The sequence below is a fragment of the Oncorhynchus tshawytscha genome, linkage group LG02 (assembly GCF_018296145.1).
Source record: "Oncorhynchus tshawytscha isolate Ot180627B linkage group LG02, Otsh_v2.0, whole genome shotgun sequence".
Classification (NCBI taxonomy): domain Eukaryota; kingdom Metazoa; phylum Chordata; class Actinopteri; order Salmoniformes; family Salmonidae; genus Oncorhynchus; species Oncorhynchus tshawytscha.
The window spans coordinates 26,639,707-26,710,537 of NC_056430.1; the positions used below are offsets into that span (position 1 = coordinate 26,639,707).

Below are 70,831 nucleotides of genomic sequence, written 5' to 3' on the forward strand. Positions count from 1 at the left end.
GGGATTTGATGGCACCTGGGTTAGCGCTCCATACTCGTCCTGAGGTGCGTGTTAGTCGGCTGGTGAAGTTGGTGCCAGCCTCACGCACCAGGCCTCCTGTGCACATCCTAGCCTTGCACATCCTGTGCCAACACTGCTCTCAAGATCTCCAGTACGCCTTCACGGTCTAGCCCATCCTGTGCTACCTCCACACTCCAGTCCTCCGGTAGCAGCTCCCCGCTCCAGGCTTCCTGTGCGTGTCCTCGATCCAGTACCACCAGTTCCAGCACCATGCACCAGGCCTTCAGTGTGCCTTGCCTGTTCAGCGCAGCCAGCGCTTTTCTCCTCTCCTGCGCTGCTGGAGTCTCCCGCCTGTTTAGCGCAGCCAGAGCCTTTCTCCTCTACAGCGCTGCCGGATCCTCCCGCCTGTTCAGCGCAGCCAGAGCCTTCCTCCTCTACAGCGCTGCCGGAGCCTCCCGCCTGTTTAGCGCAGCCAGAGCCTTTCTCCTCTCCTACGCTGCCGGAGTCTCCCGCCTGTTCAGCGCAGCCAGAGCTGCCAGCCTGCATGGAGAGGCCAGAGCTGCCAGCCTGCATGGAGCAGCCAGAGCTGTCAGTCCGCATAGAGCAGCCAGAGCTGTCAGTCCGAGCAGCCAGAGATGTCAGTCTGCATGGAGCAGCCAGAGATGTCAGTCTGCATGGAGCAGCCAGAGATGTCAGTCTGCATGGAGCAGCCAGAGATGTCAGTCTGCATGGAGCAGCCAGAGATGTCAGTCTGCATGGAGCAGCCAGAGCTGTCAGTCTGCATGGAGCAGCCAGAGCTGTCAGTCTGCATGGAGCAGCCAGAGCTGTCAGTCTGCATGGAGCAGCCAGAGCTGCCAGTCTGCATGAAGCAGCCAGTCTGCATGAAGCAGCCAGTCTGCATGGAGCAGCCAGAGCTGTCAGTCTGCATGGAGCAGCCAGAGCTGCCAGTCTGCATGGAGCAGCCAGAGCTGCCAGTCTGCATGAAGCAGCCAGAGCTGTCAGTCTGCATGGAGCAGCCAGAGCTGCCAGTCTGCATGGAGCTGCCAGTCTGCAAGGAGCAGCCAGAGCTGTCAGTCTACATGAAGCAGCCCGAGCTGCCAGTCTGCATGAAGCAGCCAGTCTACATGGAACAGTCAGAGCTGTCAGTCTGCATGGAGCAGCCAGAGCTGTCAGTCTACATGAAGCAGCCCGAGCTGCCAGTCTGCATGAAGCAGTCAGTCTACATGGAGCAGCCAGAGCTGTCAGTCCGCATGGAGCAGCCAGAGCTGTCAGTCTACATGAAGCAGCCCGAGCTGCCAGTCTGCATGAAGCAGCCAGTCTACATGGAGCAGCCAGAGCTGTCAGTCTGCATGAAGCAGCCAGAGATGTCAGTCTGCATGGAGCAGCCAGTCTGCATGGAGCAGCCAGTCTGCATGGAGCTGCCAGTCTGCATGGAGCTGCCAGTCTGCATGGAGCTGCCAGTCTGCAAGGAGCTGCCAGTCTGCACGGAGCTGTCAGTCTGTAAGGAGCTGCCAGTCTGCAAGGAGCTGCCAGTCAGCACGGAGCCACCAGAGCGGTCAGTCTGTAAGAAGCCGCCAGAGCTGTCAGCCTATATGGAGCAGCTAGTGCCGCCAGTCTGCCCAGCGCCGCCAGTGCCCCCAGTCTGCCCAGCGTCGCCAGTCTGCCCAGCGCCGTCAGTCTGCCCAGCATCGCCAGTCTGCCCAGCGTCGCCAGTCTGCCCAGCGTCGCCAGTCTGCCCAGCGCCGTCAGTCTGCCCAGCATCGCCAGTCTGCCCAGCATCGCCAGTCTGCCCAGCGTCGTCAGTCTGCCCAGCGTCGTCAGTCTGCCCAGCGTCGTCAGTCTGCCCAGCGTCGTCAGTCTGCCCAGCACCGCCAGTATGCCCAGCACCGCCAGTATGCCCAGCGCCGCCAGTCTGCCCAGCGCCGCCAGTCTGCCCAGCATCGCCAGTCTGCCCAGCGCCGCCAGTCTGCCCAGCGCCGCCAGTCTGCCCAGCGCCGCCAGATCTGCCAGTCAACCAGACTCTTCCAGATCTGCCAGTCAACCAGACTCTTCCAGATCTGCCAGTCAACCAGACTCTTCCAGATCTGCCAGTCAACCAGACTCTTCCAGATCTGCCAGTCAGCCAGGATCTGCCAGTCAGCCAGGATCTGCTGAGACCACCAGCCAGCCAGGAGCTGGTAGATCTATCTACCTGCCTGAGCTTCCTCTCACTCCTGAGCTTCCTCTCACTCCTGAGCTTCCTCTCACTCCTGAGCTTCCTCTCACTCCTGAGCTTCCTCTCACTCCTGAGCTTCCTCTCACTCCTGAGCTTCCTCTCACTCCTGAGCTTCCTCTCACTCCTGAGCTTTCTCTCACTCCCGAGCTTTCTCTCACTCCCGAGCTTCCCCTCAGTCCCGAGCTGCCTCGGTCCCGAGCTGTCCTTCAGTCCCGATCTGCTCCTCAGTCCAGTGGGGTTCTGGGTGGGGACTACTAGGCCATGGTCGGCGGCGAGGGTGGACTATCCAGGGACGAAGGGAGAGGGGACTAAGACATTAAAGGAGTGGGGTCCACGTCCCCGCGCCGGAGCCGCCACCATGGACAGACGCCCACCCGGACCCTCCCTATTGTTTTGAGGTGCGTTCGGGAGTCCGCACCTTAGGGGGTTCTGTCACGCCCTGGTCAAAGTATTTTGTGTTTATCTTTATGTATTTGGTCAGGCCAGGGTGTGGCATGGGGTTTTTGTAATTGTGGTGTGTTTGTCTTGGGGTTTTGGTGGTGGTATTGGGATTGTAGCTTAGTGGGTTGTCTAGCAAGGTCTATGGCTGTCTGGAGTGGTTCTCAATCAGAGGCAGGTGCTTATCGTTGTCTCTGATTGGGAACCATATTTAGGCAGCCATATTCTTTGAGTTTGTCGTGGGTGATTGTCCTTAGTGTCTTACTTGTACTCTCTGTTAGTTTGCACTAGATAGGCTGTTTTCGGTTTTCATTACGTTTATTGTTTTGTAGTGTTTAGTGTTTAGTCGTGTTTACGTTTTGTTTAATAAATATGGATCGCAATCGACACGCTGCAGTTTGGTCCGACTCTCCTTCATCACCACTAGAAAACCGTTACAGTTTCTCTAATGACTGCCTCACCTGGTTCACCAACTACTTCTCAGACAGAGTTCAGTGTGTCAAATCGGAGGGCCTGTTGTCCGGACCTCTGGGAGTCTCTATGGGGGTGCCACAGGGTTCAATTCTTGGGCCGACTCTTTTCTCTGTATACATCAATGATGTCACTCTCGCTGCTGGTGATTCTCTGATCCACCTCTACGCAGACGACACCATTCTGTGTACTTCTGGCCCTTCTTTGGACACTGTGTTAACTAACCTCCAGACGAGCTTCAATGCCATACAACTCTCCTTCCGTGGCCTCCAACTGCTCTTAATAAATGCAAGTAAAACTAAATGCATGCTCTTCAACCGGTCGCTGCCCACACCTGCCCGCCCGTCCAGCATCACTACTCTGGACGGTTCTGACTTAGAATGTTGACAACTACAAATACCTAGGTGTCTGGTTAGATTGTAAACTCTCCTTCCAGACTCACATTAAGCATCTCCAATCCAAAATTAAATATAGAATTGGCTTCCTATTTCACAACAAAGCATCCTTCACTCATGCTGCCAAACATACCCTCGTATAACTGACCATCCTACCGATCCTTGACTTCGGTGATGTCATCTATAAAATAGCCTCCAACATTCTACTCAGCAAATTGGATGCAGTCTATCACAGTGCCATCCGTTTTGTCACCAAAGCCCCATATACTACCCACCACTGCGACCTGTATGCTCTCGTTGGCTGGCCCTCGCTTCATATTCGTCGCCAAACCCACTGGCTCCAGGTCATCTATAAGTCTTTGCTAGATAAAGCCCCGCCTTATGTCAGCTCACTGGTCACCATAGCAGCACCCACCCGTAGCACGTGCTCCAGAAGGTTTATTTCACCGGTCAACCCCAAAGCCGATTCCTAATTTGGCCACCTTTCCTTCCAGTTCTCTGCTGTCAATGACTGGAACGAATTGCAAAAATCTGCAAAAATCTCCCTCTCTAACTTTAAGCACAAGCTGTCAGAGAAACTCACAGATCACTGCACCTGTACATAGCCCATCTGTAAATAGCCCATCCAACTACCACATCCCCAAACTGTTATTTATTTTTTACACCCCAGTATCTCTACTTGCACATTCATCTTCTGCTCATCTATCACTCCAGTGTTTAATTGGTAAATTGTAATTATTTCATCACTATGGCCTATTTATTGCCTTTACCTCCCTTATCTTACCTCATTTTGTTATTTGTTATTGACTGCATGTTTGTTTATTCTATGTGAGACCTTGTTCTCAACTGGCATACCTGGTTAAATAAAGGTTAAATAATTATATATTTTTTAAAGTAAGGGCTATTTGACCAAGAAGGAGAGTAATGGAGTGCTGCATCAGATGACCCGGCCTCCACAATCACCCGACCTCAACCAATTTGAGATGGTTTTGGGATGAGTTGGACCGTAGAGTGAAGGAAAAACAGCCAAGAAGTGCTCAGCATATGTGGGAACTCCTTCAAGACTGTTGGAAAAGTATTCCAGGTGAAGCTAGCTGAGAGATTGTCAAGAGTGCAAAGCTGTCATCGAGGCAATTTTAAAATGTTTTTATTGAACCTTTCTTTAAATAGGCAGCTAGGTAAAGGGTGGCTACTTGAAGAATCTCAAATATAAAATATAATTTGATTTAGTTTAACATGATTCCATGTGTTATTTCATAGTTTTGATGTCTTCACTATTAATCTATAATGTAGAAAATAGTAAAAATAAAGAAAAACCATGGAATGAGTAGGTATGTCCAAACTTTTGATTGGTATTGTACATGTGTCTACAGCATGTGATTGTAAAGCTGACTGAATAATAATGGCGTCCAAATCATAGTGTTCACAATGCTTGAATTCAAAAGAGCATGACAGAAGAGCTTCCTATTCAGGTGTTCCCTAAAGACCGGATTGCAAAGCCTATGGCTAATGTTGAGTAGCGGCATTGTTCTGATGCACTCTGTCTTTCTCTCTTTTTAGTTATATTGGGGAAAAGCACCTTGATTAAATGAGGTTTAAAACTCTCCCTCCACTGCAAGGTAGTGAGGTGGCAGCTTTGTGATACATTTCTATGCATTACACTCTTTACACAAACAGTCAATAAACCTATAAAGTGTGCATAATCATCTTGGGTTTCAAAGGAAACTTTCTGTGAATGCTCCTGTGAGTGCAGCCCTGAACTCAGCCCAATAATGGACTAACGCCTAACGTTACTCCTTATAGTCCAAGGACCTTGCATGTTCTGTTTAGAGGTGAATTTGGCTCTGGCAGCCAAAACAGCCAAATACTCAATCTTAACGTGAATCGATACTCAATTGCGGTATGGTTCTAGAAATATAAATCACTCTACTTTCATATTACATCAAAAATAATTTCACAAATGGAAAATATACACTTACTGTACGCTGTTTTAACTGGTTTGAACACAATTGCAGCCCACAGAATTTTTCAGTGACGACACGTTTGTGGGGTCCGTCTACCGTTTACACACAGGTATTCGGAGACGCAGATTGGTATTGTAGATAGCACAGGTACGCCTCTGTCATCCGTCTGTTTTCCGAAAAACAAGCGCTGTATGATAGATATATGGCCGTGTGGGAACTCTAACACTATAAAGGTGTGTAGTAATGTAACCTTTTTTATATATATAATTTATTGCTGATACGAAATATACTTTCTTTATGTTTACAAAACTGTACGGCAAGTGATGCGTTTTAACATTCAGAACAAACATTGGGGCTCTTAACAAAACTCCCCCGACCAGAAGATAATATTTCAATAGACGCTAAAGGTAGTTAGCATCTATGAATGGCCTACTTACCCGGGACTGAGTCAGAAGCCCTTAAATGTAGAGACGCTATCAGATTGAGTCTATTTAAGGAAGCAGGCAGCCGTTGCAGGCTCTTAAGCTTTATGCTCTTGTTTTTGTGTACTTATTCCCTTGAAAATCCTTTTGACAGAGGGAAGGTGGTCAACTAGAGAACCTACAGCACTATTTTTAAAGGCACCTGAAAGTCTGGGTATGAAAAGTGTAAACATTAAATAACACCCCCAAAATCACACAGTGCAGATTAAATTCACCCTCCAAAGAGCTGGAAATCTTTTATTGTGTTTAGAAGCTCACAGCTTCTATGTATTGCTGGTAGAACCCCACTTTGCAGACAGACCCAGCTTGAGCTTTGTAATTGTGAGCCATGCAAGGCGAGCATCTATTAATGTAAAACACTCATTGAATAAATTGAACCCAGTCTTCTACGTTGTGAGGACATTGCACTGGCATACTGAGCTCCTTTTGCCTTGGGTGTGCTGTGCATTCATTCACCTCTGTTAATAAGTCTGAGCACATACTGTACATACTGTACATTTGCACATAGAAGCCATACCATTGTTGGTCAGAAGGTGGTGCTCTCTCCTACCCCTACTTCATGTCTTTGAGCCTGACGCTACACTGAACAAAAAGTGTTGGTTTCATGAGCTGAATTTAAATTTAAAAATGCACAAAAAGCTTATTTCATTCTAATTTTGTGCACAAATTTGTTTACATCCCTGGTAGTGAACATTTTTTTACTTTGCCAAGAGAATCCATCCACCTGACAGGTGTGGCATATCAAGAAGCTGATTAAACAGCACGATCATTACACAGGTGCACCTTGTGATGGGGACAATAAAAGGCCACTTAAAAATATGCCGTTTTGTCACACAACACAGTGCCACAGATGTCTCAAGTTTTGAGGGAGCATGCAAGTGACATGCTAACTGCAGGAATGTCCACCAGAGCTGCTGCCAGATGATTCCATGTTCATTTCTCTACCATAAGCTGCCTTCAATGTCATTTTAGAGAATTTGGCAGTACGTCCAACTGGTCTCACAACCGCAGATCACCCAGCCCAGGGCCTCCACATCCTCCTTCTTTACCTGTGGGGATGTCTGAGTGGGGTGGCAGTGGAGATGCTGAGGAGTATTTATGTCTGTAAAAGAAGCACTTTAAAAAAAAACTCATTCTGATTGGGCCTGACTTCCCAGTGGGTGGGCCTATGCCCACCCATGGCTGCACCCCTGCCCAGTCATGTGAAATCCATAGATTAGGGCGTAATGACAGTATTTAAATTGACTGATTTCCTCAAATCTTTGTAATTGTTGCAAAATCAAATCAAATTGCATTTGTCAGATGCGCCAAATATAACAGGTACAACAGGTAGACTTTACAGTGAAATGCTTATTTACAAGACCTTAACCAACAATACTTTAAGATGTTTTAAGAAAAAAATGAAAAAAAGAAGTGTTAAGTAAAAATTAGATAAGTAAAAATAAAAGTAACAAATAATTAAACAGCAGTAGTAAAATAAAAAGCGAGGCTATATACAGGGGTACCGGTACATAGTCAATGTGTGGGTGCACCGGTTGTTGCATTTCTTTTTTTGCATGTTGCATTTCTATTTTTGTTCTATATAATAAGTAGTAGTGATGGAACAATCAAATGAAAGCTAGACAGTCAAGGAGAATCAAATATTAAATTTTTTTTAACTGGCATTCCGGGTACATGCCCATTAATTTTGTTATAATGTTTGAGCATATTAAGACCGCATTAGTCAGTGCAAAATGCATAGCATTTCAGGTAATTGGCTTTACAAACTAGTCTCTCAGCTCCATCCCAAACTATGTAGAATTGCTGGGAATTAGCTTCACAATTGCAACATTTTCTCTAAACTCAATGGAAAAAATGTGTAGAATAGCAGAAAATCTGCTTTAAAATTGTACCTTTTTCTCTACACTGTCAATATACCTTTCTAACTAATAGAGTTAGATTTTACACTTTCTCTTCCAGTGAACTGTGGGAAGGTCAAAATAATTTAACTGTGTACCAAATCTATTAATTTAAAAATGTTACTTCTACTTTCCATTATCATTCACCTGATGATAAAACAAGAGGTCCCTGGGTTGCAGGTTTTCCTGGTCAGGGGAACCCTGGGCAAGAACATTTGTAAACCCATGGCATAAAGTACCTGTACCCTCCACAATGATTACTATGTATTCATATTAAAGTAATTGCTCCTGTGATTTAAAACACTTTCTATGAAGAATCAAAGCTCTATATCACTCATGCTGGTCTGGTTCCACACTGTGTGTATACACTCTTTGAAAAAAGGGTTCCAGAAAGGTTATTTGGCTGTCCCCATAGGAGAACCCTTTTCGGTTCCAGGGAGAACCCTTTTTGGTTCCATGAAGAACCCTCTGTGAAAAGGGTCCTACATGGAACCAAAAAGAGTTCTTCAAAGGGTTCTCTTATGGGGACAGCCAAAGAACCCTTTCAGGTTCTAGATAGCATATTTATAAGAGTGTATGTAACTGTAATATCACCAGCCCCATGGGAGAAGCCTTATTTTTGTGCAGCTATGCCATCCTGACAAAATATTCCCATGCTTTACACAAAAGCACTTTTCCATTGGTTTTATCTGCGCTGAGCTCTGGGAAGATCAAGAGCCCTCTTCTGATTCTCAAAGAATCTCACTGGAGGAAAAATGTAATGGCCTAGACAGATTTTCCAGTGTAAGTCTACTAGTGCCTCATGTGTAGCTCTTTCCTGCAGTCAAATGACCTAGTGGCCTCATGGGTGGAATGTTATTAGTATTTTTCATAATTTCATAATTAATTAACATTATAAAAAATGTAAAAACGCAAGAAATACAGTGTTTCTATGTCAAACATTTGTGTTATATTTCTGTCTTCTGTGATGTATATAAAGTCTAATGTTGGGATACAAACTCAGAATTGAATAGATTTCAACTCTATATTTAACACAGTACAGGTATCTTCTTTTTTGTAAGCCCATAACCATGTGTGTCAGGTGTATACTTTCATTTCAAAGTAGATTTGTTTATACTACCAAGAAACACTCTGTGTGACCCTGATTTATCCCACTGGGGTAAAAGGTTCAATGTTGGCAATAATTGTCTTGTTGTGCCAATGCATGGACATGACATGCAGCTCAGTGATCACATTTTTGTCTTTTAAGGGGATTTAGTTTAGAATCTGGGATTCTACTGTTTCTAAAAGGTCTGCCTTTCATGTACTTTTATTTTCTACTCATGTGCCATGTAAGCAATTCATTTAGCTATAGGTGTGGTGGAGGATGGGAAAGAGAGAGCTCTGAGGATGTTGTTATGTCAGCACATGCCCTGCCCATGTTGTATAACTTTACAAGTTCTGCTCCAAGGCAGAGATAACCATCTATCACTGTGTAAGACCCTCTGAGCAACGAGTCAGTGTTGAGAAGATGTAGCCTACAGTCATAGTAAATGACCAGCCCTTGGGGGAAGGAGTCTCCCGGGGAGCGGAGATGATGTCCACCAGTAAATTACTAAACTACAACACAATACTTCACTGGCAGGATTCAGGAGAGGCAGCACACCCCGAGATCGTGTTCCATCTTGTCTACATTCCACAGTGGTCTATGGAGCTCCCATGTGGAAAATTCCACCTCTGTGGATTAAAAGAGAAGAAGGGGTGGCCAGGGGACCACATTAACACAACCTAGTACTGTATGTGATAACCTGTTTCTGTACAACTAGCCTCTATAACAGCTCTACTTGTGTTCAAGAGCATACTGTATTTTATGGCTATTTTTCTCAACAAATGTGTTGCCGTGGTGAAACACTGTGTTGCCTACATTTTGAACTTTTGACCGTGCTGTCAGGCTGTGGCTCTTATGTGTCATTGCCAAAAGAAAGATGAGGTGTCATCCGAAATCAACTAACCAGGGTCAGACTCAGTCCCTCAGGAGTTACAATCAACCCTCCCTCAGCTTCAGCCTTCAGCTCTTAACCACAATCATTAAATGAGATTAGAATATTGGAGCTAGGTTTTTGTATTCAGGGAGCACACAGCACAGCCATGGTCTCCCCCAAGGGAGGGCACTGGATTGGCTCGTTGGTTTTCATCAGAGGAATTCATCTTTGCAAACTGACAGCCTAATGTATATAGATCAGCTTCTAGATAATGATGGATTTCACTTCACGTTTCCAAATAATTGACGACAATGGAACTGACGCAGCAAATCAAAGTATATTTTCCTGCCAAATCAATTCACATGTTTTATGTGAGATGTGTTCATCTACACTAATACAAGCTTGGATTGTCACCTGTTGTCACAACGTGTCTTCTTGCCTCATTGGGTTCTGCTTTGCTTCCCCACCTTGCATCCCCACCTCCTATTATGTCTTAGCTTGTACAATATTGGGCATTAAGCAATGTGTTGGCTACAGGTGAAACTCAAAGCTGCACTCTTTTCTCAAAGAAATATGGCAAAAGAAATTGATGAACATAATTATAGAACACTACTTAATTATGCAGTTTTAAAAAATCGTAAGAAAAAAAATGTATTTTACAAAAATGTTTTTATTGATTGTAGAAATGATTCTGAAAAGGTATGGAATAGAGTTAAGGGCTTACTTGGTACATCTATTTCAACATGCCCATCTAGTGTGGATGTTGACTGGAGGACAATAACAAAACTGGCTGATATTTCTACAAAGAAAATTAATTTATAGAGCGATAATGTAAACACCCATTCTTCCAAACAATCTATTGTCCAATGGATTGATGATCATATTATGAGCAAAAAAACAGCTCTTTTAGTCTACAAATTGTGTCAGTAGAGGAGGTGTTAAACCTATTGAAGTCATTACCCGATGGTAAATCTACAAGTTACGATCTTATGGAAATGTTTTACTTCGCTATGCTGCTCCCCAGATTGCAGTTCCACTGAAATACGTATTTAATTGGTCACTGGAAAAGGGGACATTTGCAAATGTATGGAAGCATGCTAAACTGTGTCCAATCATGAAAGACAACAAAGAACCCATTGCTCCTGCCAATAGTCGACCAATTAGTCTGCTCCCTTTCCTCAGTAAGATGTTGGAGGTTATTGTGAGTAGACAAATATGGGAGTTCATGGGGAAAAATGATCTGATTACAGCCAATCAGCATGCTTATCACAAAACAATTCCACCACCACTGCATTGGTTGACATGACTGACTAGTGGCTTAATGCAATGGATAATGGTAGATTTGTGGGTGTACTATTTTTAGATTTTAGTGCAGCATTTGATTTAGTGGATCATGAAATAATTTAATCAATATTCTTGCATTATGGGTTTAAGGAGGCAGCATTGAATTGGGTACAGTCATATCTAACTGACAGGAAACAGTCCATCTTTGTCAATGGGTTGTTTTCTTCCCCTCATGCTTTAAACTGTGGAATACCGCAGGGCAGCTGCCTTGTGCCACTTCTTTACTTTAATATATACCAACAACCTTCCTTATGCATTATCTGAAACTCAAGCTAGTATATTTTCAGATGAAACTACAATTTATACAACAAGCCACTCGATTCAACAGGTACAGAAAGCTCTACAAGTAGATCTGCAAAATATCAGGGAGTCGGTTTGCCGGTACAAACTTGTTTTGAACACCTCAAAAATCAAGGTTATGTTGGTCTGTTCCACCAGGAAAAGGCCAACACAGCATGGGATACAGTTAAGTATGAGGGGAGTACAACTTGAGGAAGTGGCAGAAACCAAACTACTAGGGGTGCAGCTAGACAACTGCTAATCATGGACGTCTCAAATAACTAATCTATGTTAAATAAATAAATAAATAAAAAACTGTATGCATGATCAGAAGGATAGCTAAATATTTACCGGAAAATATTCTTAATAAGCAAACAACCCAAGCATTAATTGGGAGTCAGGTGAACTACTGTTCTATGGTCTGGGGACATGCATCAGCAAGTGAAATTAGGAGGCTGCAGATTGCACAGAACAAAGCAGCAAGGATTGTTTTAAAGGTGGAGATATGGTTCTTCTGTTGTAGTCATGCTCAATGCTCTTGGTTGGTCATCAATCAACAAGATAATTGAAAAAACCTGCTTATTTTATTTCACAATGTACACCATTTAAAATGGCCAAACTCTATTCACAACAGTATTCAGCTGGTAAGAGACAGACATTCAGTGAATACTAGGAATAGATTGTGCTCCATCTATGTGTTGTCCAGATAGAAAAGAGAAATAAGCAAAAGAACATTTCAATTTAGAGCAATAAAGAAATGTAATAATATATCTGAGAAAACCAGAAACCTTTTAATGAATAAATTCAAACAATTCTTTAGAACCATTTAAATATAATAAATTGGAAGGTTGTGCGGGACTATGGTAGATGAAGGATTATTTATCTGGTCAATATGTCAGTGTATTATGTCTGTTTGTAACAGTGTGAAAATAATATGTGAAAATGTGATAGTATTATAAATTGTATTTTAATGTTTAAGGACTCTTGGAAGATTAGTCCAAATGAGGATTAAAAGAGATCCTAATAAAATAAAATAAAATCTCCTGATTGAATGTGTTGCTGGGGAGATTGCAGCCAACCTTGAATGTTGTGCAAGTCCAGACAAAGCAACACATATTTTACCTGAAAGTGTAGGCTGGGAGGAGACTCTAGCAGAGACTGTGGCCGTGGCTGTGGCTGGCCCCGGGCCCTCAGGGGGTTCCTGTAACTCCCCATACCCCTATCTACTATGTGGCCTGCTTCACCCAGGGGCTCCTCTGACATTTAATTTCCTCAACTGGATCACAGTAATATGCTTTCATCAAATAGTTGTATAAACAAACAGTGTTCTACTGCTCATAGTGTGTAATTCTGCTCCTCTCAGTGTGTCAGGTTCTCTTTCCACTGAGTGCAACCTTTGTCTTCAAATGTGTACTCGAATCACAAACTTAAACATGTTTCAAGGCTGAACATGAAGACGTGTCAATCTCACTATTGTTTAGAGAATCCTGCATGAAAGACCACAATGCGTTATTCAGGACTCTAGAATAGAGCTGTGAATACATTTAAACATGGTATGAAGTCAGAATACATCCGAACACATTCATGTTGAAATGAGATCTGGTATCACAGAATTAAAAAGGTTCTCATTCAGGCAGGGAGCAGAATATACAGGTGCTACTCCTTTCCTGCACTGTAGAATTCCAGGCATGTTGAAACAGTGACCTCTCCCTGGAACTGGGATGTCGAAATAGCTGTTCTGTTCTGTTTAACATAAATTATACCTGTTTTATACAGGAAGTCTTAATAACGTATTGCCCTCACAACATGTGAACTGCAATATCTTAATCATAAATGTTATTCACAAGTAATGTCATAGCGTAACATCACTTATGGACTGTAAAATATATGGGGTTTTTCTTTTATCAAACACAACTGATTTTGCATTATTCTGGGGGCTAAATGTGACCATAAAAATACTGTTATTTTGCATACAGATTTCCTGCATTAAGCTTCCTTTTTATCTCCATGTTTTCTTCCATAGTTGCAGTCACCCATAAAGTGAGCAAATTCCTTGGCCAATGTGTCCAAACAGACTCCACTCTGGTGAGAATGTAAGGAAGGGGAGGAGGGGGAGGATTGGGAGGAGGGTATTTTGATGATATCCCACATTTCCATAGAATTTCTGCCAAAGAATGCACAACTCACATCTATAGATTGTTGTCAAGCATAGACAGCCAAAGACAAACCTATTAAACATACTGCTGTGTTGACCTGTGTTGAATAATAATAGAATAAAGCCAAAATGGTTCATCCATTTTAACAGTTATTGATTGTTTATACTTTGAGTATGATCATTTGTTATTATCATTTGTTATGCTGAATTGTGAAAATGGATGTGGAACAATACTGCTGAATAATGTTGGGTGTTTGTTGGTGGAATAGTTTTAGATTCTCAAGGGAGGAGATAAATTCTGTTCTGTCATTCAGAATTTGGCCACAAGGGCTATATTAGGGTGTGGACCAGTATTAAAGGGATACTTCAGGATTTTGGCAATGAATACCATTGATACCATTTTCATGTTTCTGTGTTCAATATTAAGGAAGTTAGAGGTAGATTCACAAGCCAATGCTAATTAGCGTTAGCGCAATGACTGGAAGACTACAGGGACAACTGTTCCCATAGACTGATAGTCATTGTGCTAACGCTAGTTAGCAATTGCACTAACGTAAGACTCTGGAGAAGTAAATAAAGGACTTAATTGCAAAAATCCCGAAGTATCCCTTTAAGATAGAGGGGCGAGGCATGCTCTTTTTGCTGCAATGCCATTGGTCCATGCTGTAAGCTAAAATGCCTCTATTTAGGGCAGGTGAAAAGACAATGAGGCTGACATCAGGCACTTCAGGAAAAGGATTGATCTGGACTACTTCGTTTAATTTACCTTTCAAAGGAAATTTACAGAAACTTTTCGAAGACATCTTCTTTACTTTTTGTTTCCCTTCAATGATTACTCAGAAATAAAATCAAAAAGATTTTTTATTTTGATGAAACTGTTGCTTGATGTTTGATATTTGTGTTTTGTTTTGTTTTGTTTTTAGATATGGATCAAACGAGAACCAAGAGTTGAAAAGTCAATTTCCAGTAAGGTGAGTCAGATTGGAGACTTCCGGTATCGATGTTAAAACAGGGTATGCAGTGACCCAAACCTTCAACCATTTAATTGATAGGGAGCAGTCGTGATATTGAAATCTCATATTCTACTCAGTATTGCAAAAGTAAAAATCATTACAAACAAAACAATGTGACTCTGGGCCACAGAAGCTTAAGCCCCACCTCTACCAATGTCTAACAGGGATAAGGCATTCACCAGGGCCTGGAAAACACTGAAGGAATGGAACAGTACAGGAGCAGGTTGCATCTTGTGCAGTGAGAGGCTGGCACACCTACACAGAGGCCCACACACAATACACAGACACATGGAGTGAACTGTATGTAATTCTTCACTCCTCAGGTTTTCCTCAGTGTCTAATGTTCCATTTTGACTAATTTTGTGATTTTGTTTTCTGACAAGGATCCAAGGAGTACACTGCTTTGAATTGGGGCGAATGAAGGAAAAGACCCATAGGCTGACTGGAATTATCCATGCATTCTATCCTTCATTCCACCGGAGTCTGTGTCATGAACCAATCAGATTTCAGTGGTATGAAGAGTAAGAAACATGGAGTTTATCATCAAGAGAAAATATTTGGAGAGTTGGATTCTTTGCTCTGAATCTTGACTCAAATCAGTAACTTAGCAGGATTTTACCTGAATTTACAGACAAGATCTAGCCCTGTTCGGAAAATAGTTTGGACCATTGTACTGCAGACATAGTGTATGTTGCTATAGATTATGATACAGCATTATGACAGAAACATTTTTTTTTTTACATAGATCAGTAAAAGCCTAACAGAGAGGTGCAAACATGAATAACGTGTTATTTCCTGCATTAGATTTAAGGAATGATTATGTTTATCGATTGGTGTATGACACAGTTGCAATCTCTACACGAACATGGTGGGCAAGGTCAGATTTTTGTTCATTAACATTATACATTCATGGCAGTTTTGTGACCTGCCATACTCTACTGCTATAAATGCATCTAAAAAAACAAGTTGCATCCAACACACAACATTTGAATATATGTGGCTAGGGTATACACAATTCAAAGCCCTTACAAAGAATACATAAAATGTTTGTAGTAATTGCAATTTGATGACTCACTCTTTGTACATAAATCAAGGTTTTGAAGTTGTCATACAGACACCCCTAACCCCACCCCTCCGAGTCCATTTTACTCAGCCTTTGTATTCCGGAAGTGGAATATAACTACATGCAAATGGCAAATATCACCCCTAGCAAGTCAGTCAATCAAGGGTATAAAAGCTCATGCAACTTAATCTAACATCTAATTTGATGGAAATGTCTACATTTATAATGTCAACCAATCATATACTATTATCTTAATAGTCTCATCTTTATTATTTGACCTATAAATGAAAACCATCCTTTTCACATTTACATCAGATATTTATATTCAGAGTGAATCTTTCTTGTTCTAAAGAGAGTTGGTTTTCTCATGCGACTGTACCTGGGTCTCTGTGGGGCAATTAACTACCTTCATTAGCAGTGTGACGCTTCACAGATCTCATTCAAATCGTTAATAACAATGAAAGAGACTGCTGGAAGTCATTTGACAGCTATAGTGTGCTGTTAGTCATCCAGTTATAATGTTTCCATCCAATTAAGATGAAGGAACATAATGAATGAACAAACAAAGCGATAACAGGACAAATATGGAATGATTAATATCATGGCAATTTCACTAATAGGACTTTGACAGAAAAGGCTCAAACACTACTTGTGATGCTCATTTTTAAATTTGTAGGCATGTTCTAGGCACATTTGTAGCAATATATTGGTTTCATGACCTTTGAGTTCCATCAATCCAAGCTTGCCACCAACTTTTCCACATAATAATCAAAACAGCTCAAACATTAACTTTATACAGTATATTAAACAATATTAAACAGAAGAAAAGTTCTTAAAAAATGTTAGTACAAGAGGTCAAGATACTTTTGCCACGCCTTTAACAACGTACAATGTTAGGTCTATGTGTTTTCTACTCCATATTCTAATAGCAACATAATTAATTTATAATCAACATTCTTCATCTTTGTTACCATCTTACTAAAATAAGTCCCTAACTCACACAGTAGATAGTGTAGTGACTTTGTCCTGAACGGGCCTCTCCTGCACCACACACCTCAGCCTGCTGTTCACCTTCCTGTTGGTGGCTATGATCACCAGGGGGCTGAGCGCTGCATACAGCGACGAGAAGAATATGCGCAGGTCTGAGATCAGTGAGGAGTTCATGGTCTTCCTCACTGTGAGGGTGTATACCCACAGTCCATTATCCACCCCATAGAGGACCACATACAGGGTCACCAAGGCCACTACAGCCTTAGCCGCCCGCTGCTCTGCCCCACCGCTGGCCCCAGAGCTGCTGCGGAGTCCCTTCACCTGCTGGCTGTAGCGGTACAGGAACAAAAGGATGACCAGACTGGCCAGGGTCATCATGCCCATAGGTACCACGTCCCTCCCTACCTGGACAGCCCCGTTCACCTGTTTGGACTGCATAGTAGGAAAGCGAACATAGCAGAATTGAACATTAATGCTGTGCTGCATGTTGACCGAGTCATTCCGGGAGCCCAGGGAGAAGGCTATGGCTGCCGAGCTCATGGAGGTATTGATGACCCAAAGAGTGAGGAAGATCACTGCCAGGTAGCGAGCCACCAGGACACGGATGGAGGCCCAGCGGGAGCCGGGAGTAGCGATGCTCAGGCACTGGTAGGCACTCAGCACAAAGGTGAGCCAGATGGAGAGGGAGCGAGACGTACGGTAGACAAAGATCACCCCCTGGCAGCCCGTATCCCCGAAGATGTTGACCAGGCGGAAGGTGGCCAGGGTCTCCAGCAGACAGCGCACGCTTACCACCAGCAGGTTGGCACAGGCCAGGTGCAGCACAATGGCGTCAGCAGGAAGAAGCTGATGCTCCTGGTACAGTGCCAGGAGGAATGCCACGATGACAGCAATGTTTCCTGGAACTCCAACCACAGTGAGAGACAGGTACAGCATTCCCCGGACCATCTCCTCTGATTCCATGGCTGCAGGGATGAAGGATATGAAAATATGTCATAGGCCTATCAGTATTTGTCAATATATTCAATCATCTCAGAAGGCCATTGCATTCATTAGTTATCTTACCTGAGGGGTATGCTTTATGATGCAGTTGGAGTCTGTAGATCACAAGTCTGTTTGTAAAACAGACCAAAGTCCCCATGTCTAGTGAGTTTCCTCGTATTCTTATACTCCTAGAGTGGTTCAGTTGCCGTGGGGAGTGATCAGCATGGTCCACTGACTTTAGGCTGCTTTTCAGTCTCCCTCCAATTACCTGATATCAATACAGATGACTGCATATTTTCCAGCTGTGTCCATATGGCACCAAAACATATGATTAGGACTGAGGACAGTCAGCCAGAATGGAAATATACTGTAGGTCTCAAGAAGTATCTCAATGGGCTCAATGCATTCCCAGCCAGACCGGTCACTTTCAATACTCATGGACTAGATCTACTGCTCTATTTCTATGGTTCCTTTGAATTGCTTTCTGCTATGGTCCAGGTAAGGACTAACAAGGCTACAGTGCCCCCCTATGGAGAAAGATGTGACAAGATAGATAAGTGTATCATTTTTGCCATAGAGCCCCAGAGTGGAGGTGTACTAATACACAAAACCTAGCGGTCAAACAGGGAAATGGATCCAATTGTTTTTCCACCATTCATTTTTCCCATGGGGAATTTTTAGAAACACTTCAAATAATGTCTGTTTTCTATAGACTTACCCTGGTGTGACGTTTTGATAACCATGTCAATCTCTCTCAGTCAAAGTGAGTTTTATCAATTGTATTTGGGCTCTATTTACTCTGATTTAAAAATGCTAGCATCAAAGTAGACATCATGGAAGACTACAAATCCCTGCACGTTATCTCTAGCTGATACCTTTGCTAACAGGTATTGTGTCAATTTAAGACTTGCAGAAGACAGTTCACAGAATTGTCAAGAAATGTATAAATGTATTCATTACGAAATGTAGCTAACATTAGATAATTAATTCAGAGGTTCTTACCTTTGCCTCAATTTGGCAGTCTTGTCCAGATCATCATGGCATTTGTAGTTCTTTATGATAGACACATTAGTAGCTAATTAGAATTGAACTTTTGAGGCGTTAATTACAGGCAAATTTATTGATAAAAGTCCCCTTGTCCTAGAGGGATTTACACGGTTATCAATACGTCACACCAGGGTAAGCCTACACAAAACACAGTCCTTCTTTTAAGTGTTTCTAAAATCCCCTACGGGAAAAATGAATGGCGGAAAAACGATTGGAACCATTTCCTTGTTTCACCCCTGAGGTTTTATGGGTAATGACTCATACTGTGGTACTGACCTAGGAGTAAAATGATTACACCAAACTGAGAAATAATGTGTAACGGCTTTCTTCCGTCGAAGGAGAGGACGAAAATGCAGCGTAGTTCGTGTTCAACATGTTTAATAAAAGACGATAACACTACACAAATACAAAATAACAAACGTGGCAAAACCAGAAACAGTCCTATCTGGTGCAGAGAACACAAAGACAGGAAACAACCACCCACAAACCCCAACACAAAACAAGCTACCTAAATATGGTTCCCAATCAGAGACAATGACTAACACCTGCCTCTGATTGAGAACCATATCAGGATATACATAGAAACGGACAAACTAGACACACAACATAGAATGCCCACCCAGCTCACGTCCTGACCAACTCTAAAACAAGGAAAACACAAAAGAACTATGGTCAGAACATGACAGTAGTACCCCCACCCAAGGTGCGGACTCTGACCGCACAACCTAAACCTATAGGGGAGGGTCTGGGTGGGTATCTGTCCACGGTGGCGGCTCTGGCACTGGACGTGGACCCCACTCCACCATTGTCTTTGTCCACCTCCTCAGCGTCCTTTGAGTGGCGACCCTCGCCGCCGACCTTGGCCTAGGAACCCTAACAAATGGCCCCACTGGACTGAGGAGCGCCTCATGACTGAGGAAACTCCTCCGGACTGAGATGTGGCTCCTTGCAGGCGGGAGACTCTGGCGGCTCCTTGCAGGCGGGAGACTCTGGCGGCTCCTTGCAGGCGGGAGACTCTGGCGGCTCCTTGCAGGCGGGAGACTCTGGCGGCTCCTTGCAGGCGGGAGACTCTGGCGGCTCCTTGCAGGCGGGAGACTCTGGCGGCTCCTTGCAGGCGGGAGACTCTGGCGGCTCCTTGCAGGCGGGAGACTCTGGCGGCTCCTTGCAGGCGGGAGACTCTGGCGGCTCCTTGCAGGCGGGAGACTCTGGCGGCTCCTTGCAGGCGGGAGACTCTGGCGGCTCCTTGCAGGCGGGAGACTCTGGCGGCTCCTTGCAGGCGGGAGACTCTGGCGGCTCCGGACAGGCGGGAGCACCTGTAGGGCTGAGACGGAGAGACAGCTTGGTGCGGGGGGCTGCCACCGGAGGGCTGGTGCGTGGAGGTGGCACTGGATAGACCGGACCGTGCAGGCACACTGGAGCTCTTGAGCACCGAGCCTGCCCAACCTTACCTGGTTGCAGGGCGACCGGGAGCATTCCAGTGTGGAGAGGTGGAATAGCCCGCACTGGGCTGTGCAGGCGAACCGGGGACACCAGGTGTAAGGCTGGTGCCATGTACGCCGGCCCAAGGAGACGCACTGGAGACCAGGTACGTAGAGCTGGCTTCATGGCACCTGGCTCGATGCCCACTCTAGCCCGGCCGATACGAGGAGCTGGTATGTACCGCACTGGGCTATGCACCCCCACTGGGGACACCGTGCGCTCCACAGCATAACATGGTGCCTGCCCGGTCTCTCTCGCCCTCCGGTAAGCACAGGAAGTTGGCGCAGGTCTCCTACCTGGCTTCGCCACAAGACATTTTTGGGGCTGACTCTCGGGCTTCCATCCGCACCGCCGTGCTGCCTCCTCATACCAGCACCTCTCCGCCTTCGCTGCCTCCAGCTCTTCTTTGGGGCGGCGATATTCTCCTGGCTGTGCCCAGGGTCCTTTTCCGTCCAACTCGTCCGCCCATGTCCATTCCTCCTTGCGCTGCTCCTGCCTGTCACCACGCTGCTTGGTCCTGTTGTGGTGGGTGGGTCTGTAACGGCTTTCTTCCATCGAAGGAGAGGAGGACCAAAATGCAGCATAGTTCGTGTTCAACATGTTTAATAAAAGTCGATAACACTACACAAATACAAAATAACAAACGTGGCAAAACCCAAAACAATCCTATCTGGTGCAGAGAACACAAAGACAGGAAACAACCACCCACAAACCCCAACACAAAACAAGCTACCTAAATATGGTTCCCAATCAGAGACAATGACTAACACCTGCCTCTGATTGAGAACCATATCAGGACATACATAGAAACGGACAAACTAGACACACAACATAGAATGCCCACCCAGCTCATGTCCTGAACAACACTAAACAAGGAAAACACAAAAGAACTATGGTCAGAACATGACATAATATATGAGCACTGTGTGGTTTGCTTTACTTTGTGATTGATGCTTGTAATGAAATCAGTAACAAGTGAAACAAAGAGCATGTTTCAAATCAAATTTTATTTGTCACATACACATGGTTAGCAGATGTTAATGCAAGTGTAGCGAAATTGTGCTTCTAGTTCCGACAATGCAGTAATCTAACCTAACAATTTCACAACAACTACCTTATACACACAAGTGTAAAGAAAGGAAGAATATGAACGGCATAGGCAAGATGCAGTAGATGGTATCGAGTACAGTATATACATATGAGATGAGTATTGTAGGGTATGTAAACATATATAAGAGGCATTGTTTAAAGTGGCTAGTGATACATTTTTTACATCAATTTTTCCATTATTAAAGTGGCTGGAGTTGAGTCAGTATGTTGACAGCAGCCACGCAATGTTAGTGGTGGCTGTTTAACAGTCTGGTGGCCTTGAGATAGAAGCTGTTTTTCAGTCCCTCTGTCCCTGCTTTGAAACACCTGTACTGACCTCGTCTTCTGAATGATAGCGGGGTGAACAGGCAGTGGCTCGGGTGGTTGTTGTCCTTGATGATCTTTATGGCCTTCCTGTGACATCGGGTGGTGTAGGTGTCCTGGAAGGCAGGTAGTTTGCCCCCGGTGATGCGTTGTGCAGACCTCACTACCCTCTAGAGAGCCTTACGGTTGTGGGCGGAGCAGTTGCCATACCAGGCGGTGATACAGCCCGACAGGATGCTCTCGATTGTTTCCTGTCACCTTGCCCTGGTTAAAAGCAGTGGTTGCGCTTTCAGTTTCGCGAGAATGCTGCCATCAATCCACGGTTTCTGATTTGGGAATGTTTTAATAGTTGCTGTGGGTACGACATCTCCGATGCACTTTCTAATAAACTCGCTCACCCAATCAGTGTATTCGTCAATGTTGTTTAACGCAATGCGGAACATATCCCAATCCACGTGATCGAAGCAATCTTTAAGCGTGGAATCTGATTGGTCGGACCAACATTGAACATACCTGAGCGCGGGAGCTTCCTGTTTTAGTCTCTGTCTATAGGCAGGAGCAACAAAATGGAGTCGTGGTCAGCTTTTCCGAAAGGAGGGCAGGGGAGAGCCTTATATGCGTCGTTAGAATAAAGTTAGAATAACAATGATCCAGGGTTTTACAAGCCCTGGTTGAACAATCGATATTGTTGTTAAAATCCCCAGCTACAATGAATGCAGCCTCAGGATATGTGATTTCCAGTTTACATAGAGTCCAATAAAGTTTGTTCAGGGCCATCGATGTGTCTGCTTGGGGGAGGGGGGGGTATATGCGGCTGTGATTATAATTGAAGAGATAATTGGTAGATAATGCCGTCGACATTTGATTGTGAGGAATTCTAAGTCAGGTGAACAGAAGGACTTGAGTTCCTGTATGTTGTTATTGATGTCATTGACGTCTCACTGTCATTGTCACCTCTGTCAGAGATGAAAGTGATGCTTAAGCAAGACACCATGCTCTATAAAAACACATAAGAAGTTTAAAAAAAATATATCTCCCTGTAAGTGGATCCCACTCCAAGGAGTGTATACATATTAGTGTACACCTCTACCCCTCCTCATTAGTCTTTAATAAGACATAATGTCTCCCACAGAGAGCGATGGGGATACGAGTAGGGTGGCAGAAGAAACAGGACAGGAGAGTAAATAACTTGGTGAACAGAGTAGCTTTTAGAGATTTTCAACAGTCATCTGTAGTTTGTGACAACCTCTGAGGCAATGAATAATGGATCAATAAAGTAATTAGAAGCGGGGGGGGTCTGGTCTTTGGAGGAAACACATTAAAACCGTCTGCTCACTGACTTGGAACACATGATCAAATCCCCAGAGAAGAACATGCATGAGCCTGCTCTTTAATTAGTCCTGTACTCATATAAACATTTTGATACACACATGGGGAAATAACACCTTTACATTATGTAACCCAGAGAGTGCTTCCAGGATGTGTTTAGCAAATTAAATTAAAATGTCACCTTCGCCTTTATCAAGGATTCTTCAGTATTGGTTGACTTTCTTCTAAGTTTGACTATTAGTCAAAGGGCTGTGCAGTCTAAATGACACATTATTGGAGCAACACTTAATTACAAATGTACACTGTCTGGATTGCATAGTGCAGAAGAGTATTGGTGGAACAGGATGATTGTTTTGGAAAACTCTAAGTAGAACCATACAGGGTTCTTCGGTTTGTCCCCATAAGTTAACCCTTTTGGTGCTGGGTAGAACCCTTTACAGATGGTTCTATCTAGAACCCTCTGTGTAGGGTTCTTCAAAAAAAACACTGTATATGGTTATTTCTAGAACCCACAATGAACGATTTCACCAGCCTTATTTGCCTTTAAAATGTTATTATATATGGCAATACATTATATACTGTGTATCATAATGCCTTTCTTTGAGTGCCTAGTTATACCCTAACACGGGTTTACTGGCCACATCAGGCCTGCGCGTCACATTATGCTGGCTTGCAAAGTGATATGTAATTCCTATTGGAATCCAGCCATAGTTAGGATATCCAACAAGTGAAATTGTTAATCACCCTCAACCTGCATTCAGTATGACTGCCAGGTAGGGAATTTTGAATACTGAGACTTCCAAAAACAGTTCTTAGGATGTTAAAGGTTCTCTGTAGAACCCTTTGCCTTACAAAGAACCCTTGTCTTCCAAAAAGGGTTCTTCTGATCAAAACGGTTCTTGGTAGAATCTTATCCCTCTGCAAAGAACCCTTTTGGAACCCTTTTTTTCTAAGAGTGTAAGTGAATAAAGCAGTATTAAGAATAGAGAATAGAACATCAGAATATAAGGTTACTCTCCCATTGCTCCCAATTAGAACAGACATCTGTTATTGCTGGATAATGACCTGTGCTGCTGTGTGCCAAGGTGACATACTCCCAGGACAGGAGAGAACAGATGAGAGCAGTGTAAGGGGCCAGCTGTGCATGTTAAAACCTCTAAATGACTTCCTAATAGCTTCATCAAGCTGCTTTTACATCAACAATAAAAAATACCTCTGCTGGGGTATGGGAACACTAAGACTGAATCTTACCCCTTGACTAGTTTTGCCAAATTATTACTTTTTTTTCTTTAATTGAAGTTCCAATAGAATATGGCCATTGATTGCTGCCATCAAAAACATGTAGAGTTGTTCTTATTCTTGTTTACATATTGTAGTGGTTCTTACATCTTTAGGAGGGGTGGGGTGAGTGTTCTAATGTTGTCCCCTAATAATCCCCACAGACTAGAACATGCTATATATTGAAATTACAGGGGCAATTAACCACAATGAATGCTCAATACTGTGTTCATGCTTCTTTATCAATAGTTGCAGGTAAGAATATGCTTCTGCAATCCTAGTCTAATAGAGAGTGCAATAAGTAACATTTTTTCACAGTTGGTGTATTCATAAATCTGTTTAACAAACTTCATTTTCTGTCTCTATTCTTCAGTGTGGTACCCAAGTTAAGTATCATGTTGGATCTCTGTGTCACCATCAAAGGGGTGTCCTTCCTGTTGCAAACAGGGTTAGGGTTCCTGGGGAACACCCTGGTGCTGCTGGCCTACACCCAGGTCGTCTACTCTGAGTACCGACTCCAGCCTGTGGACATAATTCTCTGCCACCTAGCCTTCGTTGACCTGCTGCTGCTCCTCACCCGCTGCGTCCCCCAGACTATGACTGTGTTTGGCCTGCGTGACCTGCTGAATGACCCGGGCTGCAAGGTGGTCATCTACACCTACCGCATCGCCCGGGCTCTGTCAGTGTGCATCACCTGTATGCTCAGTGTGTTCCAGGCAGTGACCATCGCCCCTGCAGGTGGACCCTGTTTGTCCAGGCTTAAGGCCCGGCTTCCCAGGCTCATCGTGCCCACCATTGCAGGGCTGTGGCTCTTCAACATGGCTGTATGCTTCGCAGCTCCACTTTTCTCTATTGCCCCTCGCAACGGCACGGTGCCTGCCTTCACCCTCAACCTGGGCTTCTGCCATGTGGACTTTAGGGACAGGCTGTCCTACAAGATCAATGGAGTGGTTGTCTCTACACGGGACTTTGTCTTTGTGGGGCTCATGTTGTGGTCCAGTGGCTACATCCTTCTCCTCCTCCACCGTCACAGCCGCCAGGTGAGAAGCATCCGACGATCATCCCAGGGTGGAGGAGCTGAGACTAGGGCTGCCAAGACAGTGATCACCCTGGTGGTGTTGTATGTTGTATTCTTCGGCATAGACAATATCATCTGGATTTACATGCTGACGATAGATAAGGTGTCTCCAGTGGTAGCTGACATGAAGATCTTCTTCTCCTCCTGTTATGCCTGTCTCAGCCCCTTTTTCATCATCAGCTCCAATAAGAAGGTCAAGAGTAAGTTGGTGTGCGTGGCAGCTGACCAAGAGCAGCCATCAGTCGACACCCAGGACTCCAATGACAAGATGTAAAATACTCCCAAAATTCTGGGCAGATTTATTTTCTTTTTCTGGGGCTATTAATACCTCATGGAGGGTTTTGCTGTGATTAATTTGTGTGATTATGCCTATGTAGCCTACTTCTTATAGGCATTTTATTTATTTGTGTAAATTATTGACAGTTTTCAGGATTTTAGATTGAACTAGTCTGACCTGAGGTTTGAAACTATATTATCATTATATTGGACAAGTAAGGAACTGTGAAGATAGACGGCAAATGCACTAGCATAAATTACAACAATGTCGTCCAGCTATACTTTTTAAAATAAATATAGCTATATGAAATGCAATGGAAATGAACATAATATTTACAAAAAAATAATAAAAAAATATTTTCTATTCTGTTCTATGTAGCTATTTATTTTTTACTGTATTCCATACGCATATATTTTATTGTGGAGTACGCTCTAGCTGTCACAGGTTTTCCATTGGAATGTGGAGTTTCCACAGGCCACACGCGCAGCGGTTGGCTGCACAGATTTGACAGTTCTGACAGAAATGTCAACAAACAAGCAGGCTCCGATCAACCCGGAAAAAGGAAGTGCAAGAGCCTAAAAAGAGTTGTTTCGGTGTGCATTCCTGGGAATTCGACTTCAAATACAACTGATAGCAACGATTGGTGAAATCGTTTTGATAACTGCAGTAAAAGAGAGTTACTCATAAATCATTGCAATCCCTACAGGTGAGATGCTGCTCACGTTAACTGGATAGTTTACGTCGTCGAGCCGCGCGCCACTCCTGGGCTGAAGAAGAGCTGGCGAGATAACTCTTTGTTTAATGGTAGCTAGCTTGCTAACGTTACTTGTTTCTAATCTATATAATGTAAATGTGGCACGAATCTGTTTACCTATTTTGAATGGTGGCAAGTTCCAACGTGTTTTGTACGAGTTGAAAAGTATAGCGGAGGTTGAATGAATGATGGCGAAGCAGAGCTAGTTTGCAAATCACACTGCGACATCCCGCTTGATGATACTGCTCCGGGATGATGGTTTTACTGGCTGTTTTTAGAATGATCACTAGTACAGAGTTTCACCTGAACACAGTTGAACAATTGTATCACCTATCTTCAACCACATTATCCTTTGGGCTAAATTGAGATTAGTTGAATTTCTATATAGTTATTTTTTGTAATGGGGTAACAATTGTACATGCAGCACAATGAAGTGCTACAGTAAGCTACAATTAGCTAGCAGTGGTAATTTCTGGTATTGAGTGAACATGTTGTGGAAGGGCCCATTGTACTCCACAATGCCATTGTTTTTGCTTAATCTCTAATGTTCTCTCCTTTGTTTTTGTTGTTACACAAGCCTGGGTTGCAGCCAGATCTTATCTGTCCCTGTGTCCCCTCTGAAATGACCTGACACTGAGTGTTCACCACAATCATAAGACAATGGCGAGAATAGCATGGTATCAAGAGAAGGTAAGACATGCTGGATTTACTGACAATGTAATGAGGGTCTAAAATCCCTTACATGGTATAATAAAACTGAAGTGTGTCCATGTGTCAACAGATCGGTGCATATGATCAGCAGGTTTGGGAGAAGTCTCTGGAACAGGCTGAACTTAATGTAAGTTCATGATGTTTGGTCTAATATGCTCATATTTCACCAGCAATTAGATTAATGGCATATGTGATCAGTATTTGTTAGAAAGATAACTGTCTCTCACACAGGGCATGGACTGTAAACCAAAGAGGTCCGGTCATGTCAAGCCAGACCTCATTGATGTTGATTTAGTAAGAGGTGAGTATCCATTTATTACAAGGTGTATATGTATGCTCATTTGCACTATTTGCTTATTGGATGGATATGGTGCATGCAACGCTATAGATTGTCTCTCTTCTTTTTCAGGATCTACATTCGGCAAGGCCAAGCCCGATAGTCCATGGACGGCGTTGACCCGTAAGGGCCTGGTCAGGGTGCTCCTCTTCCCCTTCTTCTTCCAGTGGTGGATCCAGGTGACCTCCAGGTCCATCTCTACCTGTATCCTGTTGCTCTACTTCATGCAAGGTAAACTCACCTCTCACCTTAACTTTACTTTAGGAATGATGCAGATGTATGCTGTGGAATCCAATATACTTTTTCATAAACCTAAATGGGTCTGTAACTCTCAGTCCCCTAAATAGTATATTAATGGCTTTCTCTCTGTAGTGGCTGCAGCAATGTTGTACGTGGAGGTTCCTGCAGCCAGTGCTAGTGAGCAGTTGGGGCCTATGTGTCTTATGTTATTGCTGGGGACAGTGCACTGCCAGATAGTGTCCACAGAGTCCAACCGGAGCCCTTCAGTCAGTCCTGTCAGCAGCAGCAGCACCAGCCCTGCACGCAGGAGGAGGTATGGTTCTTATTGCCAGTAACACACACACACTGCTAACACACACACACATGCTGTTCACAAACATGCTGTTCACACGCATGCTGTTCACAAACATGGTGCTCACACACATGCCGTTCGTACACATCCTTTTATAGACTTGCGCAAACTGCTCCCACACTGTATAACATGTTCCCTTATTTTCTCACCCTTCATTCAGGCTAAGGAAGGGTAAAGGATTGAAGAGGACAGAGGGACAGGGGAACGATGGTGACACTGAGCTGCAGCTTTGGCAGCTAGAGGAAAACCAAAGGTTGTACAGATCAGAGGAGAGAAGGGTAAGGTCAAACAAACAATGATCAGATCCTTTACCTGATCATAAAACAATGACTGTTTGAGTCAAGCAGTCATTAAAAGAGTTCCAGTTTTTCCTTTTTTTCAAATTTCAAACATTTGTTTCCTTTGCGTTGCCTTAGCAAACTTGTATAGAGGCTGGGTTTTTGTCTGTGATTTACATTTTGGGACACTGGATTTGCTGTTTTATCCAGCTAATTCTATTTCTGTTTTTGATGTTGTCCAGACAAATCAGAGAAAGTCAGGCTTTGGGGCCTCTGATGAGCTTTCCAGTGAGGAGGAAGAGGATGATAAGGAAGCAAAACCACCCACTAGTGTAGCTGGACCAACACCTACCACTGTCCTCAGGAAGAGACACCTTCACTCCTTCTCAAATCCCTCACCACCTGAGGTAAACCCTAAGACAGTGAGTCCTGCTCTTTGTAGCCTGAGTGAAAGGTGGACATTTAGTTTGACCAGTCCTATTATTTGCACAGGAGGAAAGTAGTGGAGGTGCCAAGGACACTAAGGTGAACCCTCGTGAAGTGGAGCACCTGAGGATCGAGGGCTCGCGCCCGGCCTCTGACACAGATGATACTATGTGGGAGGATCTTCTTCAAGGGCCTGACTCCGCTTCCACTGGCAGCAGTGACAGTGAGGGGGAGGGGCGGTACTGCCCTGGCCTGACTCTTCCCCCATCCACCACTCTCAGCAGTGATGATGAGAACCTACAGCAGGTGGGTCTCCACCACCATACCCTGTCACCTAATATGTAACCTCAAAAAGGCTTAGTATATCAGCACACCAACTTTTTCTCCTCACAGGGCCAACTATCGTGGCTGCAGGCGTGCCACCCATCCAGAGACCGGGTCAGTGCCATCATCTGGGAGCAGGGGGAGTGCAAGAAAGCAGACATGTCAGTACTGGAGATCAGTGGGATCATCCTCACACGGGTACACCTCCTATGACCACTTCATTACACTCACTGATGCCATTTTGGTATAATTAACACACGTTCAATACAGAGTGAATGCTGGTGTGTAATGCTTTAGGGCTGGAATGGGTTTCTTAAATAGAAACACCATACTGGCTCTGTACTCTGTGCCCCATAACTCTGTCCTCCTAACAGAGGTGATATCTTGTCTGTAGGTGAAGGTGGTGGAGCAGGGCATGGGTTACCTAGCCCTGGGGGGGTTGGTCACTGCCACACTGGTGCTGCTTCCCTTTGGCTTCCGCCTGGCACAGCGGCTGGACATGACACGCCTGAGCGCCCTGTCTCTGGCTGAGCTGGCTGTCATGGCGGTGGGGCCACCCGACGCCAAGACCTACGCCTTCCTCTTCATCACCACTGTGGAGAGGCTCTGCCTTACAGGCATCTTCTTCTTCATGATGTGTGTGGCAGAGAGGACCTACAAACAGGTCCGCATGTTAGTCCCACTGTTGTAGACTTACTACAACACAATGAATACGCTGTAAATGGTGTGGCTGTTTCTCTTTCAACAGAGGCTTGTTTTCGCCAAACTCTTCAACCACATCACATCAGCACGAAAGGCCAAAAAGTCGGAAATACCCCACTTCAGGCTGAAGAATGTGCAGAACATTAAGATGTGGCTGTCGCTCCGCTCCTTCCTCAAGGTCTGAGTTCTTCTCACTACTCAGATGCCTTTACTTCAACGTATGGTTTTGCCACTAGGGGAGGATGAAGCCCCTGCCCTCATTGAAATGTCCCCAAATATGTTTTCCTATTAACCACAGAGACGTGGGCCCCAGCGTTCTGTTGATGTCATCGTCTCCTCCATATTCCTCCTGGCCCTTTCTATCGCCTTCATCTTGTGTACACAGGTCAGACATATCTATAAAAAGAGTATACTTTGTTTGATAAATACACAAGATTCCAGTAAACACACCATGATTTACCATCCACATAAAAAAATACCTGTATAAGACCGAATGTGCATTTGTTAAGCTCCAACCTGTACAAACAGAATAGATTTAAGATAATGAGTACTCATTTTCTATATCTAACTGCCAGCTCCTAAACAGTCACCACACATTCCTGGACTCTGAGACCAACTGGGAGCTCATGGTGTGGGGTTCCTCTCTCATCCTCTTCCTGCTCCGCCTAGCCACCCTGGGCTCCGAGACCAACTGTAAATACAGCAACGTGTCAGTGCTGCTTACCGAACAGGTAAGGCCCCCTGCTACACACACAATCAAGGTTCGCATTAACGCAGGATTCTGCATTTTTTACGCAGAAAGGGAAAGATAGAAAAAAAGATCTGCTGCATTTTATAAACACAGATTTTAAAATGCTTCTTCTTGTAAATTCTGCTCGGCTTCAGTCAGGGTTCGCTCCAAATCATGAATGGAAAAGGACTAATTTCGTGCATCAGTTGCACTTCTACACTCGGATGAAATATCTTTGCTCTTGTCATTGGATCACCAGACAGCGTTCTGACTGATGTAGGCTACTTTTCTCTGGTACTTTCCTCCAGTTTAGTTTTTTCTGGTAGCAAGTTAAAATGCAAGATTAACTTCGAACAAAACTTCAGGAAATGTTGTCGGCTACATTATTTTTGTGATAAACATTAGAAATATGGCCATGCATCGTTTTTGCAAAAAATACCTTGCTTTTTCATTGTAAGCTAACTTACTTGTGTGGCTGCTAGCCAAATAGTGTTACCCTTCTGTTGTCATCTGATGAAAACAATTTTCTGCCAAATGTGTTGCACAGCCAGCTACAACTGGGTATTCCACGTGGAGAAGCTTCTAGAAACAATGGGGTAGTTCAATGCAGTAGTGAAATGCATGTGCGTGTCTCTTTGATGTTTGAGAGAACTTGATTGATGTCGTTTTTGGCCAATGAATGCATGATGTCCGTTGAGTGTTCACTACTTTAACATAGATGTGCTATGATATTAAGCTAGTGATGTTTCAAATGTCCTCTTTGGACACGTTTACCGAAACAGTCCACTCACACCAACGTGTGTTAGCTGAGACATGCACCGTAGTTCACTGCCTTGGATGGAGAAACACATTGCTAATACTAGCTACACCAAGCACCTCTGCGACCTTCATTTCTTAATCATGGATATTATATTCAATCTCCTCTGGAGGACGTGTGGGTTACAACGGGTAAAGTAGTTCTCCGATCACAAGAACGCAGCCAGGTAGGATTCACATCAACATCAAAGCTCTTCTCTTTCCCTCTGGACATGCACAGGTGCCTTCTGGGAATAATTAAGTGCTTTGCAATAAAAGTCTTAAAGGGGTACTGTCAGTAATAATGACTCAATATAGTTTCAGAATAAAAGTATGATACAAAAATCTATGCTACAACTCTATTGAAGCAAAAACTTTAATACATCTCCCTCTCAATTATTTTCTTATTTCAGATCAACTTGTATCTTAAGATGGAAAAGAAGCCCAACAAGAAAGAAAATTTGAACATAGTGAACAATGTTCTGAAGCTTGCAACAAAACTAATGAAAGTAAGGATGTCTCTCAACTTCAGCCCATCATGACTTTTTTGACTTTAGTCAAATCTACTGAGCTGAGAGGCCTCCTGAGTAACACAGCGGTCTAAGGAACTGCATCGCAGTGCTAGCTGCGTTACTACAGATCCAGGTTTGATACCGGGCTGTATCGCAGCCGGCCGCAACCGGGAGATCCATGAGGCGACGCATAATTGGCCCAGCGTCGTCCGGGTTTGGGGAGGGTTTGGCCGGCCAGGATGTCCTCCCAGACGCATGCACAATGACACGGTCGCCAGGTGTACGGTCACCAGGTGTTTCCTCCGACACATTGGTGTGGCTTGCTTCCGGGTTAAGCGACATTGTGTCAAGAAGCAGTGCGGCTTGACGGGGTTGTGTTTCAAAGGACGCATGGCTCTCGACCTTCACCTCTCCCGAGTCCGTACGGAAGTTTCAGCGATGGGACAAGACTGTAACTACCAATTTGGGAGAAAAAGGGGGTCAAAAAAATGTATCCTAATAAATAAAAAAGAATCTACTGGGCTGGTAGTTGTTTATTCAGCATAACGTGCAGTGAAAGCATCTCTGACTGGGTTTTCATACCAACCCTTTTACAGGAGCTTGACACCCCCTTCCGACTGCTGGGGCTGACTGTGAACCCTCTCATCTATAACATCACACGCGTGGTCATCCTGTCTGCAGTCTCCGCTGTGGTCAGCGACCTGCTCGGTTTCAACATCCGAGTGAGTGGAGACACTTCTAATCCTACAATGCTGTTGCTTAACACTAATATTTTTGCCATACAGTGAATCTTCACCTTTGTCAGAGTTGTTTTCCTCCTGGCACATGTGCATTAACTTCCAAAAGTGAGTATATATGCTGGGTTTTTAAATGTGCCCTCTTTGTTGTCTCTCTTACAGCTGTGGAAGATTAAGCCTTAATGTGAACTTGCTAAACCACTAACTGTTGGATACTGGAGACTCTGCCAACTCCTACCATCCACAGCTGGCAATCTGTGCAAACCTACTGAGTGATCGCCTATGCATCTCTGTGCCTTCCCAGAAACATTGAACTTTAAATTACACAATACCATTGTGGTCATACACAAGCATGAGCGCTTTACAATCAATGATACACACATCCCTGGCTATGGAATCATTGTAGCCTGAACTGATCTGCTGCAGCAGTTCCAGTGCCAAGACCTGGACCAGGCCACTTCCTGGTTCTTACTCTGAGAAACAGTAGCCAATGGGTGCCTTCTGAACACTGAGAAATTTGTTGGCCATTTGAATGTGAACCATTTCAAGACGTGGAGAAAGGATGGAATAGGAAACAAGAATGAACAAACTGTTATGAAAGAATTTGACATTCCAGCGTGGTTTGACATGTAGACAGCGTAAAATACTTTTAAGATGAAAAATGTTAATACAGATCTTCAGAATTGGTTAATTGCTTTGTTTTATAGGAAATATTTAACTCTACTCTAAACCAATGTTGTGATATTTTAAGGGCAACGTGCTATAGCTTTTATTGGGGCTTTATTTATTTGGGGTTTGTCATTATTTCATTTCATTACTGACATAATAGTACACAGATTGTAACATTTGGACCGCCATCATGACCTTAGCAGAACATAATGGTCTTCAGTGCTAAGCAACTATTCACAAATAGTGTAGTTTGATTTTAAAAAATGTTAATAGGCTATAAATTAGCTTACGTTTTATTTCCTTTGATAATAAATCTTTCACAATTATTTTATTACTGCTGTCTGGTCAGTGCACATACTTTTCTCACTTCCACTGCCTACATAATATACACAGTTATGTAATGTACCTATTTAAAAATACTTTAAAGAACTACAGACTTACTAAACACACATGATTCGTTTGTGAATTATGTCTGAATGTTGAAGTGTGCCTGCCCCTGGCTGTCCATAAATTAAAATGTAAAAAAAAGTGCAATCTGGTTTAATGAATTCTACTTTTACTTTTGATACTTAGGTATATTTAAAACCAAATACTTTTAGACTTTTACTCGAGTAGTATTTTACTGGGTGACTTATACTTGAGTAATTTTCTATTAAGGTAAATTTACTTGAATGAATATACATTATATGCGCATCATAAATCTTAATATTATGAAGATTACGGTAAAGAAATTGTGACGCAAATGGCACACCTCATGCTTTTCTGGCTTGGAGGACATCAACCGGGCCCGCGCCACCAACCTCAGCACAAGGACAGCGTAGCACACAACAGGACTTACAGTTGCGCCTCCGACTGGAGTGGGACAAAAACCTCATAGAGTCAGATATGGCAGAACGTGCGGATTGGGCGTCAGATCAATGTTCTAATTCCCTCATCGGCTCTCATATTGCAGGTAAATTGCAATAGTTTTTGAGAGTGTACAGTAAGTAGCCTGTGCTATTTAGGTGTGAAACAACCATAGAGCTAGATAGAGGACTCTAGTGGCCAAAATGCCATTTTAGCATGGGCAGCGCCATTGAGGACATTCACCATTTTGAAGTAGTCAACTGGGTGGGACATCCTATGGGTTAAGGAAGTATCACATAATTCCATCCAGGTCATTAGGTGGGTTATACTCGGGACCAATTAATTATACTCGTGAGCAAACATTGCATAATGGCAGGCGGCAGTAAATCGCCAACCTTGGCTTTATACCTGTTCAAACAAAACACTCCGGGTGGCAGTATGCACCCTTTCAGTTTGTTTACCAACTAGTAGAAAATGGAGATGGCCTCAATGGTGCTGCCTATGTATGCTCTCATAGACGCAATAATCGGACAAATAAGATGTTGCGCCCTCTAACTATCTCCATGGAAACTACCAATGCGTCTATTATCAGTGTTCCCGGCACAGACAAGTGAAACTGGCTCGAGACTGTCCGATTGGACTGCAGTAGTGTCTTCGCATAATAATATTGCCTACTGAGGTAAATGGCTTTGGCATCATTTTGTGATTCCCGGTTTTTGTTAGTGATCTTTTGATGAGCGGATATGGCCGCGCAATACATGGTGGCTGTGAGGATGAAATGGCAGTCCCTCACTTTGCTGTGTTGCAATATGCTTGAAGGCCTTTGACAGAAAACGAAGCTGTATCCAACCTAATATAAAAGTAGTCTAATTATGTTACAGCAAATGTCAAGTCATGCCATTACTTTCTAATTCATTAGAAAATTCATCAGAATCCTAATACCTAATGAAATGGGATTTTAAGTGCATTTAGTGTGGCCTATATACACAACATGACAAAAAGTATGTGGACACCTGCCCATTGAACATCTCATTGCAAAATCAATTAATATGGAGTTGGAGCCCCCTTTGCTGCTTTAACAGCCTCCACTCTTCTGGGAAGGCTTTCCACTAGATGTTGGAACATTTCTGCGGGGACTTGCTTCCATTCTACCACAAGAGCATTAGTGAAGTCGGGCACTGATGTTGGGAGATTAGGCCTGGCTCGGACAAACCATTTCTGTATGGACCTCACTTTGTGCACAGGGGCATTGTCATGCTGAAACAGGAAAGGGCCTTCCCCAAACTGTTGCCACAAATTTGGAATCACCGAATCATCTAGAATGTTATTGTATGCTGTAGCGTTAAGATTTCCCTTCACTGGAACTTAGGGGCCTAGGCAAACCATGAAAAACAGCCCCAGACCATTAGTCCTCATCCACCAAACTTTACAGTTGGCAGTATGCACTGGGGCAGGTAGTGTTCTCCTGGCATCCGCCAAAACCAAGATGTGTCCGTCGGACTGCCAGATGGTGAAGCGTGATTCATCACTCCAGAGAACGCCTTTCCGCTGCTCCAGAGTCCAATGGCAGAGAGCTTTACACCACTCCAGCCGACACTTGGCATTGCACGTGGTGATTTTAGGCTTGTGTGTGGCTGCTCGGCCATGAAAACCCATTTCATGATGCTCCCAACTAACCATCCTTGTGCCTATGTTGCTTCCAGAGGCAGTTTGAAACTCGGTAGTGAGTGTTGCAACCGAGGACAGACGATTTGTTACGCGCTACGTGCTTCAGTACTCGGCAGTAACATTCTGTGAACTTGTGTGGCCTACCACTTTGTGGCTGAGCCGTTGTTGCTCCTAGACCACTTTCCGCTTCAAATAACAGCACTTACAGTTGACTGGAGAAGCTCTAGCATGGTAGAAATTTGACAAACTGACTTGTTGGAAAGGTGGCACCCTATGATGTTGCCATGTTGAAAGTCACTGAGCGCTTCACTAAGGCCATTCTACTGTGAATGTTTGTCTATGGAGATTGCATGGCTGTGTGCTCGATGTTATACACCTGTCAGCAATGATTGTGTCTGAAATAGCCGAATGCACTAATTTGAAGGTGTGTCCACATACCATTGTATGTATTTTATATCAATATCAATTTAATTGAATATTTTTCAGATGGTGGATAAATTACTCATTCTTATTCAGGAAATATAAATAAAAATGTAATATTACATAGGCCTAGACCTACTGCTAGAATAAATCAACCTTGTGTTTCAGATTGTCTGGGGCCATGCCCTTCTAGAGCCTTTGGGAACCTGGCACAACAAGTACACAACTCCACCATGTCCGCAACTATTCAGAGAGAGACTAGCTCGGAGAACTCTGCTGAAGCCAAGAAAACAGAGCTCAGAGTAAATGAGAAGAAATGCTGTAAGTAGCCCAATGATAAGCCTCTCCTGCATCTTCAATGCAGGAGAGCTTTGCGCAGGCAGGACCATAGGCAAGACAGCAACAATTCCGCTGCAGTCTGGATGCTTGCATCAGGCCGTTTTGACTGGCACATGAGTCTACAGGTGTTATTTTGTTTTGGCTTCATCTCCAAAAATGTTGCTAGTTATGATGTAAAGCTTTCCCTATGCATTGAAAGCACTTTTGTTTTGCTGAAGCACACATTAACAAGAAAATTAGTTTAAAAGAAATACAACCGTGTTTATAATATTTTGAGAGGGATTAGTCTTCTCTGAAAATTATTCCGTTGGGCATATTTTGGGCAAATTATTCATTCTCATTCCACATTATATTTTTATCATGCAGATTATGTTGAAATCTGTTTATAATGAGCCCATATTCCATACAGTATTCAGTTTATCTGCAGTCCTGTTGCGGGCGTAATTTATATGAGAATAGCAAGCCATGGCTTGCCAGTCCACTTTGACATATCCCTTTTCATCTAAGTATACAGTACATGGGAAATCAAGGATAAGAAATGTATCCAATGATGATTGATCATACCAACCAACAAATTTGATAGTTAAATTGTTTTGCCTTATCTACTGTATATAATTTTGTCAGGCCTGTGTATCACTTGTAGGTATACAGTATACAGTAGTATCTGAGTTAGCCTGATGCTAATGCACTATAGTATGTATGTATGTCTGTCTGTCTTTCTGTTCAGCATGGGCATCCTACATGACAAACTCTCCCACAGTGATTGTAATGATTGGCCTACCTGCTAGGGGAAAGACCTACATGTCTAAGAAACTGACACGGTACCTCAACTGGATAGGGGTGCCAACCAAAGGTGAGTGGGGGAAGACAGCCCCTACAACATCACTTATGAAAACATTAAACATGTACCTTTAAGTCTTCCATTATGACAGACTATTGATGGTGGAACCCTCTGGTGTTTGAGAACTTTTAATAAGCACTTCAGTCAAATTTAAATCACCAGTGTATTGTGTCCTACAAAGTAAATGCCTTCATTATTAGGTAAATATCACATTTTTAATAAAAAATGTAAAGCTCCTGAGAACTGAGACGCCCCATGTTGAATAGGATCCTACTTTGAACCAGTCCCATTTCTGTGATAGGAGACAACCCTAACTTAATAAACCATGTAGACACTAATACAAGCAAGTCATAACTCTGTTGTTGGTGCAATTCTGTTAATTTTGTAGTGTTTAACTTGGGTGTTTACCGCCGAGAGGCTGTCAAAGCTTACAAGTCCTACGACTTCTTCAGACACGACAACAAGGAAGCCATGGAAATAAGGAAGTAAGTTATGTTTGTTTTATTCATGCAGATTCCAAACTGAGAAAGCATTCACAATTGCCATGCACACTGTTTTGATGGCACATTTTTCATTTTTATTTGCTTAGAACTTAAGTTCACATATAACAGACAAAGTTTTCTATCAATTGTAACATGTTAGGAAAAAAACGGTAATTAATCAAGTATTGTTTCCATCAACATGGTCAGATCTGAGTCAATCTTATTACTCCAGCAGCACACCAGGTTCTCTCATGCATGATTTCACGGGTGTACTTTGCAGCTCTGGCTGCTGCGTCAATGGCTAGTGAGTTTCTGAACCAACACACTGTCTGCTGTGCAAGCAGATATTCAGTGTACAAAAGACCCATATTATATTAATAGAATGTGTGTGTACACACACACACCAGTTGTGGGATTCAAATGGACATTTGCTTAGTTTTCATAGTAATTTGTGATGGATTACTATTTTCCAACGAGCTGAAAGTTTTCTAAGCAAGCACTAAACTTGATCCAGAATAATCACTTAATGAGACACATCTGAATTGCCCTTTATAGACCTGTAAATGGCTTTACTGCTCTTGACAACATCACAGAATGCTGATCTAAATATATTTCTGGCACTCACTCACTCTTACAAAATGTTGCATGGGTATGTTCCCTCACTGTTCTGTCAGTGTTACTATTCAGATGTCTGTACAGAAGAAAGATAGGTATACAGTAACATTCTGTTCTCCTGGACTGCTCACCATAGAATCAAACACAAAATGTTACAGGGGCCTTTAAGATTGAGTATAAAAACAATATAGATATATTATCTGAGGTTGGAATGCATACCTGCCCCCTTTTCTGCAGACCCACTGTTGAGCCCTTTGATGCATTGCATTTCCCTCTCCTCTCCCACAGACAGTGTGCTCTGGTAGCCCTGGAGGATGTGAAAGGATATCTAACTGAAGAAGCAGGACAAATCGCTGTAAGGCATCTACTCTTTCCTTTAGATTCCTTTTTGTCTGTTCAATATATTTATCCACCCATTTTGGGATGTTTGCTTTGATTAGGTATTTGATGCAACAAACACAACAAGGGAGAGGAGAGACCTCATTCTTGATTTTGGGAAAGAGAATGCATTCAAGGTAAAAATGTGCTAAATTGCCAAATATATTTTTGTGTTTGTATCTCCATATAACGTTACTCTGTGTCACGACACTGCATCCAGCCCTGTGGTGAGGCAGTATATTTTAGTGGCGCAGTCTGAGCTGCCTTCTTTCCAACAGGTGTTCTTTGTGGAGTCTGTGTGTGATGACCCAGAAGTCATTGCTGCTAATATTCTGGTATGTTCCGATGTCGCCATGTGGGATTGTAATGCTTTACTATGACCCCAGGCCATGGTCAAAACTGACCTATTTATACACTGACTATATCCTTGTCATGTCACGACTTTCATTTTTCTTTGCACACATTCTAATGTGTCATATCTCTAAACAGGAGGTGAAGGTGTCCAGTCCAGACTACCCAGAGAGGCACAGAGAGAGAGTAATGGATGACTTTCTCAAACGCATAGAGTGCTATAAGGTTACATACCAACCTTTGGATCCCGATGAGTATGACAAGTAAGAATGACCAAAGCATATTGTCTGTCTCAGTGTGTTGCAATTGAATAGGACATTGCTTCAATTAGAGGCAACTGTCCATACCGATCATCATGTATTATACCTAATAGGCATTAACCTTTTGTAGTTCTTGAGAATTGCTGTAAATTTGCTGCAAGGTCAGATGAATGCCACCAGATGGAGACAGAATACTTACAGACAATTGTGTTACTGTGTCTCCCGTAGGGACCTATCCTTTATCAAGGTGGAGAATGTGGGCCGGCGCTTCCTGGTGAACCGGGTGCAAGACTACATCCAGAGTAGGATAGTGTACTACCTCATGAACATTCAAGTGCACTCTCACTCGCTCTACCTGTGCCGGCATGGAGAGAGCAATCATAACACGGAGGGCCGTATCGGCGGCGACTCGGAGCTCTCCCCAGGGGGAAAACAGGTATGTGTCCTGTCTGCCATGACAGTTAGGCCTAGTGCAGAGAGACCAGTCCATAGAGATAGAGGATTCATCTTTGTACCTGTGCCATTATAGCATCTGTGATAGCATGGGCAGCACCATTGAGGCCATCTCCAGTAGTCAATTTTCTTCTTCACGATTGGCTGATCCCTCCTGATGACTCAGTTGGACATGACTCCAACAGGGTAACCAGGAGGGATCAGCCAATGAAGTTGGAAGGCCCACCCTGTTGACTACATTAAAATGATGAAAGCCCTCAGTGTGCTAATGCTAATACGGCCTTTTGGCAAGTAGAAGCCTCTATCAATCTCTATTGAGCAGTCAGGCATAATACTGACCTTTTGTCTTTGAGTCAGTGGATCCTACCGATTTCTATTTAGATTTAGTTGAACAGCTAATGGAAAAGACTAATTAAAGCTCCTGCACTTTAAATTTGAGGAAACACTGGTAATCTGGTCTTGTACTCTTAAATAGTTAATAGCATGTTTACCATGATCATGTACAGTAAGAAGTCCCCTGATAGATGGGCCTGTTATTGACACCAATCTCTCTTTGCCCTTTCTGGTCCAGTTTGCCCATGCCTTGCGCGGCTTCATCGAGGAGCACAAACTGTCGGACCTGAAGGTGTGGACAAGCCAGCTGAGACGTACCATCCAGACTGCTGAGGAGCTGATTGTGCCCTACGAACAGTGGAAGATCCTCAACGAGATAGATGCTGTCAGTACTGACTTTCCCTCTGATTTATCACTGGTCTAAAGTAATGAATAACATGATGGTTTAATTTAGGTAAACACCATTTGTGATTAAAATGAATTTGATCTTTGATAAAGGACTTGTTATATTCATTGTTTGAATAATAAGTAATGATTGATCATTATCTGGCAACTCAACTGCCAAGGCACATTTTCCAGATTTCTCTCTTTCCCATCTGTTAGGGTGTTTGTGAGGAGATGACGTATGATATGATCCAGAACTCCTTTCCAGAAGAGTTTGCCCTGAGGGACCAAGACAAGTACCACTACCGCTACCTAGGAGGAGAGGTAAAGTCCTACCCCCTTACCACAATATGGAGCCCTTATCTTGTTAGGGATAGCTAAAGCTCAGTGTGTCCCTTCTCCCCACCTGTAGTCCTACCAGGACCTAGTGCAGCGGTTAGAGCCTGTCATCATGGAGCTAGAGAGACAAGGCAATGTGCTGGTCATCTGTCACCAGGCTGTCATGCGCTGCCTGCTAGCCTACTTCCTGGACAAGAGTGCAGGTGGGTGAGCACACACCATACAGTACACACTTGCTTGTGTCACAAACACCAGAAGTCATTGATACTTTTTTTTTTTAACTATGTATTTTGTAGATGACCTACCCTACCTGAAATGTCCACTGCACACAGTGCTCAAGCTCAGCCCTGTTGCCTATGGTAAGACTTTGCGTTCATTAGACTTACAGCAGAATAAATTGACAATTACATTGTGTTATGTTCACATCTGATGGAATTCTTCTATCACCACTAGTAAACTCAGCAAAAAAAGAAACGTCCTCTCACTGTCAACTGCATTTATTTTCAGCAAAATTAACATGTGTAAATATTTGTATGAACATAACAAAATACTGCAACTGAGACATAAACTGAACAAGTTCCACAGACATGTGACTAACAGAAATTGAATTATGTGTCCCTGAACAAAGGGGGGGGGGTCAAAACAAAAGTAACAGCTGGTGTGGCCACCAGCTGCATTAAGTACTGCAGTGCATCTTCTCCTCATGGACTGCACCAGATTTGCCAGATCTTGCTGTGAGATGTTACCCCACTCTTCCATCAAGGCACCTGCAAGTTCTCGGACATTTCTGGGGGTAATGGCCCTAGTCCTCACCCTCCGATCCAACAGGTCCCAGACGTGCTCAATGGGATTGAGATCTGTGCTCTTCGCTGGCCATGGTAAAACACTGACATTCCTGTCTTGCAGGAAATCACACACAGAACGAGCAGTATGGCTGGTGGCATTATCATGCTGGATGAGCCTGCAGGAAGGGTACCACATAAGGGAGGAGGATGTATTTCCTGCAATGCACAGCGTTGAGATTGCCTACAATGACAACAAGCTCAGTGCGATGATGCTGTGACACACCGCCCCAGACCATAACGGACCCCCCACCTCCAAATTGATTCCGCTCCAGAGTACAGGCCTCGGTGTAACGCTCTTTCCTTTGACGATAAACGCAAATCCGACCATCACCCCTGGTGAGATAAAACCGAGACTCGTCAGTGAAGAGCACTTTTTGCCAGTCCTATCTCGTCCAGCGACGGTGGGTTTGTGCCCATAGGCAACATTGTTGCCGGTGATGTCTGGTGAGGACCTGCCTTACAACAGGCCTACAAGCCCTCAGTTCAGCCTCTCGCAGACAGTTTGAGCACTGATGGATGGATTGTGCATTCCTGGTGTAAATCGGGCAGTTGTTGTCTCCATTCTGTACCTGTCCCGCAGGTGTGATGTTCGGATGTACCGATCCTGTGCAGGTGTTGTTTCACGTGGTCTGCCACTGCGAGGACGATCAGCTGTCCGTCCTGTCTCGCTGTCTTAGGCGTCTCATAGTACAGCCATTGCGAATTTATTGCCCTGGCCACATCTGCAGTCCTCATGCCTCCTTGCAGCATGCCTAAGGCACGTTCACGCAGATGAGCAGGGACCCTGGGCATCTTTCTTTTGGTGTTTTTCAGAGTCAGTAGAAAGGCCTCTTTAGTGTCCTAAGTTTTCATAACTGTGACCTTGATAGCCTACCGTCTATAAGCTGTTAGTGTCTGAACGACCATTCCACAGGTGCATGTTCATTAATTGTTTATGGTTCATTGAACAAGCATGGGAAACAGTGTTTAAACCCTTTACAATGAAGATCTGTGAAGTTATTTGGATTTTTACGAATTATCTTTGAAAGACAGGGCCTTGAAAAGCGGACGTTTCTTTTTTTGCTGAGTTTAGTTTGACAATTAGGAATGGGTAACATGAATTTATCTCTGCAACTATCCCCAGGCTGTAAAGTGGAAATGTTTTACCTTAACGTGGAGGCAGTGAACACACATCGCGACCGACCACTTGTAAGTAACATTGCATGTTATCCTCAGTGGCAAGGCTTTGCTCCTTTTTGTCATCCCTGCTCTGTTCTGCTCACATATCACATACTTCACGGAACCTCTTTAACCAAAGTAGCTCAAGCTATGTCTGGATAAATAAGTAGTTAGTGTGACTTTAGATTTAACTGGTACGAAGCTATGACTGATCACCTTTCCCTGCTTGCGAACACCAACACCACTAAAACAATAAAGCTGCATAATACATTTTTTTCTAGAGCAAGTCTTTACATATTTTTTTTTAGGTTTGCACTAGCTTATTAGTTAGCTAGCTAGATAACGTTAGCTTGCTAACTGACAAGGCAGTTACACACACTTCATATGAAACAAACGGGGTGGTAAGTGCAGCACAATGCACACAACACTAAATAGTTTACCAATCTAGCAATCTGGCCACTGTAGCTAGTAAAATTATCATTAAATCACAATGGATTATTTTCCATGAAGCAGCTGCCTGTAGCTGGCTGCTGAGAGTCAATGCATTGTCTTAATTTTACCTAGCTAGCACAACATCTCGCTAGCTACCGAATAATGCTAACCATAACGTTAGCCAGCTAGCAAAAAATGTATCTATGGGCTGTAGTGACCATGGTGAGTGAATTAAATTGTTCATTTGTCATCTTGCTAGTGAGTTATCTAGCTGTGGCCATCTAGCTATATCAACAAGGGCTGTCTAAAACAATAGTAACATTAGTGCCGCTAGCTAATATTGGGCCGCTTGAACTCGTCGTGACTGTAGACCATAAAACAACATGCATTTCCAAATAACGCTACTGCCACCTTCTGTTTTGGACTATTTTAACAAGGCTGAGTGGCTGACGACTTCAAGGTCTTTGCTGTGTGAACACAAAAGAGAGAAGTGCTAAGTAGTCGGCAGGCAAACGTTTCACAATCCTACTGGTGTGTCTGAGCTATTAGTGAGATGCCATAGACAATATTTGAGAGGAGCAGAATTAAGTGGAATCGGTTTAACTATGCAGAATCAACTTTTTCATATTCCATAGCAAAAGTCCTATTGTAGTGGTTGGTCAAGGAGAACAATTGTTTGATTGCTGTGTTTTGGGGAATTGTCCCAGTCACGCTGTGTGTTCCCGGGTCTCTTTCTTTAATGCACCTGGTGTTTCCCCATCTCCAACCAGGATAAGGTCCCGAGGGACCCAGCTCCTATCCGACGGAATAGTTACACCCCCCTGTCCAGTCATGACCAGTTCAAGCGGCCCAGGCTCTACAGTGCCGGCAACCGTCCCTGGCTCCCCCAACGTCCCACCCCATCGGCCCTGCAGTTCCCAGAGATGCCAGAGGGGGTGCTGCAGCAAAGCCAAGTTAGTGTCAGAAATGGATGGTGCCCTCTTAATTAATCACTCATAATTCAACTCAGTCCCCTCCCTCCTTCCACCTACCACCCAAGCCAATCCCTTCTTTATCCATAGCATCCCATCTCCCTTAAATCCCCTTGATAATTCAGACTCTGTAATAAAAACAGAGTGGACGTCTCCCTGACATGCTGTGGTCTTGTTGGTGGCTTCCCCTCTTTATATTATGTCTGTCTCTCCCCCAACATCAGCTGTTTGTCTTTACATGGCCTCCCCTTTTCTTCATGGGCTGAATATCTTGAATATGCACAGCACTATGCCTGTCCTAAATAAACTGCACCACTAACTTCTACTCATTTACATCTTATGAATAGATCACTTAAGTACCATTCCAGATGATACACAGATCAAAAGTTTTCCAGTAACCAGGTGTTATACATTAGTCATATGGTGATCTTAGGAGAAACATGCACTGAACAACAATTAGCGTCAGAGATCAATGCCATACAAGGGTCGTAAATATAGACATGTTATTGTTTTGAGATGCATATACAAAGTTGCTGTTGTGATCCGAGTGTGTTGGTTCGCTTTGCTTTGTTGTGAGTTCAGTGCTTCAGCTAGTCTCCCCATTTCTATCTCTTCTGTCTCTTCCCTTTCTGTGTCGTCACAGCCTCGGATAGGAAGCTGTTGTCTGTGAGTATTTAAGATAAATTCCCGCAGAACTCCACCAATTTCATTTCTGTTTTCACATGAGATGTCATCTCAATAAGACAATGGGGTATGTATAGCATCTTTTTTTAAATTTTTTTATTTTACCCCTTTTTCTCCCCAATTTCGTGGTATCCAATTGTCCAATTGTCTCATCGCTACAACTTCCGTACGGGCTTGGGAGAGACGAAGGTTGAAACTCCGATACACAACCCAACCAAGCCGCACTGCTTCTTAACACAGCGCCATCCAACCCGGAAGCCAGCCACACCAATGTGTCGGAGGAAACACTGTGCACCTAGCAAACTTGGTTAGCGGGCACTGCGCCTGGCCCGCCACAGGAGTCGCTGGTGCGCGATGAGACAAGGATTTCCCTACCGGCCTAACCCGGACGATGCTAGGCCAATTGTGCGTCGCCCCACGGACCTCCCGGTCAAGGCCGGTTACGACAGATCCTGGTCGCGAACCCAGAGTCTCTGGTGGTACAGCTGGCACTGCAGTACAGCGCCCTTAACCACTGCGCTACCCGGGAGGCATGTATAGCATCTTAAACTGATATCATACAGTATGATGCTTCATCATAATTTCAGTGCAAAGACATATACTTCACTACTAATAGTACTAATAATTTCGTTCCCTCTTTGTTTTATAATGATGATGGTGTATCAGGAGAAAAGTATCTTTTCATTGGTCTCTCTGAGGCAAAACACAAGTAGTAATGTAAGACCTGTCTTCAAGACAATAATTGGTCAGAGTGTTTGGACTCGTGTTAACCATCAACTGAGAATATTAATCATGTCTGTTTCTGTTTCAAGGACTCCCTGTGTGAAGGAATTGACTATGACAGCCCAGAAGAAACTAGTGGCTGTGTCCGCTTCTGAGTGACTATGAAGTCACCTTCAAGTTCAGCTGGTGCCTCAGTCTATCCCTGTGACACTGAAGTTCTGCTCATCCTATCCTCCATGTCCCTATGGCCTTCCACATCATATAATAATTTCCCTGCATGCCAAATATCTGAAACCACTGGTGGCACAACTATAACACTTATTTTATGTATGCCAATAGAGATCAAACATGATGCCTTATGTGTATCAGAGACCCTTTATGTCTTGTTGAGTATATGTGGCAGCATGTTATGGTATCATGAAATCCTTTCCCACTACTGCAGCATAAAGCATTTTTGCCAATAATCAGATATATCCATATTAGCCATCACATGACATGAACACAGAAAAACATAGTAGGATAATTTGATATTGTGGTCATATATGGTTTGTGTGGAACCATTTACAATAAGAATATACTGTATATATTTTAGATTAGAAGTTAGTCCAGTGCTCTTAAAAGGGAAGTTGTCATGTAAATGAATGTATTTATCTGTCAATTACTTACTTTGTCTTCAGATAACATAAAGAAGTAACAGAAATATGTAAACATGGAATAAGAAAAGTACTACGGTCCTAATTATCATAGTGTAGCTTCAATACCTTTCTTATGAAATTCTCGCTGAATTGTCCCTTTGATTATATTCATGTTTGAGCAAATGTTTTACACTAGTATATTTTTAAGCAAAGCAAAGCTTATTTGAGAGCCTTGCCTTTTAACCAATTATTACAGACATGCGACTATTAATAAATGTAGCTTGTTAGCCATTACCACTGAAACCAAAACTGTGCAAATATCCCATATTTTAACAGATGCTCTGAGATACTTGAAGGAAATATTTGACATAGTCATGGTGTGATAAGATGTTTTTCTCATCACATATTCTTAATAGTATATTGATATGTAGAATAACAGAAGAATGTACAATGGCTGTATATTAGATATTGAGATGTTGCTATTTGTATGAATGTGTTTGGCATTCTGCTGTGTTTTGAGTTGGTTTGTGTTGAATGTTTTCATTAATAACCTGCATAAAGTGATGAGATTTCTGGCAATTTGCACCAAAAGCCACTAGTCAGTAGGGGCACACAATATAATTTTAATTTAGATAAAAGTTATGCTATTACGCACACCCAATTATTCCAATGACTCTGTGAACTACAGTGTCACAATTATTTATGATTTTTTTTTGCCTGTGCCTTTTGGGGCATGTTGAAAGCCTTACTGAAAAGTAATCTGTTCTGTGCATAATCTGTGTATAATCTTACACAAGAAGGTTCCAAAGAAATGTCAAGAGTTGTGACTATATATTTGATACGTTTTCCAAGGATAGCCTGCTCAGCTCAAGAATCTACTGTACTCAATACCCGGCTGCAGTATTATTCTCATGAATGTTGTCATGTAAAATGTTGCCTGTTGATAAGGACTTTATTGCGTCAATTAGCTGGTTTAGCGTAGTTGAATTGTATTTAAGATGTAACTGTATTAAAGAGTCATTAAATATGTAAAACAGGTGTAATTTATGTCTCATTTTTCTGTGTGAGTTTTGGGGAAGGAGGGGGTGGCATGTTTCAAGTTAATTTGCCTACTCTCTGCGCTTAAGAGAACCATTAAGCACTAGCGGCAGGTAGCCTAGCAGATAAGAGCCAGTAACCGAAAGCTCGCTGTTTCTTATCCCTGAACTGATTAGGTGAAAAATCTGTCTTGAGCAGGGCACTTAACCCTAATCGCTCCTATAAATTGTTTGGATAAGTGTCTGCTACAATATAAAGTTAGCTCATGTAATTTCACTTGCATTATTAGGATGTACACTATATGAGGCTTTAATGTCACAAAAGTTAACATTTAATTTTAAAAGAGACTGGATCCATTAATTGAGTGGATCTATCCCCTCTTCGAGCCAAAAGGAAACAAAGCTTGTGTATACGTCATGTGCGTGGCAACGACGTTACGAATAATAACACACTCACATTTGTGACGTTCTACACATCAGAGACTGTCGGTTGATATTTATTGTCCGAGGCAGGGGTACAATTTTCATCAGGTAAGCAAATAAATAATGGTTCAATTATTAATTAAATAGGTAAATTACGTAGTTATGTAAAGTGAGGCTGCAATCTCGTTAGTATAAAGTACCATAACAGTTTAGCCAGCTAACGTTAGCCCTTTGCTAGCAGAACACTTGGCTAGCTAGCTAACATAGTTGTCAAACTAGCTAACACTCAACATCAATTAACGTTAATCACATTGCTCATTTGTTTGTGTTTTGCTAGACAGTTTCACTGAAACCAGCTCGTCTCGTATTGTAGATAGCAGAAGAGGAAAGTGACAACATGCTAAACGCTAGCACAGAAATGCTATGTTATTTGTTTTTAAACATTATTTAACTAGGCAAGTCATTTAAGAACAAATTATTATTTACAATGACTGCCTACTTGTAAAGTCCTCTCCCCCGGCGAAACCCTCCCCTAAACAGGTGTTGTGCCGAAAAGCCCCCCTAAAAAAGACAAATAACAAACAAATATTGGAAAGCTGCAACCGCTCGACTGAACATTTAGTCCACTTTTTATGGAACGTTTTCCAGGTGATACCGTCGCCTGGAACTCAAGCCTAACCTAGTCCTGACAGGCAGCGCAGACATAATCCTCCAATGATGAGATGTTTTTCATACAGGACTGGTGGGCACAACCAATCTGAAATTTATGATGAAAAATGTTAAATATATTTAAAACATTAAATACAATTATTTCATTTATTATCAGACAAAGCAGATGATGCTACCTCTAGAAATGTTCAATTCCAAAGCCACATTTTTAGGAGTAAGAATTTGTATAAGTACTAATAAGCAATTACCCAGTTAGTGTCTTCCTCATTATTGTCCACCTCCCCACAGAAGTGGCTCAGGTTATCTAGCAAAACATAATGTCAAGTAGTCTATAAATCTTGAGCGAACAAGGGAATAGTTAGAGTTGTGTTTTTTAAAACTTTGATCCAACTTCTGGCCATCTAGTCAGAAGTTGGATCAAAGTTAACCTAGAAAGATCCATATCAATGTTTTTTTAAATTAAATTAGAAATTGAACATACCAGTGTTTGAGGAGAGTGACAGCTATTTCTTCTCTCATGATGTTAACATCTTTGTCCGTATTTGAAAAGACAAATCGACTCCTCCTTCAGAACACAGCAAACTGGGGAAAACAATTGGACATTTCAGTTGTTTTCCCCAACAAAATTGTTACACTTAAGATTCTAACACTTAAGATTTGAAGCATACAACAACACCGCTATAATATAATTTGACAGTTCTGTTTTGTCTTTTAGTCAGTATTCTTTCAGTAGGTTCATTGTACATTGCCTTGAATGTAAGTATGAGAGTATAAGTAAAGACCCCACAAGAAGTAACATCTTTTTGGCATGGGTGAGGAAGGGTACCACACGCCCATCTGGAGATATTACACCCCTTCTCAGGTGCGATCTGAACATATATGTTAATAAAAGTACAGCATTTTGAAACACTTTTTATTGATTACAATGTAGAGATTAATAACAGAGGGGAATCTGAGAATGCAGGGATTCTAGCAGGATGTGAGTTGAAGTAGTCAAATCTGGAGCTGACAAGGCTCTGACTTAGCATCTTGGGGTCATCGCTGGATGGTGTGGAGGAAGAAGCAGAACGTTCAGGTTAGGGCTGGAATGTAAATGAAGTGATCATCTCGGATTATCTAACATCTGAGAATGGGCAGGCAGTCCCTCGGATGAAGAGCATCTCCGTTTTGCTGATTATGTGCTGTCATCCAGGTGGAAATGTCACCTGCATATCTGATGTAGGAAAAGAGATAAGTTGAGTGTCCTGTGAATATGTGTGTTTTGTGGTTGAGGGGTGGGGGGAGGTTGATGGGGATGGTGGCGGTGCTGGGGCTGGCCTATTGAGGGCAAAGGGACCTATTGGGGAGGGGATTCTTCATGGAGGCACATTCAGTCGTAGTTTTGTTTATTATATTATACATCGTTTTTTTTCTATTATTATAACAGTTTACTGTGATTATGGATATGCACTCATGTTGACTTTTATATTTGAACTTTTTTTTGCCCAGAGTACACTTTAAAAAAATTATTAATACTGTACTTACATTCTTAACTAAAACAGAAAACGTGGGGGGAAAAAATGTGGAAAAGCACAATGGGATGGGAGATTGAGGGATGAGTATAGAGAACAGTAGAGGGCTCTGAAAACTATTATTGCTGAAATAACCACTTCTTTTTCAAATCAAATCAAATCAAATTTATTTATATAGCCCTTCGTACATCAGCTGATATCTCAAAGTGCTGTACAGAAACCCAGCCTAAAACCCCAAACAGCAAGCAATGCAGGTGTAGAAGCACGGTGGCTAGGGAAAAACTCCCTAGAAAGGCCAAAACCTAGGAAGAAACCTAGAGAGGAACCAGGCTATGTGGGTTGGCCAGTCCTCTTCTGGCTGTGCCGGGTGGAGATTATAACAGAACATGGCCAAGATGTTCAAATGTTCATAAATGACCAGCATGGTCGAATAATAATAAGGCAGAACAGTTGAAACTGGAGCAGCAGCACAGTCAGGTGGAAGTTGAAACTGGAGCAGCAGCATGGCCAGGTGGACTGGGGACAGCAAGGAGTCATCATGTCAGGTAGTCCTGGGGCATGGTCCTAGGGCTCAGGTCCTCCGAGAGAGAGAAAGAAAGAGAGAAGGAGAGAATTAGAGAATGCACACTTAGATTCACACAGGACACCGAATAGGACAGGAGAAGTACTCCAGATATAACAAACTGACCCCAGCCCCCCGACACATAAACTACTGCAGCATAAATACTGGAGGCTGAGACAGGAGGGGTCAGGAGACACTGTGGCCCCATCCGAGGACACCCCCGGACAGGGCCAAACAGGAAGGATATAACCCCACCCACTTTGCCAAAGCACAGCCCCCACACCACTTTTTGTGACTAGAGTCTAATACTTCCTGTGGCACACATCAGACAGGATAGGATCAAAATTATTCTGACAAGTGCCAGGCCTTGCAGTCCCAAGATAGATTGGGGGGGATATGTCAGGATAGGCAAATTAATAATTAATGTATGTGTTATTTTAAACAGAGGAGGGAGTAAAATGTAGGCAAGCAATACAATTTCAGACCAACTACTAGTCGAATAAGACATGGGCGAGATGATGAATTTTGGCAAATACATTTATTTCTAGACTAATACACTTGAAACAAATGGCCAAACCCGAAAACTGCAGACATTAGTAGTGCCTCCCCTGCGATCAAACCACCATGAAAAATAAAGGGAAACGCAACCTAACGTGATCAAAAATCTCAACTAGCAAGCAAGTCGCAGCAATGACGTGTGTGTGCACGTTCACGCGGGGGAGGGTTCTGGCAGGGAGGAGCTTTTCGGCACAACACCGGACGATGCTGGGCCAGTTGTGCGCTGTCCTATGGGACTCCCGATCACGGCCTGTTGTGATCCAGCCCGGGATCGAACACTGCAATTCAGCGCCACTCGGGAGGTGAAAAAGATCTTTGAGTTGCAGAACAAATAAATAGTTGCAAGTCAGTTGTTTTGCTTGCACTGCTGTGATTGGCAGTTTAGCCCCATCGAAGTGTCATCAGCATGCTGACTTCAAACAAATTACTTTTCCATTAGAAATGAAAGTAATGTCTTGCTACAAGGTTCCTTGGCCTGAATAAACTAGCATTCACTTCTTAAGTTGTATGTAGCCTACACGCCTGTGATGTTCCTTTGTTGCATGGTGTTTTATTCCCACAGGTTAAGGACCCCAGGATGTTGCGTCTGCGTTGCAAAACCAAAAATGGGAGCCACATAATGCAGGGCCTGACCCATCAGTCCTGTGTGCAGGAGCTGAAGAGCAAGGTAGAGGAGCTGACTGGTATCCCCTGTGATGTACAGAAGATCATGGTTGGTTACCCTCCCTCTAGCTTGGACCTCCGAAATGGAGATGCTCACCTCAAGGACTACCCCATCAAATCAGGTAGGCTATGTTGTCTGTCCCTTCTCACTTGAATCAATCACTTGTGACTTTTACACAGCTGGATACACTTCACCATGCAGTGTCATGGCTGTATTTGATTAAGAAAATGACTGTGTTGCAGGAGACACTCTCATTGTTGAGGAGGAAGAGAAGAACAAGATGAAGACCCAGACAACCAATTCAGCTGTAACCAAGGGACCCCGCCTGGAGTCTCCCCCTGTGCTGGCCAGAAGGGTCGTTCCAGCAGACAACTCCTGTCTGTTCACCAGTGTCTCCTATGTAGTGGAGGGCGGGGTATACGACCCAGTGTGTGCCCCCGAGATGCGAGGCCTCATCGCCCAGATCGTGTCGAGTGACCCAACGGCTTACTCTGAGGCGGTTTTGGGAAAGACCAACGAGGAGTACTGCACCTGGATCCGACGTGACGACACCTGGGGCGGAGCTATAGAGGTGTCCATCCTGTCCAAATTCTACCAGTGTGAGATCTGTGTAGTGGACACGCAGACAGTGCGTGTGGATAGATTTGGTGAGGACGCTGGCTACCACAAACGTGTGCTGCTCATCTACGACGGCATCCACTACGACCCACTGCAGAAAGAAACGCCTAGTTCCGACACTCCGCCCCAGACCATCTTCTCCACCACAGATGACATCATCCTGGCCCAGGCCCTGGAGCTAGCGGATGAGGCGCGAAGGAAGCGGCAGTTTACGGACATCAACCGCTTTGCCTTGCGCTGCATGGTGTGTCAGACAGGCCTAGTAGGACAGAAGGAGGCCCGGGAACATGCCAAGGAGACGGGCCACACCAACTTTGGAGAGGTGTAAGTCAGAGCACTCTTCCTCCTCTCACCCCCCACCTTACCTCACAACCACCACTCCCATGCCGTCACATCTGTGTCTGTACGATCCTCTACCTCACTTGGTCCAGCAAGATTCTGCAGACCCTGGGGTTCGGTCTTACCCGTTCAGTATTACTACTACAGCTGTCAGCTCACGGGCTAATCTACTGTAAGGTTCTGATCTCATACAAAATATCCTCTACAATTGTTTTAGGGACATTTTTAAGCTCAGTTTTGAGTCTTCACACTAAACTCAAAACACAGTGGGTGATTGTTTGTTGAAGTCTTGTTGCTCAGTAATGTAACATTTGTTCAGTTTGTTGACACTAATGGAGCAGAACACTTTCTTAATACCAAAGTTGGAGATGCCTGGAAATGCCTTGCTTTTTCAGTTCTGACTTGTGGCACAATCAGCATGGCATGGCTAGATAGTACTACAACAGAAATCTTTTTCCAGGGCCATTGTGACAAGATACATGTTTGATTTCACACATCAATGACAATATTAATTAAAATGTTTTTGTTTGTGCCTCACTAGTACTTGGAAAAACAGTGACAACTGTTGCAAAATATCAAATATAAACCCAGTCAGTCACTTGGTAGAGAAGCTGTTATTTTATTATTTTGCATTGGCAATGTATTTCATATTTGTAATAGCAGAGTTTAGCTAGATTCCTTAAAGGTCAATACAACCCTAAATTATTCAACAATGGTGCTGTGACAACTGTATAAGTTATTGTGTAAGCTATTACTGAATTTATTTAGTTATTTTCTGCATTGTGGGTTGTCAGGTGTTTGGATTGAAATATAGCTCTTGGTGTGGAACATTAACATTTCATGCAATTATTATCATGCCATGACACTCTAGCATCAAAAGGCCATGGCATTACCCACAGTGGGATTGTTTTTAAAATTATATTTATTTGTGTCTATTTTATATGGTGTAATTTGAATTATGGTATTTTGTATTACAGAGAATCGCTAAGAATGCTACATGCTTATTTTATTTACATTTTAATCTTGGAGTTATTAGACTGAATGATATAGATTGTAAGTCTGTGATGAATCATTATATATTTGTAGTTCAGGTACTGTACACAATGTGCTTTGCTATTCAACATTCTCTTCATGATAGTGTTTTCTTTTTCATTTCCCATTAGCCTCTCACTCACACCCTGGAGGTCTTGTTGGACTAATGTGAGGACCACCAAGTGATGTCATAGTTGTAATGTTCTATAACCATGTTTCCATCCAGTTTTTATGTCAGATAAGTCATACCATATTTTCAAAAAACAGCTGTGATGGAAACAGGAATCTTCGGTACAGTTTTATAAATGCCGACAGATAATTTGTTTGTTCGACATGGTGGGATCTTTTTGTCTTTAAAATTAATTATGCGAGAAATGGTGGAAACGCCTTTATGCGCAGATATTGATAGAATAACCATCATATTGACGTAAACTTGGAGTCACACAATTATATGGTGTGTGTGGTTCTTCCACTACGACTCTGGAAACCATGTAGTTTATTAGGCTGCAGATGAAATAAATTATGAACTTCACAGGCTGGTAAAAGTGCACAATGTTGAGCTTGATGCTCCTTTCCAATAAATAATCTGGTGACATGATTGATGCTTGACTGCAGTTTGACCAACAAATATTCTCGCCTTTATCCGTAATTATCATATAGACTAGCCTATTCGCACTGTATCTGCAAGCTGTTGGCTAGAGCGCACTTGCCAAGACTAGAGTAGGCACATCTTGCTATTTAACTCAACAGTTTTTGTGACAAAACTATCAGTGGAGTTGAAAATGTGATGCAAACACATTGAACTTAATTTTATTGGAAACATGAAAACTTTTGTGAAAAAAATACATTGTGTGCACTACGTCATCATGCACTAATTTTGATCTGCAACAAGTCAGATTAGTGGAAAAAGCGCATATTTTCTTTATGCGCATTTTAGAATTTGCGATAAAATCTGTCTCTAATTGGATGGAAACCTAGCAAATCTGTTCAATCTAAATGCATGTGAGAGGAAGACTGCCGCTGTTCTACTTTCACAGATGACAGCCACCATGATCTCATGCCTTGCTCTAGAAGCAGCAGAGCCATTGAGATGGTTGAACCATATAATTCTCACACATGAAAATACGTGAATTCTGACAGTTTTCTTCAAGAGGTTGATAATGTTGTTACTGGCAAAAAGAATCATACACTGCTCAAAAAAATAAAGGGAACACTTAAACAACACAATGTAACTCCAAGTCAATCACACTTCTGTGAAATCAAACTGTCCACTTAAGAAGCAACACTGATTGACAATACATTTCACATGCTGAAATTATAGGCAATTAGCAAGACACCCCCAATAAAGGAGTGGTTCTGCAGGTGATAACCACAGACCACTTCTCAGTTCCTATCCTTCCTGGCTGATGTTTTAGTCACTTTTGAATGCTGGCGGTGCTTTCACTCTAGTGGTAGCATGAGACGGAGTCTATAACCCACACAAGTGGCTCAGGTAGTGCAGCTCATCCAGGATGGCACATCAATGCGAGCTGTGGCAAGAAGGTTTGCTGTGTCTGTCAGCGTAGTGTCCAGAGCATGGAGGCGCTACCAGGAGACAGGCCAGTACATCAGGAGACGTGGAGGAGGGCAACTACCCAGCAGCAGGACCGCTACCTCCGCCTTTGTGCAAGGAGGAGCACTGCCAAAGCCCTGCAAAATGACCTCCAGCAGGCCCAAATGTGCATGTGTCTGCTCAAACGGTCAGAAACAGACTCCATGGTATGAGGGTTCGACGTCCACAGGTGGGGGTTGTGCTTACAGCCCAACACCGTGCAGGACGTTTGGCATTTGCCAGAGAACACCAAGATTGGCAAATTCGCCACTGGCGCCCTGTGCTCTTCACAGGTGAAAGCAGGTTCACACTGAGCACATGTGACAGACGTGACAGTCTGGAGACGCCATGGAGAACGTTCTGCTGCCTGCAACATCCTCCAGCATGACCGGTTTGGCGATGGGTCAGTCATGGTGTGGGGTGGCATTTCTTTGGGGGGCCGCACAGCCCTCCATGTGCTTGCCAGAGGTAGCCTGACTGCCATTAGGTACCGAGATGAGATCCTTAGACCCCTTGTGAGACCATATGCTGGTGCGGTTGGCCCTGGGTTCCTCCTAATGCAAGACAATGCTAGACCTCATGTGGCTGGAGTGTGTCAGCAGTTCCTGCAAGAGGAAGGCATTGATGCTATGGACTGGCCCGCCCGTTCCCCAGACCTGAATCCAATTGAGCACATCTGGGACATCATGTCTCGCTCCATCCACCAACGCCACGTTGCACCACAGACTGTCAAGAAGTTGGCGGATGCTTTAGTCCAGGTCTGGGAGGAGATCCCTCAGGAGACCATCCTCCACCTCATCAGGAGCATGCCCAGGCGTTGTAGGGAGGTCATACAGGCACGTGGAGGCCACACACACTACTGAGCCTCATTTTGACTTGTTTTAAGGACATTACATCAAAGTTGGATCAGCCTGTAGTGTGGTTTTCCACTTTCATTTTGAGTGTGACTCCAAATCCAGACCTCCATGGGTTGATAAATTTGATTTCCATTGATAGTTTTTGTGTGATTTTGTTGTCAGCACATACACCTATGTAAAGAAAAAAGTATTTAATAAGAATATTTCATTCATTCAGATCTAGGATGTGTTATTTTAGTGTTCCCTTTATTTTTTTGAGCAGTGTATAATGTTTGGTTGTTAGCAGAGATGAACGGCTGGTGATTTGGGTTTTTTCCCCCATCTAACTATTAATGCAGTCTAAAAGCTCTCGAACATCATTTCTCAAAACAAAATATTTATTTTAGCTTTTGTCTGCTGGTTGTAAACAGACTCCAAAGTGTCCCCTATACAATTCAGAAAACTCTTTTGACTTGTTATTTATAGAAAATGGACAGCATATGTATGAGCATTATGAAAGCTTGTCTTACAATGAAATATTCTGGATCAGGGCAGGCTTTGTGTGGAATATGTTTCCCTGTTCTTGCTTGGACTTTTCAAAGACTTGTGTGTAAGAGGTCTGGGGCATGGTTCTAGTGGGTGTTGATTTGACTCAAATAAGACTTCTCCCACAACCCATTACATGGATGTTCAAGGAAATGTTCAATGAATGTTGTACTCAAAGCACTACAGAGAAACTGGGTTTACTTGATTTTTCCAATGTTGTGTCACAATAAAATAAATAATTTAGGATATTATTTGAGTGAATGTGTTTTTGTATTCAGTTTAAATCAAATCCAATTTTATTTGTCACATACACATGGTTAGCAGATGTTAATGCGAGTGTAGCGAAATGCTTGTGCTTCTAGTTCTGACAATGCAGTAATAACCAACAAGTAATCTAGCTAACAATTCCAAAACTACTACCTTATAGATACAAGTGTAAGGGGATAAAGAATATGTACATAAAGATATATGAATGAGTGATGGTACAGAGCGGCATAGGCAAGATACAGTAGATGGTATTGAGTGCAGTATATACATATGAGATGAATATGTAAACAAAGTGGCATAGTTAAAGTGGCTAGTGATGATATAGAGTACAGTATATACGTATACATATGAGATGAATAATGTAGGGTATGTAAACAAATTAGGTAGCATTGTTTAAAGTGGCTAGTGATATATTTTACATCATTTCCCATCAATTCCCATTATTAAAGTGGCTGGAGTTGAGTCAGTGTGTTGGCAGCAGCCACTCAATGTTAGTGGTGGCTGTTTAACAGTCTGATGGCCTTGAGATAGAAGCTGTTTTTCAGTCTCTCGGTCCCAGCTTTGATGCACCTGTACTGACCTCGCCTTCTGGATGACAGCAGGGTGAACAGGCAGTGGCTCGGGTGGTTGTTGTCCTTGATGATCTTTATGGCCTTCCTGTGACATCGGGTGGTGTAGATGTCCTGGAGGGCAGGTAGTTTGCCCCCTGTGATGCGTTGTGCAGACCTCACTACCCTCTGGAGAGCCTTACGGTTGTGGGCGGAGCAGTTGCCGTACCAGGCGGTGATACAGCCCGACAGGATGCTCTCGATTGTGCATCTGTAGAAGTTTGTGAGTGCTTTTGGTGACAAGCCAAATTTCTTCAGCCTCCTGAGGTTAAAGAGGCGCTGCTGCGCCTTCTTCACGATGCTGTCTGTGTGGATGGACCAATTCAGTTTGTCTGTGATGTGTACGCCGAGGAGCTTAAAACTTACTACCCTCTCCACTACTGTTCCATCGATGTGGATAGGGGGGTGTTCCCTCTGCTGTTTCCTGAAGTCCACAATCATCTCCTTAGTTTTGTTGACGTTGAGTGTGAGGTTATTTTCCTGACACCACACTCCGAGGGCCCTCACCTCCTCCCTGTAGGCCGTCTCGTCGTTGTTGGTAATCAAGCCTACCACTGTTGTGTCGTCCGCAAACTTTAAGATTCTATTGTGCTTTAAGCCCTACATGTTGATACTGTATTGTCAACCAATGAAAGATCTCTTAGCAATAGTGTGGCTGCCATTCACTGTTACCCTACTGAAATGTAGGCTACTCTGTTCTAACAGTGTACAAGGGTCTCGCTGTTGGATTACACTTTAATTCTATGTTGTGAAGCATCTCTCTGATGAGGGAATGAAATGTGGAGCTCTATGACAGTAACCCTAGACACCATCAGTAAGGGGTTGATTAAGACTTAGGAAATGTACGCCTATCCTATGCACTTTTCAGTATTTTCACGCTCTGAATAAATTTAATTCAACTCCTGAAAATCCTCCCACTTGCTGGCCAACAGATTTTCTCGTGGAGTTTTAATTCAATAGGCTTTTCAGTACATTTATCTTAAGCCATCCCTTTAAAGACAGTGTACCTTTTAGTTCGAATTTTGTAGACAGACACTATAATATATCGAGAGAACGGCTTCAGAATATTAGGGATAAATGAAAGGAAGCCATCTAAATATATGCAATGTTCTTCTCCGTTTCAGCACCAATTGGTAGATTAAAAAATACTCTGCTCTTGTAAATTATTTAGGTTTAAGAAAGTATTTATGAATCATAATAAAAATGGTTTGAAAATTGCCACATTCAGTTCTTCAACCAATGGTAATGTTAGAAGATTAGTGTACAGTTGAAGTCAGAAGTTTACATACACCTTAGACAAATACATTTAAACTCAGTTTCACAATTCTTGACATTTATTCAGAGTAAAAATTCCCTACCTTAGGTCAGGTAGGATCACCACTTTATTTTAATAATGTGAAAAGTCAGAATAATAGTAGAGATAATGATTTATTTCAGCTTTTGTTTCCTTCATCACATTCCCAGTGGGTCAGAAGTTTACATACGCTCAATTAGTATTTGGTAGCATTGCCTTTAAATTGTTTAACTTGGGTCAAATGTTTCTGGTAGCCTTCCACAAGTTTCCCACAATAAGTTGGGTGAATTTTGGCCCATTCCTCCTGACAGAGCTGGTGTAACTGAGTCAGGTTTGTAGGCCTCCTTGCTCGCACACACTTTTTCAGTTCTGCTCACATATTTTCTATGGGATTGAGGTCAAGGCTTTGTGATGGCAACTCCAATACCTTGACTTTGTTGTCCTTAAGCCATTTTGCCACAAGTTTGACCCCAAGCATTCTTCCATTGTCCATTTGGAAGACCCATTTGCGATCAAGCTTTAACTTCCTGACTGATGTCTTGAGATGTTGCTTCAATATATCCACATAATGTTCCATCCTCATGATGCCATCTATTTTGTGAAGTGCACCAGTCCCTCCTGTAGCAAAGCACCCCCACAACATGATGCTGCCACCCCCGTGCTTCACGGTTGGGATGGTGTTCTTCGGGCTTGCAAGCCTCCCCCTTTTTCCTCCAAACATAACCACATTCATTATTAGAGGTCGACCGATTATGATTTTTCAACACCGATACCGATTATTGGAGGACCAAATGAAGCCGGTACCGATTAATCGTCTGATATATATATATATATATATATACACTGCTCAAAAAAAAAGGGAACACTTAAACAACACAATGTAACTCCAAGTCAATCACACTTCTGTGAAATCAAACTGTCCACTTAGGAAGCAACACTGATTGACAATAAATTGCACATGCTGTTGTGCAAATGGAATAGACAACAGGCGGAAATTATAGGCAATTAGCAAGACACCCCCAATAAAGGAGTGGTTCTGCAGGTGGTGACCACAGACCACTTCTCAGTTCCAATGCTTCCTGGCTGATGTTTTGGTCACTTTTGAATGCTGGCGGTGCTTTCACTCTAGTGGTAGCATGAGACGGATTCTACAACCCACACAAGTGGCTCAGGTAGTGCAGCTCATCCAGGATGGCACATCAATGCCAGCTGTGGCAAGAAGGTTTGCTGTATCTGTCAGCGTAGTGTCCAGAGCATGGAGGCACTACCAGGCGACAGGCCAGTACATCAGGAGACGTGGAGGAGGCCGTAGGAGGGCAACAACCCAGCAGCAGGACCGCTAACTCCGCCTTTGTGCAAGGAGGAGCAGGAGGAGCACTGCCAGAGCCCTGCTAAATGACCTCCAGCAGTCCACAAATGTGCATGTGTCTGCTCAAACGGTCAGAAACAGACTCCATGAGGGTGGTATGAGGGCCCGACGTCCACAGGTGGGGGTTGTGCCTACAGCCGAACACCGTGCAGGACGTTTGGCATTTGCCAGAGAACACCAAGATTGGCAAATTCGCCACTGGCGCCCTGTGCTCTTCACAGGTGAAAGCAGGTTCACACTGAGCACATGTGACAGATGTGACAGAGTCTGGAGACGCCGTGGAGAACGTTCCGCTGCCTGCAACATCCTCCAGCATGACCGGTTTGGCGGTGGGTCAGTCATGGTGTGGGGTGGCATTTCTTTGGGGGGCCGCACAGCCCTCCATGTGCTTGCCAGAGGTAGCCTGACTGCCATTAGGTACCGAGATGAGATCCTCAGACCCCTTGTGAGACCATATAATGGTGCGGTTGGCACTGGGTTCCTCCTAATGCAAGACAATGCTAGACCTCATGTGGCTGGAGTGTGTCAGCAGTTCCTGCAAGAGGAAGGCATTGATGCTATGGACTGGCCTGCCCGTTCCCCAGCCCTGAATCCAATTGAGCACATCTGGGATCTCATGTCTCGCTCCATCCACCAACGCCACGTTGCACCACAGACTGTCCAGGAGTTGGCGGATGCTTTAGTCCAGGTCTGGGAGGAGATCCCTCAGGAGACCATCCGCCACCTCATCAGGAGCATGCCCAGGCATTGTAGGGAGGTCATACAGGCACTTGGAGGCCACACACACTACTGAGCCTCATTTTGACTTGTTTTAAGGACATTACATCAAAGTTGGATCAGTCTGTAGTGTGGTTTTCCACTTTAATTTTGAGTGTGACTCCAAATCCAGAACTCCATGGGTTGATAAATTTGATTTCCATTGATAATTTTTGTGATTTTGTTGTCAGCACATTCAACTGTGTAATGAAAAAAGTATTTAATCAGAATATTTCCCTTTATTTTTTTGAGCAGTGTATATAACACACACACACACACACACACACACACACACTGTAATAATGACAATTACAACAATACTGAATGAACACTTATTTTAACTTAATTTAATACATAAATAAAATCTATTTAATCTCAAATAAATAATGAAACATGTTCAATATGGTTTAAATAATGCAAATACACAGTGTTGGAAAAGAAAGTAAAAGTGCAATATGTGCCATGTAAAAAAAGCTCAAGTTCAATGCACAGAACATGAGAACATATGAAAGCTGGTGGTTCCTTTTAACATGAGTCTTCAATATTCAAGGTTAAGAAGTTTTAGATTCTAGTTATTATATGAATTGTAGGACTATTTCTCTCTATACCATTTGTATCTCATATACCTTTAAATATTGGATGTTCTTATAGGCACTATAGTATTGCCAGCCTAATCTCGGGAGTCGATAGGCTTGAAGTCATAAACAGCGCTGTGCTTCAAGCATTGCGAAGAGCTGTTGGCAAACGCAGGAAAGTGCTGTTTGAATGAATGCTTACGAGCCTGCTGCTGCCGACCACCGCTCAGTCAGACTGCTCTGTCAAATCATAGAATTCATTTGAATAAACACACAGAAATACGAGCCTTGGGTCATTAATTTGGTCAAATCTGTAAACTATAATTTAGAAAACAAAACGTTTATTCTTTCAGTGAAATACAGAACCTTTTCATATTTTATTAAACGGGTGGCATCCATATGTCTAAATATTGCTGTTACATTGCACAACTTTCAATGTTAAGTCATAATTATGGCAAATTAATTACGGTCTTTGTTAGGAAGAAATAGTCTTCACACAGTTAGCAACGAGCCAGGCAGCCCAAACTGCTGCATTATACCCTGACTCTGCTTGCACAGAATGCAAGAGAAGTGACAAAATTTCCCTAGTTAATATTGACTGCTAACATTAATTTCTTTTAACTAAATATGCAGGTTTAAAAAATATATATACTTCTGTGTATTGATTTTAAGAAAGGCATTGACGTTTATGGTTAGATACATTGGGGCAACAACAGTGCTTTTTTCTCTAATGTGCTTGTTAAATCACCACCCGTTTGGCGAAGTAGGCTGTGATTCGATGATAAATTAACAGGCACCGCAATGATTATTTGCCACGCAGGACAAGCTAGTTAAACTAGTAATATCATCAACCATGTGTAGTTAACTAGTGATTATGTTAAGATTGATTGTTTTTTAAAAGATAAGTTTAATGCTAGCTAGCAACTTACCTTGGATCCTTGCTGCACTTGCGTAACAGGTGGTCAGCCTGCCACGCAGTCTCCTCGCAGAATGCAATCTAATCAGCATCCAAAAATGCTGATCAGCATCCAAAAATGCTGACCTGGATACCTTCTTCCTTGCTGATTTCAGGTTATGAAAACTAGTTTTACTGTGAAATACTTTTGTACCTGTTTCCTCCAGCATCTTCAAAGGTCTTGCTGTTGTTCTGGGATTGATTTGCAAACAAACCTGCTTCAAGTGGGAAAAGCCATGCCGGTGTCCCGATCGACCTGGATCAGTCGCTTCTTCCTGAACTAGTTTTACTGTGGATTTGGATACTTTTGTACCCGTTTCCTCCAGCATCTTCACAAGGTCTTGCTGTTGTTCTGGGATTGATTTGCAAACAAACCTGCTTCAAGTGGGAAAAGCATCTACCTTATTTTTCCAATAGAAATTACATTATTCTCCATGCACTGTAATTTACAACTTGATGAGAGATAAGAGCTAGGTAAATGAGTAATCCATTTTGGAAAAGGGAATTGTAAATATAAATGACATTTATTTTAGATCTATTTTACCTTTATTTTACAAATGTGAAACCAGTCATATGGCAGCAAACTGGAGCATATCAACATATCAATTTTCCCACGGTAAAGTTTATGAAATGCTGTGCCATTATGCAGAATTTAAATTGTACAGCTTTTTAACTTGCAAGGATGGGCATTCGAATGTCTTAATTATAGGCTACCCCGGATTTCTGTTTCTATCATTTTAAATATTAACCACTATCCGTATCGACCATCAGTAGGCCTGATAAATCTTGTTAGGGATAGCCCCCTTTTTTTCAATTTTCACCTAAAATGACATACACAAATCTAACTGCCTGTAGATCAGGTCCTGAAGCAAGGATATGCATATTTATGGTACCATTTGAAAGGAAACACTTTGAAGTTGGTGGAAATGTGAATTGAATGTAGGAGAGTATAACACAATAGATCTGGTAGAAGAAAATACAAAGAAAAAACAACTGTTGTTTTGTATTTTTTTCTACCATCATCTTTGAAATGCACCAGAAAGGTCCCAAATCTATCCATCACTCTGGTTGTGAATTCCAATGATGTCCACAAGAAGGCAGTAGTGTATGTGCAACGTTTCAGACTGATAACTTGAAATATGAGCAAGCTACATGACATTTAGTGTGAAATCAACATGTGTCCTTCACGATTTGCCCAAATGTATATTTACATAAAAAAATTCTGCAAGAATATCGTCAAATCTGTGTATTTGGACTTTGATTTAGCTCTTCCAGTATTAGTAGCCATATCGTAAGTTCAACATTTGAAAAACACCCAGTTTTCATAACTTCATAACTCTCTATATTCTTGCAATTTTTGTCCAAAAGGAAAAGGCTTTCTGTTGCGACAGATACAGGGTATACTTCCGCATACTCCCGTAAAGCCCAGCTCATTTGCTATCTAGTTAGCTTTGTTTGACCCCGATTGGTGCTTATTTGACAAAGTCAATCAAGTGAAGACCGCCCGTGTCATCGGCACGCCATGAAAGTGTCGCTCTCTGACCAAATTTGGTCCTATAGGATATACTACACTCCTAATGATAGAGTGAAGTCTGGTTATGTTCTATGATCTCTGAGGAATAAATACGTAATTTGACTGGTTGAAACAACGTTTAGGGTTATATTTTCACAGATTCCTTTCTTTGCAAATACAAAATCGATTGTGCTATCATATCTAACAAAACGACACTTCATGTTATCTCTGGAACGATAAATCAGAGCAATATTTCAGAATGTAAGTACACATTTCACCTCCAGAGGTGAATTTATCAAACCTGTCGCGGTGATAGTGTTTTGTTGTTTTGAGCTCTCCTCAAACAATAGCATGGCATTTTTTTTCGCAGTAAGAGCTACTGTAAATTGGACAGTGCAGTTATATTAACAAGAATTTAAGCTTTCAGCCTATACAAGACACATATATGTACCAACATTTGTTATTTCCCTAAAATCTGCGATCAAGACACGACGCTAGATGATTTACAACTGTCCCATGGATGGGATGCCTATCCCTAACAGGCTGAAGCTTATAACCACACATGTTCAACTGCCAATTTACTGTTAGTTCCCTTCAGCTGGTACAGACTACATTATCATTACATTTAATACATTTTTTACCTTCATTTGCTTCCTCTGTAAACACCATCAGGCCGTGTGGTTGTTGCTGAGGATCATTAGTAACAGTTGATCAGAAAGAAAAAACATGTAGGCTACTTTAATCATCAGACCAAGTCGTAACAGATTGAACCTGATGCATGGCGCAATACTTGCCCTTGTCATCACTCAGTTCCATAGTTAGTGCAGGCAATAGACGAGGGTATAGCCTACTATTGTACACTATTCTCCCTATTATAATTATATGTACAGTTGAAGTCGGAAGTTAACCTACACTACTTATTAAAGCTAGTTTTTCAACCAGTCCACAAATGTCTTTCTAACAAACTATGGTTTTGGCAAGTTGGTTAGGACATCTACTTTGTGAATGACACAAGTCATTTTTCCAACAGTTGTTTACAGACAGATTATTTCACTTGTAATTCACTGTATCACAATTCCAGTGGGTCAAAAGTTACATACACTAAATTGACTGTGCCTTTAAACAGCTTGAAAATTCCAGAAATTCCAGAAAATGATGTCATGGCTTTAGAAGCTTCTGATAGGCTAATTGACGTAATTTGAGTCAATTGGAGGTGTACCTGGATGTATTTCAAGGCCTACCTTCAAACTCAGTGCCTCTTTGTTTGACATGATGGGAAAATCAAAGTAAATCAGACCCAAAAATTCTAGACCTCCACAAGTCTGGTTCATCTTTGGGAGCAATTTTCAAACACCTGAAGGTACCATGTTCATCTGTACAAACAATAGTATGCAAGTATATACACCATGGGACCACGCAGTAGTCATACCACTCAGGAAGAAGACACGTTCTGTCTCCTAGAGATGAACGTACTTTGGTGCAGAAAGTGCAAATCAATCCCAGAACAACAGCAAGACCTTGTGAAGATGCTGGAGGAAACGGGTACAAAAGTATCCAAATCCAGAGTAAAACTAGAGCTATATCGACATAACCTGAAAGGCCGCTCCGCAAGGAAGAAGCCACTGCTCCAGGTCGACCGATTAATCGGCATGGCCGATTAATTAGAGACGATTTCAAGTTTTCATAACAATCGGTAATCAGCATTTTTGGACGCTGATTAGATTGCACTCCGCGAGGAGACTGCATGGCAGGCTGACCACCTGTTACGCAAGTGCAGCAAGGAGCCAAGGTAAGTTGCTAGCTAGTATTAAACTTATCTTTTAAAAAACAATCAATCTTAACATAATCACTAGTTAACTGCACATGGTTGACGATATTACTAGTTCAACTAGCTTGTCCTGCGTGGCAGATAATCAATGCAGTGCCTGTTAATTTATCATCAAATCACAGCCTACTTCGCCAAACGGGTGGTGATTTAACAAGCACATTAGAGAAAAAAGCACTGTTGCCCCAATGTACCTAACCATAAACGTCAATGCCTTTCTTAAAATCAATACACAGAAGTGTATTTTTTTTAAACCTGCATATTTAGTTCAAAGAAATTCATGTTAGCAGTCAATATTAACTAGGGAAATTGTGTCACTTCTCTTTGTTCTGTGCAAGCAGAGTCAGGGTATATGCAGCAGTTTGGGCTGCCTGGCTCGTTGCAAACTGTGTGAAGACGATTTCTTCCTAACAAAGACCGTAATTAATTTGCCAGACTTTTACATAATTATGACTTAACATTGAAAGTTGTGCAATGTAACAGCAATATTTAGACACATGGATGCCACCCGTTTGATAAAATATGGAAAGGTTCTGTATTTCACTGAAAGAATAAACATTTTGTTTTCTAAATTATAGTTTACAGATTTGACCAAATTAATGACCTAAGGCTCGTATTTCTGTGTGTTTATTATAATTTAATTCTATGATTTGATAGAGCAGTCTGACTGAGCGGTGGTCAGCAGCAGCAGGCTCGTAAGCATTCATTCAAACAGCACTTTCCTGCGTTTGCCAGCAGCTCTTCGCAATGCTTGAAGCACAGCGCTGTTTATGACTTCAAGCCTATCAACTCCTGAGATTAGGCTGGCAATACTATAGTGCCTATAAGAACATCCAATATTTAAAGGTATATGAAATACAAATGGTATAGAGAGAAATAGTCCTATAATTCCTATAACTACAACCTAAAACTTCTTAACTGGGAATATTGAAGACTCATGTTAAAAGGAACCACCAGCTTTCATATGTCCTCATGTTCTGAGCAAGGAACTTAAACGTTAGCTTTTTTTACATGGCACATATTGCACTTTTACTTTCTTCGCCAACACTGTGTTTTTGCATTATTTAAACCAAATTGAACATGTTTCATTATTTATTTGAGACTAAATAGATTTTATTTATGTATTATATTAAGTTAAAACAAGTGTTCATTCAGTATTGTTGTTATTGTCATTAGTGTCATGTGTGTGTGTGTGTGTGTGTGTGTGTGTGTGTGTGTGTGTGTGTGTGTGTGTGTGTGTGTGTGTGTGTGTGTGTGTGTGTGTGTGTGTGTGTGTGTGATATTTATATATATAAATACACACACACACACACACACACACACACACACAGGAAGTTAAAGCTTGGTCGCAAATGGGTCTTCCAAATGGACAATGACCCCAAGCATTCTTCCAAACTTGTGGAAAAATGGCTTAAGGACAACAAAGTCAAGGTACTGGAGTGGCCATCACAAAGCCTTGACCTCAATCCCATAGAAGATTTGTGGGCAGAACTGAAAAAGTGTTTGCGAGCAAGGAGGCCTACAAACCTGACTCAGTTACACCAGCTCTGTCCGGAGGAATGGGCCAAAATTCACCCAACTTATTGTGGGAAATTTGTGGAAGGCAACCAGAAACATTTCTCTCATCAAGTTGTAAATTACAGTGCATGGAGAATAATGTAATTTATATCGGAAAAATAAGGTAGATGCTTTTCCCACTTGAAACATGTTTGTTTGCTATATCTTATTCATGGTTTCCTCATTCATAAAGGTGGTGGAATTATTATGGAATTAAGTCAAGGTCAGAATATAGCTTACCTGTAGACAAACCTCTGCCACTCCTTCATTTATTCGATTTCGACCCCAAACTAATAGCAGGTAAATAGCATGCTTTTTTCATGCTTAAGTTCAAGGTCAGAATATGCATAGAGTCAAGTGGAAAAAAGGGAATTATGTTCCATTTACGCACACTTAACTCAGGACGAAATTCCCCCCTAACTGAATACAGTAATGCTGCTTAGATTTGTTTTCCTTATGATAAACCCTGTACAATGCAGATGGGATTGATTTCAAACTCACGTTGGTGAGCCAGTGAATATTTAATTGGAAGTATTTTAGGATGTCAGCAAAAAGGCTATGACAGGGCAATGCTATTGCAGTATATATATACTGTATATATTTTTTTATCTTGTACAATTTACTTTGTAGATTCACTTTAATAATTTGTCATGGGTAATATTTTATCTTGGTTGATAGCCTTAACAGTCCATAATTATTTACTGACCAAAGGCAGTTATAATGAATCCCAATCCTACAAACATGATTAAATCAATTTAATCATTGCCAACTGGATTAGACATGTTATTTTAAGGAACCTTCAATCTCCAACAATAGGATTGGAAACCTGTGCATGACAACAGTGACACACTACATTCAGGGCCATTCCCACACAGGTATTCTGAGAATATAAAACGCTAGTGGTAGGCATTTTTGTAGATACTATAACAAAATTGCTTACTGATTCAAGGATCAAGGTTAACACCACTAAAACATGTAGTTAACCTACTACTACGTAGATGTGTAGCTTGACTGAAACGTCAACAGCTTAGGTGTACTGTGCTATGATTGGTTAAGAACGTGTAGCACATGGTTTATTATCACCTGTAGTAGCAAGGTGCTGAACAGAAGCGCAGACGGTACAGGCAGGCAACAGGTGGACAGACAAGCCCTGCGCAATTGATGGAATGTGGGGTTATTAGCACAAATCCTGTAAAATTGCAACAAATTACAGGTAAGCTTAATTATAGTACAATAGAGAATAGCTACTTGTATATTTTTACATGATAAAATAATGATTCTGAATGATTCTTGAAATTAAAACAAATCTATAGCCTACATAGATTTAGCTGTAAACTATCTGCATGGCTACTGTATATTGCCTAGATTGTATGGCAACTATTGATAATACAGATCAATTGACCTTCCTGAATAAGACACAAGACCAGCACGGCATACATTTACTCACTAGTTATACAATTGCCTCTGTACAAACATACTGAGTCCAATGGGAGTGTCAAGATCAGAAAAAGACATTGACCATGGTGTTGAATATCTGCTCGCAAATTTGAACCTGCCTTATGACAACAAAGTGTTAATCCCCTTATTATGTTATTGCCCCCAGTGCATGTGTATATTTGAGCAAATCATGCAAGAATGTTTACAATATAGTTTGTCCTGAATTGATGGAGAATGACACATTTGTTTTTCCATTGTGTGTCAGGTGACTCACCATCACAGACACATATGGGTTGTATTCAATATGAGCCAAACCATGAGTAAGCCTTTTGAGCAGTTGACAGGAACGTTCTTCTCGCTAATAAGTATATGTACTTCTATGTCAGAAGTGGTGAGTTGAAGTAATGATTAACTAGATGATCTGAGATCTATCATTCTGAGGAAATTAGCATGTTGTCACAGCACCTGCGTGATATAGCTAATCTCTGTAAATACTGTACCACAACTGATAATACTGTGTGGTGATAACCTGCATCTATTTTCCCTTCTTTCACCCATAGGGCAGGCTCATCATACACATTGGCATGATAGGGGCATGAGGGTTAAAGTCTTTTGTGTGTCTTGGTTAAACCTCTGAAATATGTAACACAAAACACAATGGAGGTTATTCATTTCATATCTTTTGCATATCTCATATCTGGTGAAACATCTATAGGGAACATTGGAATGTGTTATACAGTAGGAGACTGATAACCATGCATAAGACATTGTATTACTTTTCTATCCAGTATCGACTGTATTGTTCACTTTTGTTGCACTTGTGTTGTGAATCAGAATAGATGAGGCTGTGTGCTCTACAGTGTCTGCTTGAGGTGCCACTGCCCTGCTATTTGCATTAGGTCAGTCCCGATTTGCACAGGTTAAAAGACAATAAACGTTATCACGAACATTGTTACATTCAAAATCACATTTCAAGAGCAAGATAGAGATTTGGATAGAAATTTGACATAAATGCCTGTGGATAGAGGACTTAACTTCCACAGGGAAATTGCCTGGTATGGAGTAACAAATCCTGAGCAGTGAACAGAACGGCTGTTGTCTCTCTACTGACCTACTTAGGCGCACCACTCAGGTGTTGAAACCACTCCAGCGGCATTTCTTCTAAAACACCCCTCAATCAGGGAGTACTTTATTATGTTATCAGACTCTCAGACTATTTCATTAGAGGTTCATATCTCACATCTGTTTGTTTGTTGTGCATTCACACATAATATGGAAAATGGTGTGAAAGACATTGTTCAACAATTACCTACATCATTCTACATTTTCAAAGGCATAATATAACAAACAAGCTACTTTATCTATCCCAACAGGTATATGGTTAAGTAGGATGCAGCGTTAAGGAGGGATATCATTTGTATTGCCTTTCATTCTTGCTGAAATTGATCCTTCGGAAGGAGATTAGAGTAGTGTGTGCTGTAATCTGAGTCACATGTGACCAGGAGAGTAGTTAGCTAAGATATCTCACATAAATAGATTTAGCCAGGATACCCTGTTATTCTCCCCTAGCTCTGCAACCCATTCATCAGTTCTGTGTGAATCACTCACATGGTTATGTAAGGAGATCTGACTGTGATATAAAAAGGTTTACAAAGGTGTGTGTGTGAGAGAGAGTTTGATAGGGAGACAATAGATTATGTGAAACGGATTATAATAATTGATTAGCTAAGTTTTATTTGTGGATAATTAGATAAGAACAAGTGAAATAGGAATGTGTGGTATTATCAAAGTACCCAAGTGTATTTAATGTTTTGTATTTATTTTTAACAGAGAGAGAGAGAGGTTTTCTACTACCAACTTCTATTACTACCTTGGACTCCTTCTTCCTTACAATGCCTAAGAGTGACACATGGCCGGGTGGTGTCGCCATAGAGACAATGACTGGCATGGACAGTGCAGGCAGCTGTGACAGTGTTGTCAGCATGAACTCTGGATTTGTAAGTACATTTGTT

At 42.5% G+C, this 70,831-nt stretch overlaps 6 protein-coding genes across 12 annotated transcripts in view; 5 read left to right on the forward strand and 1 right to left on the reverse strand.

The window, feature by feature from the left end:
* Positions 1–15,831: 15,831 nt before the first annotated feature.
* LOC112262396 (olfactory receptor class A-like protein 1) lies at positions 15,832–17,631 on the reverse strand. The gene has a single exon (XM_024438058.2). The coding sequence runs from the start codon at positions 17,629–17,631 to the stop codon at positions 16,675–16,677; it is 957 nt and encodes a 318-aa protein (XP_024293826.1). The 3' UTR covers positions 15,832–16,674.
* A 6,943-nt stretch (positions 17,632–24,574) lies between these two features.
* LOC112262388 (olfactory receptor class A-like protein 1) lies at positions 24,575–25,723 on the forward strand. The gene has a single exon (XM_024438050.2). It carries the CDS (start codon positions 24,594–24,596, stop codon positions 25,548–25,550), a length of 957 nt encoding a protein of 318 aa, XP_024293818.1. The 5' UTR covers positions 24,575–24,593; the 3' UTR covers positions 25,551–25,723.
* A 350-nt stretch (positions 25,724–26,073) lies between these two features.
* On the forward strand, positions 26,074–33,451 carry LOC112218726 (protein PHTF2). Of its 2 annotated transcripts, none has more exons than XM_024379786.2 (17): positions 26,074–26,357; positions 26,885–26,997; positions 27,089–27,145; positions 27,250–27,319; positions 27,428–27,586; positions 27,728–27,908; positions 28,108–28,225; positions 28,468–28,632; positions 28,718–28,957; positions 29,045–29,173; positions 29,370–29,639; positions 29,724–29,855; positions 29,976–30,062; positions 30,253–30,408; positions 31,616–31,711; positions 32,311–32,436; positions 32,614–33,451. In XM_024379786.2, the coding sequence occupies exons 2-17, from the start codon at positions 26,968–26,970 to the stop codon at positions 32,632–32,634; spliced, it is 2,037 nt and encodes a 678-aa protein (XP_024235554.1). In that variant the 5' UTR covers positions 26,074–26,357; positions 26,885–26,967; the 3' UTR covers positions 32,635–33,451. The 2 variants fall into 2 exon arrangements, with proteins under 2 accessions (XP_024235554.1, XP_024235564.1); XM_024379796.2 differs by having other exon boundaries at positions 26,074–26,259.
* Positions 33,452–33,882: 431 nt separating this feature from the next.
* Positions 33,883–47,320, forward strand: LOC112218684 (6-phosphofructo-2-kinase/fructose-2,6-bisphosphatase 2). 6 transcript variants are annotated; one of them, XM_024379710.2, is made up of 17 exons: positions 33,883–34,072; positions 36,223–36,375; positions 37,121–37,246; positions 37,623–37,719; positions 38,620–38,686; positions 38,772–38,846; positions 38,988–39,044; positions 39,199–39,323; positions 39,549–39,756; positions 40,345–40,491; positions 40,710–40,814; positions 40,903–41,032; positions 41,126–41,188; positions 42,798–42,862; positions 44,035–44,217; positions 44,879–44,901; positions 45,732–47,320. In XM_024379710.2, the coding sequence occupies exons 1-17, from the start codon at positions 34,006–34,008 to the stop codon at positions 45,799–45,801; spliced, it is 1,761 nt and encodes a 586-aa protein (XP_024235478.1). In that variant the 5' UTR covers positions 33,883–34,005; the 3' UTR covers positions 45,802–47,320. The 6 variants fall into 6 exon arrangements, with proteins under 6 accessions (XP_024235478.1, XP_024235495.1, XP_024235486.1 ...); XM_024379727.2 differs by having other exon boundaries at positions 37,154–37,246; XM_024379737.2 differs by lacking the exon at positions 33,883–34,072 and adding an exon at positions 34,447–34,645.
* A 410-nt stretch (positions 47,321–47,730) lies between these two features.
* On the forward strand, positions 47,731–53,543 carry LOC112218716 (ubiquitin thioesterase OTU1). The gene is made up of 3 exons (XM_024379774.2): positions 47,731–47,845; positions 51,600–51,822; positions 51,944–53,543. The coding sequence occupies exons 2-3, from the start codon at positions 51,615–51,617 to the stop codon at positions 52,645–52,647; spliced, it is 912 nt and encodes a 303-aa protein (XP_024235542.1). The 5' UTR covers positions 47,731–47,845; positions 51,600–51,614; the 3' UTR covers positions 52,648–53,543.
* Positions 53,544–68,487: 14,944 nt separating this feature from the next.
* The window catches only part of zgc:158258 (uncharacterized protein LOC791186 homolog), a 5,088-nt gene continuing 2,744 nt past the window's right edge, over positions 68,488–70,831 (forward strand). The window contains exons 1-2 of the mRNA XM_024379698.2: positions 68,488–68,595; positions 70,650–70,816. Coding sequence (XP_024235466.1) covers positions 68,544–68,595; positions 70,650–70,816 — 219 coding nt within the window. The 5' untranslated portion in view covers positions 68,488–68,543. The remainder of the gene's footprint in view (positions 68,596–70,649; positions 70,817–70,831) is intronic.

What these genes read in the sequence shown, in the direction of transcription:
- LOC112262396 (XM_024438058.2), bottom strand. Translation starts at nt 17,631, where the DNA reads ATGGAATCAGAGGAGATGGTCCGGGGAATGCTGTACCTGTCTCTCACT.
- LOC112262388 (XM_024438050.2), top strand. Translation starts at nt 24,594, where the DNA reads ATGTTGGATCTCTGTGTCACCATCAAAGGGGTGTCCTTCCTGTTGCAA.
- LOC112218726 (XM_024379786.2), top strand. Translation starts at nt 26,968, where the DNA reads ATGGCGAGAATAGCATGGTATCAAGAGAAG. An exon ending in GTTGCTCTACTTCATGCAAG is followed by an intron (nt 27,587 to 27,727) that starts GTAAACTCACCT and finishes TTCTCTCTGTAG; the next exon opens with TGGCTGCAGCAATGTTGTAC. An exon ending in CAGAGAGGACCTACAAACAG is followed by an intron (nt 29,640 to 29,723) that starts GTCCGCATGTTA and finishes CTCTTTCAACAG; the next exon opens with AGGCTTGTTTTCGCCAAACT.
- LOC112218684 (XM_024379710.2), top strand. Translation starts at nt 34,006, where the DNA reads ATGGCAGAACGTGCGGATTGGGCGTCAGATCAATGTTCTAATTCCCTC. An exon ending in TCTCCCCAGGGGGAAAACAG is followed by an intron (nt 39,757 to 40,344) that starts GTATGTGTCCTG and finishes TTTCTGGTCCAG; the next exon opens with TTTGCCCATGCCTTGCGCGG. An exon ending in GGGTGCTGCAGCAAAGCCAA is followed by an intron (nt 44,218 to 44,878) that starts GTTAGTGTCAGA and finishes GTGTCGTCACAG; the next exon opens with CCTCGGATAGGAAGCTGTTG.
- LOC112218716 (XM_024379774.2), top strand. Translation starts at nt 51,615, where the DNA reads ATGTTGCGTCTGCGTTGCAAAACCAAAAATGGGAGCCACATAATGCAG. An exon ending in GGACTACCCCATCAAATCAG is followed by an intron (nt 51,823 to 51,943) that starts GTAGGCTATGTT and finishes ACTGTGTTGCAG; the next exon opens with GAGACACTCTCATTGTTGAG.